This window comes from Mus musculus, chromosome X (assembly GCF_000001635.26).
Source record: "Mus musculus strain C57BL/6J chromosome X, GRCm38.p6 C57BL/6J".
Lineage (NCBI taxonomy): Eukaryota > Metazoa > Chordata > Mammalia > Rodentia > Muridae > Mus > Mus musculus.
The window spans coordinates 134,873,805-134,936,562 of NC_000086.7; the positions used below are offsets into that span (position 1 = coordinate 134,873,805).

A 62,758-nucleotide genomic window follows, 5' to 3' on the forward strand; every position below is an offset into this window, starting at 1 on the left:
AAAGGGTCAAGGATAGGGTGAGGGTTACAGATGGCTGTTACGTATGCAGCTTGGTAATAAAAAACAGCCTTCTGATAGTCAACACTGACATCCTTGGGCAGCTTTTGCACAACAGCTGCATTAAATCAGTCTTGTCCAAGTGTCCTGCTTTCCTGTAAGAGAAGGGGCCCATGCAAGAGAAAAAGAACATACAGGATGACAAGGAGCACATGATGAAGAACTTGGGAGGAAACAGAGAATGTCAGTTTAAAAAAAAAAAAAGAAAACCAACCTGGAAAGCTTAGTAATACTTGCCCAAACTCTGTCGCTGATGAGTAGGAAAATATGACCATTTTCTATATGCATGTGTGTGTGTTTACATATGTGTATGTGTGCTTAAGTGTAGATATGTGTGTGATGTTTGCCTTATATGTGGAGACCAGAGGGTAACCTTATCTTGGGCGTTATTCTTGGAGTGCCTTCCATCTTTTCCTTGAGACAGGGTCTTTTACAGGTCCAGAAATCATCAAGCAAACTAGGATGGCTGGCCAGGGAGCCCCAGGGATCTGCTTGTTTCTGTTTTATCCCTCTGGGGCTGGGATTTCATACCTCCATGCTCAGCTTTAAAATGTGGGTTCTGGGGATTAAAGCCAGATCCTCATGCCTGGCAAGCACTCTACCAACTGAGCTGTCTCCCCAGCTTCAAATATGGCCATTTTCTCAACAACAACTTAATGAAACCGGGTATATGTGTGGCTATATATCAGCTATTACTTTTAAAAAAGAAGAGCAAGAGCAAGAAAAAAGTAAATCCGTAAGAGCTACAGTAAGTCCTCCCACCACCATTTATTTGGAGATAAGGCTATAAGCTGAAAACAAAGAAATCTACTAGCAATTGATTTCTATCCAGCTGTAGGACTAAAGATAAAAATAAGCTCTATGTGATCTGTGTCTTGCTTCTCCAACTAAGAACCAGCAAGAATTCTATAGTGGCAGCAATGAGAAGCACTTGGATTTATTGAGCAAAATCTCAGCTGTGTCCAGGAGATTCATTAGGAGCCTAGGGATAAAAACAGACGTCAAACGTCCTAGAGAAAACAAGGGAAGATATTTTTGGAAGAAAACTGAGAAATTGATGGCATAAGTATGAGTCATGAGGTGGCAGAACTTCAGAAAGATACAAGAAGAGGGAAATGAGCTGTAAAATGACCCAAGCCTATTCAAATGTACTGGATCTCTGGCCTCAAAGGAAAGGGTAGCTGCTGCAGGAGAAGCTGGCCATTGAGGGTCCCTATACTTCACAGTATTCTTTTGGATAAATCAGGGCTGATAAAAACAAAACAAACAAACAAAAAACAAAACAACTAGGTTTTCAGAAGGAACCTGGTAAATAGACAATAGTTGGAATGTTGTTGTAAAATACTATGTATTTAGGGTGATTGATTCCAAAGCTCAGTAGAGTCGCCGACATAAGCAGGACCAATTACTACGTGAAAATAATATCTTCACAGGTTCTTTCATGGACAAGACATAAGGAAAAACTGAGGGAGACTCCTCACATAGTACATGAAAATCCAAACCCCAGAACTTATGCCTATTTCCAGAAAAGGGGGTCAAACACATCAAAGAGAACTGTGTACCCATCAATAGATATTTGAGGACAAAACAAGATCTGCTTTAAAAGATGTTATGTGGAGAGAAAATATCCCTCTGCACTATCATGAGAGTAAACTGAGAAAATGAAAGGCAAACAAGTAAAACCCACATTCTATGTACATGTGTATGCCAGCAATTAACTTAAAAGGCAAAGGGAGGAGTCCTTGTCTTCAGAGTAAACATTATCCATATTTTCTGTTGGTTTTGTTTGAACTGAGACTCCAAATTCAAGACCCTATTCTGACACTGACACATTTTTCCACCTTAGTGGACCAAAAGGAGTAAAATTTACTGCCAACTAGAAAATTAATCTCAAGTTTATAAATGTTTGGATTTTTGTAGAATCAGCAGAAACAGACAGTTGATCTATAATATTTTAAAAGTGCTGTCAGTATCCAAAGAATTATAGGAGCCATTCCAAGCATTAGAAAATGAAAACTTTAATTTCATTAGGTTTTTGCATTTGGTGTCCTGAACTCTTTCACTCTTGCAAATAGTTTATGATTCCAACTTTCAAGAGATATTGTAAAGATTTATAGGTCCCTGTGGAATATTAGTATCATTTCATCCAGAAGTTGGTAAATAGCCATATTACATATGAATTGGCAAGTGAAGGACACAGAGTTGAAGACAAAAACCTTATATCTCAACAGATATGTATTTGAATAGTGCTTATTTGTATATGCAACCCTATAAAGAGCAAATCCATGTTCATTCCTCAGGAATCCATATTTTGTGTGGATTGTACCCTTGGCTAAATTAAAAGTTTGTCTTAATACCATGGGCCAAATTTGCCCTTTCTGTCTCTGTATCTCTCCCTCCTTCACAGTGGAGTTTTATCGAAATATATGCACACTGTTTTCTTTGTATGCCTTTTCACTACAGCTACAAAGCTCAATAGCTAAAGTGGAGAAGGTGATAATGGAAGCATGAAGTCCTTGATCCAATCCATTTTGTAGGGGTCTGGGATAAATTGTGTCTTAGACTGTACTATTACATGTAGAGAAAAGCACTTATTTGTAAAGATACCCAGGATTGAAAAAAATATGTAAGACTACTTAGATTCTGTCCCACTGTATAGAGAGGCCTCTCATACACACAAGCCATGCAGAAGGGGACACAGCTGTGGGTTATATTTTAAAGTTCTAGGAAAGAGGCTACACAGAGGGTCTATGTTTGTATTATGAGTCACAGTAGAGACAGGTGGTGGATCTGGAGCTTAATGTCTGTATATGATATCTCTGTCAGGATTGTTCTGGGATATTTGTAGAAGCAAGTTTAGAAAAACAAGAGAATTAAAAAGCTTCCTTTTATCAGGGCATAGTTTATACTTTGAGTTCTTTCCTTCTATTTGTTGAGAAAATAATTTCAATATACAAGGGATAGTGCAGCAAGTTAAATTCATCAGAGAAATGTCAATAAGCTGTCTAGCAAAACGTGCTGAGCAATATATGCTACTAGGGTTTGAAATAATCCAGGCATAGATAAGGTAAATGAATGCATGGCAGGAACTTCCCTAAGCAATAAAATACAAATAAATAAATGCCTCTTTTTTGAGCTGATATTCAGAATTCAAATGCTGGCTACCTAGGAACTTACTTGGCTCAACCATTCTCTTTTTTCCCCTTAATCTGCATCTCTAGAATTCTGTGTGCCATGTGCCACATGCCTAGCATGCCATCATAATATATCCCAGCATGTCATATATGAGCCCACTCCTGACTCAGGAAAGATTAAAATAATGTGTACATTACATACAACTACCAAGCAAAAGAGCTTAAATAGGATTGCCTATGTCTATTTAAATTATTGTCTTAATTTCTTTTACAAAGACGTAAAGTAGAGAATAAGGGAAATCTTGAAAAAATAGCAACCAAGATACAGAAAGACACAGGACTGCTTCAAGGAAGGAAGGAAGGAAGAAAAAAAGGGAAAGGGACAGAGCTCGAATTAGTTCACTTGTTGTGGACAGCTGTAGAAATGAGCAGCGGTCCCAAATGATGAATTTTTTTAAATCTCTAAACCTATTATTAATCCAGGGTAGTTTGATGAGGAACAACAACATACTCCACGAATTTTATAGTACTTCAACCTATAATTTCGGTTAGAATAGAGTAATAAAGATATGAACTCCTAATAGTGTGTTGGACACATATTTAGTCTAGGCTGTGAAGATTATTATCATTATCATTATTATTATTATTATTATTATTATTATTTAGTTAGAGCCAATTAAATGTGGTGTAGAACTGACTTTGACTTCTGAGCTCAGGCCCTTGCTATTCTCTTATGTTGCCTCCTTCTTGAATAGTGGCTGTGTTAGGATTCAGATCCCATTTGGTCTTGAAGTTTTGACTATAGACTATATTCTCTTATAGACAACCAGTTATCAGTATTTTTCTCAAATGACTATTTGGAAGAGGCTGTATTCTATATAAGTTTGGGTTTGAATACAGTAAATTGTGAGTTGAAGCTATGAAATTGATTTTTTTTGTGCTTAACACATAAAAATATCCAATAAATATTTTGAGTGAGTAAATTGTTAGTTAATTATTATACATTATTAGTCACCATGAAATAAAATAAAAATTCTATCTTTCTTTTTAAATTTTATTTTATTAGATATTTTCTTCATTTACATTTCAAATGCTATCCCGAAAGTTCCCTATATCCTCTCCCCACCCTACTCCCCTACCCAGCCACTCCCACTTCTTGGCCCTGGCGTTCCCCTGTACTGGGGCATATAAAGTTTGCATGACCAAGGGGCCTCTCTTAAATTCTATCTTTCTTATACTTTTCTATATATATCTATTTATATTTATATATTGTATATTTTTCTAAGTGTATGTTAAAGTATTTAGGCAGTGTTACATATACTGTTTCACAGTCTTTTATGACTAACTTTTATTGATTTTGGTAGGGAAAGATTTTCAGGATATTAAACTCTGGTAATAAATGAATCTTTCTGTTTTCACATAATTCATATTAGAATACATACAGAACCACTTTCTTTCTGTTGCAGAAAATGTAATCTTGTCGATTGAACTTATCCAGACACCTTAGGGTTTGCTAAATCAAGTCAGCCTGAACTAAATCAATTTAGACTGGAATTTGTTTAAATCCCAAGGGTGGAGGATTGTATTGTGGCATTGAATCACAGGTGGATAGGGTTGGAAAGAATGATTTCTCTGTTAAGAGCTAGGCCCGTGAGGACAAGCAGCTACCCTTAAATGAGGGTGGTGAAGAATTTACCCAGTTACCACTTTTATCCACCTAATACAACAGTGCTCCAGAGTGCAACAGTGCCAACTTGTGGACTTGAGTATGAGGCCGACGCTTCCTACCATCTTTATGGGAGTGACACCCACATGTTCAATACATGTTCTTTGGGAGGAAACAACAATGTTATAGGGATATTATATAATAACATATATTATTACCTTGATGTGTCTCATGCTTTCTCACACATACCATTTACCTTCTAGTGTTCCCTTTGTCTGAATATCTGAGATACCACAGTCTTGCAACGATTCTACATATCATCTTAATGTGAGTACACTGGTTTGAATGAGGATGTCCCTATAGGCTTCAATGTTTTAATACTTGGTTCCCAATTGGTGTCACTGTCTGGGTACAGTTAGGAGGTGTGGCCTTGCTGGAGGAAATATGTCACCAAGAGTGGTTTTTAAAGTCACACACCATTCCCATTTTATCTTTTCTGTTTCCTGTTTTGGACTTGAGATGTGAGCTCTCAGTTTTTCTATTCACCAGGCCTGCCAGTCGCCACTCTTCCCCACCATAATGTGATGGCCTCTTATCCCTCTGGGACCAAAAGCCTAAATAAAGCCTTTCTTTTATAAGTTGCATTGTTCATGCTGTTTTATCACAGAAATAAAACATGTCACTAGCACGTTATGATGCTGCAGGGTAACGATGGCTTCATTTCATATCTTGATCCTAAAATGTCTGAGGTACTTCCGTTAAGTTTTCCTGGTCCTTCAGAACAAGGGGACCTCAGACTTTTTTCTTGCATTCTCAGTAGGACACAAAAGTTAAGTGAGAAAGAATGCCAATAACTCCATGGTCATGATGGGGGAGATTCCAAGTTACACATTTGATCAGAGCCCGAAATGGAAAAAACATTTCAGACAAAAGAGGACAAGAAGGAATGTGAAAAAGGATAATTGACTTAATGTGTTAAAAAGCACTTTCTAGAAGTCTATTTAGTACAGAAAATATTCCCAAGATTCCCAGTGGAACTTAGATGAACTCTCTTAGACATGACATAAGCACACACTTCCTATAAAAATGTGCAAAATACAGACATGTGTAACTTAGAAAGTGAATATTTATAGATTTCAACTTTTCTCAAAAATTAATTTGATTTAAAAATTATTTGATGGATTTTCACGTTTATTATAACAACTTGTGTTTATATGTGCATAGTGTTCATTTTTAAAGTCTAGTGCACTATTTTGTAAAAGAAATATATTGTGTGGTGTGTTTGTGTGTGTGTGTGTGTGTGTGTGTGAGAGAGAGAGAGAGAGAGAGAGAGAGAGAGAGAAAGAGAACCACTTTGTGGAGTAGGTTCTTGCCCTCACGTAGCTTCTAGGGCTCAAACTCAGGTTATCTGGCTTCACAATAAGTACTTTCACTTTCTGAGTCACTACACCAGCACGTAGTCTCTGCCACTATTGATTTGTAAAATCTTTTACATATTAATACAGACAGACAGACAGCTACACAGACACATGCACAAATGTAATTTTAAATTGTGAAAAAGTATATTAACTATTTTTAAAACCCTCTTGTAGCAACTTTTAAAATGTACTTTGAAATATTTTCTTGTAGGTTTCTATTGTTTTTAATTTAATTTTTGGTGATTTTTCTCCTACAGGATATATTAATGTTTTGATTCTATGCAAAGTTCAACAGAAAATATGGAGAAAATACAACCACCCTCCTGACAGTATAGACTTGAAGGTGAACTGAGAAAATGACTAGAAGTCTATATAACTCCAAACCAGGGAAAGTGCAGGTCTTTGTCTACAGAGTAGAGTATTTGGTGTCAGTGAAACTTGTAATTTCCAGTCTCACATTTCCACATAATATGGTTTGGTAGAACTTTGTAATTTATCCAAGCCTGTCACCGTTTGGGTACTATAGAAGGATATAGAATAAAATGCTCTCTTTGTAATCCTTTTATTCCTATTCTTTAGGCCCAGTAGCATATATTTATATTCCCTATTGACATTGTCAAGTGTAAGTGTTGGATTTTCCTAGTTAGTTATTACTTATACAGTGCACACATTTTCTTTTCTGAGTATTTCATAACTAGGAAAAGGCAGAAAACCATGGGATGAAGTATATAAAAATATTTTTGAAGGAAAATCAGTATACATGATTGTGTGTGTGTGTGTCCACATGTGCATGCACATGCATGTATGAACGAACATAAACTGTTTTGCTCTGTAAGCAGTAAGGTGGCCCCAAGGCTTGACTCTATTACTGAGGCTATGGAGCGCTCACAAAAAGGGACCTATCATGACTGCCCTCCAAAGACCCAACAAGCAGCAGGAAGAGTCAGATGCAGATATTTGCACCCAGCCAATGGACAGAAGCAGCTGACCCCTGTTGTTGAATTAGGGATGGCTGAAAGAAGCTGAGGAGAAGGGCAACCCTGTAGGAGGACCAGCAGTCTCAATTAATCTGGATCCCCAAGATCTCAAACACTGGACCACCAAATAGACAGCATACACCAACTGATATGAGGCCCCCAACACACGTACAGTAGAGGACCTCCATGTCCGCGTTCACTCAGAGATGATGCACCTAACCCTCCAGAGACTGGAGGCCCCAGGGAATTTAGAGGCCAGGTGGGTGGTGGGTGGGAGCATCCACATGGAGACACAGGGGTGGGGAGGAGGTGTGGGATGTGGAACAGAGGGTGGATGGGGAGTGGCGGAGAATGGAATATGGAGTGTAAAAAATAAATTAATAATAAAACAGACATATCCAATAGTGAAAGTAAAAAAAAAAAAAAGTAAGGTGGCTTTTGCTGAGCAAGGCAAACACCTAAGTAAGGTCAGGCTAGAGAAATGTACTAACTGTGAGATAACCTCCCCAGTTTTCCATGAGATGGTTCTGATACAATCACCAATTCTCAGCACTGGATAGTTTGACCTTAGGTAATGTTTTTCTTAACAGTTCCCATAGATTATATAACATACCACAGTGTTTCCACACATATCCTGTGCATGCAGCTTAAGTTTTATCATGAAAACCTGAATGGTTTCGTTATTGAAATGTTATAAATAATTGATGTTGCTCATGTGCCAGTCCTGCCTATTTTGAACATCCTTTTCCTACTGTCTCATAAGGGTATCGGTGTGTTTGCTGATCCCTCTGCAGCTGACTTGATGTTGTCAGGCCCCCTGAGTGTCTCCATCCTCACCATTCAGAGTCATCTAAGTCTTCATCGCTGTCTTCCTTTCTTTTATGGTTTAGAACCTTGATTTTCGGTATTTTCTGATGTTTCTGGTTATTTATACGTGGAATAATGACATCTTTTCTCCCACATTTTGCACAAACTTCGTGCTCACGGGCACATGATCCACACGACATTTGGTAAGAGCCCCTCACTGTCTTTTGTAAACATTTAGCATACTTTTATGGCTTTGACAGTGCTTTGTATTTCCTGTACTTTATACTTCACTCAAGAGCATCTTTTCAGCACTGAGGTCGTCCATCGTGAACTGTTGGTTGAGTTTTGGGGGGTGCAAGCACTCTTAGCAAATGTGTCATTTTTGAAGGTGAGCATATCCTGGTGTTTCTGAGACCTGGTCAAGCCAGCCATGTTGCCTTTCTGGGAAATCATCACCAAATCACCTTAAGTCAGAGCAGCCTTTGTGTTACAGGGAAGAGAAACTAGGAGGCCTTTCTTAAAGGATTTGTTTTCATAGAGACTGTGAGCAATCTATTCAAAATGTCTGGCATGAACTAAGGTTTCTAAGAATGTTATTATTACCTCAGCCAGCAAGGCTTCTTTCCTTCCATTACAGAGATGACTTTTTCCATAAAATAAATATCGGGCTGTTTAACAGTCCTCAACAGAATACAGATGTGTAGGAGAGGCAAACGCTTGACAGCTTTGGGCTAAGGGTGAAGAGAAAAGGCAGAATTTTGAAGTGAATGCTAGCGGTCTTTCTAGGGCACCGGCAGATAAAGGCTTTCACAGTAGTGTCCGTGATAGAATGTAATGCATTTCAAGGATGGCAGCAACAATTCCTCCATCTCGCAAGTCCTTTCAATGAGGTTTTGCTTCCCTTTCAGCAGGAAAAGACATTTCTTTCCCTCTCTTGGAATTTGGACTGCTCTACTGTTTGTCTGAGAGCAACAAAATGAAGCAGAAGTAATGTAACATTTCCAAGCTTTTACTTGCAGTTTGGAATGTTCTTTTTTGGAACCTAACTAAGCAGCTGTGAAGGGGCCCACATGGGGAAATGAATCTCCCCGAGGTCAGCTTCGGCTGAGTTTAGAGCCAGCAGGTCATGTTTAAAAAGCAAGCTGTGACATTTTGACCATCCCACAACCTCAACTGATATCACCTAGAACAAAAACAAAACAAAACACCCTGTCAATAATTCTATCATGACAAACTGTTGATGTTCTCAGCCTCCATGCTTAGAGTTGTTTATTATGCAGCAGAAGATAACCAAATATCACCTCTTCTTGCACTGGTAGCCAGTGGGAAAGCACGTTTACAAATGCTCCCATCTGATGATGCCTGGACACTTGCTTACCTCATGGAAGAACTTAATCCTATTTAAGAACCTCTCCGTAACAGCAGTTGCGAGCCACAGATTGTATTTCAAAAATTCTGAAAACAAGGTGGCCTGCTGCCTGGAAATCCTCCGGCACAGGTAAATGGCTTTGGAGCCTAATGCCTGCGTATGATACTTTTGGATTTCAAAGAATGGTACCTTGTGTCTGAAAATGAAATCGGGAACTAAATGACCCCTTTCTCCATGATCATTTCACATCCTGTATTGACTGTTTCATTTAAGATGGAAATTTTTATCAACATTTAAGGGGTGGTGTGATGTTCCAAAATCACCAATAGATCCTTATTAGCAAATCCAAAGAAAAGATTTGTACACGAGCTACTTCTGCAATTGAATTCATCACAAAACAGAAAGAAAGGGAAGAAAAGAAGCCCTACAGTAAGAAAAAGTACACTATACCATTATAATAGAGGATATGTCCTTGGAGTATTGGCTGTTTAGACACCTTGTTGTCATGATTACATCTCTGGAATGGAATGTACAGTTGTTCCAGGGAGTCATAATAACATCCATTAACATTCAGCAGATCTGTTCCCTGTTGTGAAATCTTTAGCATCAGAGTCAGTATAACCCAAACTGACAGACATCTCATTTCAGGTATGATTTTAGACAGTGACCTACAAACCAAGCTTAAATCCGTTGATGAGGGTCTATAGCCTACGATTAAAAATGCAGTCAGAAGTGAAGGAGTAAAACATTAGAAATATATACCAACAATTCTTGTAAACAGAAGTAGAGATATAAATAATGTATATATTTGAGTATGCATATGTAATACATATGTATATGTAATGTATGTGCATGCCTCTGTGATACATAGCTATGCATATGTAATACATAGCTTATAGAACATTGCTGTCATAGAACAAACTCCTTTTCAGAATAGTCTTTCAAAACAACCCTTTTCAGAAGTTTGGTGAGTTACTTAAATGTGTCAATTATGTAAAAGGAGTGGTCACAGTGGGCAGTTATCATCAAATTTAAGGCAGTTTCTAAATTTTATCAGAAAAAGTGCCAAACCCCACGGACAGTTAAAAACTCATCTTAACAGAAGATGTATGTTGAATAACTACGTTCTCAAAGTCTGTCTTTCTTAAAGATTTGCTTGCTACACTTATTTATTTATTGTGTGTGTGGTGTGATACTGTCTAGGTATGAGCATACCACAATGGATTTTTGGAAGTCAGCAGATGGCATTTAAGAGTCAGTTCTCTCTTTCCATCATGTGGGTCTTATAGACTGAACTCAGTCCCTCAGACTTGACAGCAAACACCTTTACCAACCGAGATGTTTCATTGGCTTTAAAATTATTTTCTTAAGGACAATTCTTATAAAATTGATTTCTTGACTATGTTTAACAGGTTTTACTTCCTTTAAGAAAAAAAATGCACTTATCTCTTCAACATTTCTGAAAACTTTTGAATGTTTTGTTCTCCATCATGTGTTATTAGGAATTGGAGTCTGGAGAGGATCCATGATTCATACTCTTATAGCTATCCTGAAGACTATCATTGCATGTTCTGTTTCTGCTTTGTTCAAACTAGAATCAGCCAAGTAATACATATGTATCATATTAATATAGAAAGTGCTAATGTGTTACAGAAAGCACAACGAATTCTGGCTAACTCCTATTATACATAAATTGCATTGGGTCGTATTCATAATGTCAAAATATATTAAATTTTTATTTTTCTATCACATTTATGAATGTTCTATATGATATAGTTAATGCTGTTAGATTATTTTCCACTAAGGGAGAGACAAGATAGGGTGGGTGCATTAGTTTTTGTTAACCCAACACAAGCTAGAGTCATATGAGAAGAAAGAACCTCAACTGAGTAAATGCCTCTATCAGATTGACTTGTAGGCAGGCCCATGGGGTATTCTCTTGATTGAGAACTGATGTGGAAAGGCCCAGTCCACTGTGGATGATATATCTAGGAGGTGGTCTTGGGGTCTAGAAGACAGGAGACTGAGTAAGCCCGTAAGCAGCATTCCTCCATAGTCTCTGTTTCTGTTTCTGCCTTGAGTTCCTGCCCTGTTTGTGATGGGTTCTCATCTGTGAGGTAAAATGAACCTGTTTTTCCCCTAGTTGCTTTTGGTCATGGTGTTTTATCAAGGCAATAGAAACCTAATTAGAACAGTGGGTAAATAAGAACATGAGCTGAATTTCCAGACAGACTGTTTGAGGCACTATATTCAACTCCTTCCCTTGGAGGCCTAGATTGCAATCTCCTTGTGGAGATCAGGAAATTAAGTCTTAGGGACACTAAGGAAACTTAGCAAGTTTATACACCTTAGATAAATAAGTATCACAACAGAACTTTTAACCCATGCCTGGCTATTTTTCAAACTGTATCCTTTTTATGTGCTCTAACCCATGGAACATTTATATGTTAAGACTTCAAAGTTACAAATTGTAACATGAAATGCCTGGTCATATATATCAATATCCTTTATGTTGTAGTTAAGTTACAGGCTCTGGTGATTAGAAAAAAAGATACCAGTTGAGATAAGATTCATTATGAATCTTCCTTGCACTTGAATCGTATGCATTTGCTATTTTTTTTGGATAAAAGAAAGAAAGAAATCCATATTGGTTAGTTATCAAATAAGCAAATAAAATTGAATATCTTCCTCTTTTCATTCATATTATTTAAAACAGAATTAGGCTGGTTTGGACACATAGCTATAATTCCAGCATTGAGAAGCAGAGGAAGAAGGATCACAAGTTCAAGGCCAGTTTGGGCTGCATAATGACTTCCAGGTCAGCCAGGGCTACATTAGCAAGATTTTATCTCAAAACAAACAAAAAAAATCCACACCACAATTTGTATACTTCTGTACACACTGTCTCATAAATAAAGAAAAGTCACATTCTTTCATCTTGAAAATATTTATTTTAGTACCCATGAAAAATAGCTACTGTGGAGTGAAATTGGCAGCCTTATTAGAATTGTCTAGCACATAGAAGACTGAATAAGTATTATGCTCATTTCCCCTGACTTCCATTTCCCATTAAAGATATATTTTTATTTTATTATGACACATTTGTGTGTGTGTATGTGTGTGTGTGTATGTGTATGTGTGTGTGTGTGTATGTGTGTGTGTGTGTGTATGTGTGTATTTTTCCCTTGGTAATACTTATCCTCTCTCCCATTATCCTCATTGGTCTCCTTCCTATTTTTTTGATAATCAGAGAGAAATAGTGTTCTATCAAGGTTAATAAACAAATAACAAACCCCAAACTAGACAATGTGCAGAGAGTGAGGAATCTTGGAATGCTTGATCCTAAATGGAATGTCTCCATCAAATCCCTCCCCTCAAAGCTCAGGAAACCCTGCAGAAGAATGAGTAGAAAGATTGTAAGAGCCTGAATGGATGGAAGACACCAAGTAAACAAGACCTTCCAGACATAACAGGATGGACACACATATGAACTCTCAGAGACTGTGGCTGTATGCATAGGGCCTACACAGGTCTGGGCCTGATGGAGTGGGTCCCAGTGTTAAGAGGGGAAGTAGACATAAACCTACATCCCTAATCCAGAAGCTATCTCAAATTGACAACTTGCAAATGAAAAATTAGTTTTCTCCAAAGGAGTCTCACTAGGGATACAAACCAAGGACAGGTCCGTTGCCCAAAAGTAGATGATCAATGCAAAATGAACTCAGTGGCATTTTTGGAGGTTTTGTTGTTTTTGTCTCATATTATTTTGTTTGGACATTTCCCCCTTAGTGCACTTTTGCTTGTATATGTTTTCTAATTTTCTGCCCTTTCTTTCTTTCTTTCTTTCTTTCTTTCTTTCTTTCTTTCTTTCTTTCTTTCTCTCTCTCTCTCTCTCTCTCTCTCTCTCTCTCTCTCTCTCTCTCTCTCTCTCTCTTTCATTATTTGGATTGTGTGTGTTTCTAGTACTTTTTCTTTATTTTGTTTTATTCTAGTTTTTTAAAATTTGTCTGTTTTCTTTCTAAAGAGAGAGAAAGAAGCCATAGCATTGAAAGGATGGGGAGATGAAGAAGATCCAGGAAAAGATGAGGGGAAACTTTGTATTAGATTCAGGAAATTTTAATTATTATTAGCCAAAATGTCCTAATTTTAAGTATCCCACACAGTTCATCTTTGCATAACAGTGGTTAGAAGCACAGGTTTGCTACAATAACATCTAAGCTTGAGATTTGACTCCTTATCAAACCAGTTGAGTGTTCTGTGCCTGAAGTTTCTCACCTTGTCAATGGGGCTAAGAACAGTGCCTGCATCATTATACGTAGTTAAGAATTGCATATGATAATGTGAGAAAAATATTAGATACATAGCAAATAATAAATGCTATCTACGTTTATTGTTGCTGTTGTTATTCTAGACTTTCTGAGAGGAAATAATGGGTAAAGTAATGTTCTTCAGCTACAAAAGTGGTTTATGAAGCAACAATATTAAAGCAAGATAAGATCAGCAGAAAAATCTGATATATGGTTTAGTGGAACAGAATAAAAACTTGGTCCCAAAAAGGTTTAGAAAGTGATAAATTTGGGATTTCTTATCAGTAAGTAGGATGGATTATTCAGGAAATGATAGTGATTCACTTGGTACATTTCTTCATTTAAAAACATGAATTTGCACTCCTCTTTTTCACTGTAGAAAAAAATAGAGTAAGAAAAAAAAGTTCATATGATCCTAGCTTGAAGACAGGTGACTAGCTAAGTGACAAAGCATAGTTTAGACAATCTCCCAAAAAGAAAACCCCCTAAAAAACCCCACCAAATTAAGTTTTCTGCATTTTAAGTTTGTTTAACTCAAAATGTTTACTTTCTAATGAAATATCATTCACATTATAGACAAAAACCTAGAGAATGCTAATTTGAACCTAATGTTGTTAGAGCTGTGGGGCCTGCATAGATTATTGAAAGAAACTCACCAAAGACACAGAAACTTATAGAGGAGAAAGTGGGGAAAAGCCTTGAAGATATGGGCACAGGGGAAAAATTCCTGAATAGAACAGCAATGGCTTGTGCTATAAGATCAAGAATCCACAATTGGGACCTCATAAAATTGCAAAGCTTCTGTAAGGCAAAAGACACTGTCAATAAGACAAAAAAGCCACCAACAGAGTGGGAAAGGATTTTTACCAATCCTAAATCTGATAGGGGACTAATATCCAATATATACAAAGAGCTCAAGAAGCTGGACTCCAGAAATTCAAATAACCCCATTAAAAATGGGAAACAGAGCTAAACAAAGAATTCTCAAATGAGGAATACTGAAGGGCTGAGAAGCACCTGAAAAAATTGTTCAACATCCTTAATCATCAGGGAAATGCAAATCAAAACAACCCTGAGATTCCACCTCACACCAGTCAGAATGGCTAAGATCAAAAATTCAGGTGACAGCAGATGCTGGCGAGGATGTGGAGAAAGAGGAACACTCCTCCATTGTTGGTAGGAATGCAAGCTTGTACAACCACTCTGGAAGTTCCTCAGAAAGATCCAGCAATACCTCTCCTGGGAATATACCCAGAAGATGTTCCAACTGGTAAGAAGGACACATGCTCCACTATGTTCATAGCAGCCTTATTTATAGTAGCCAGAAGCTGGAAAGAACCCAGATGCCCCTCAACAGAGGAATGGATACAGAAAATGTACATTTACAGAATAGAGTGCTACTCAGCTATTAAAAACAATGAATTTATGAAATTCTTAGGCAAATGGATGTATCTGGAGGATATCATCCTGAGTGAGCTAACCCAATCACAAAAGAATTCACTTGATATGCACTCACTGATAAGTGGATATTAGCCCAGAAACTTAGAATACCCAAGATACAATTTGCAAAACACAAGAAAATCAAGAAGGACGACCAATGCATGGATACTTCATTCCTCCTTAGAATAGGGAGCAAAATACCCATGGAGGGAGTTACAGAGACAAAGTTTGGAGCTGAGACAAAAGGATGGACCATCCAGAGACTACTCCACCTGGGAATCCATCCCATAATCAGCCACCAATCACAGACACTATGGCATATGCCAGCATGATTTTGCTGAAAGGACCCTGATATAGCTGTCTCTTGTGAGGCTATGCCAGTGCCTGGCAAATACAGAAGTGGATGCTCACAGTCATCTATTGGATGGAACACAGGGCCCCCAATGGAGGAGCTAGAGAAAGTATCCAAGGAACTGAAGGGGTCTGCAACCCTATAGGTGGAACAACAATATGAACTAACCAATACCCCCTGAACTCATGTATCTTGCTGCATATGTAGCAGAAGATGGCCTAGTTGGCCATCATTGGGAAGAGAGGCCCCTTGGTCTGGCAAACTTTATGTGCTCCAGTACAGGGGAATGCCAGGGCCAAGAAGTGGGAGTGGGTGGATATGGGAGCAGGGCCGGGGGAGGGTATAGGGGACTTTTGGGATAGCATTTGAAATGTAAATGAAGAAAATATCTAATAAAAATTGGAAAAAAAGAAAATTAACAAAAAGAAAGAAAGAAACTCATTCTCGAGAGGAATATGGAAGTGCTTAGTCATAGCAAAAATACACAAGCTCAATGAATCAGCAGAAACTCCTGGTTGTATCTAGTAGAGTTATTTTCTATTGCTAAATAGAAAAATATGTATGAGGCTCCATCGGTGTGGTGGTACAACATCAAAAGCAGTTCTGGGTGTCTATCTAAGGAGTGGTTGAGAATATTTGTCTATTGTTTGAAGTGCTGCTTTCCATTCTGATAACTCATTTTTCCGTCTCTCTCTCTCTCTCTCTCCATATATATATATATATATATATATATATATATATATATATATATATATATGTCAGCTCTATCTTGAGCCATTGTTCACTCACAGCTCCTGGTTCCTTAACGACCAGATGAAAATGACTGGTTCATCATCATGGTGCTTATACTTTCTTTTGTGCATCTTTGGATGCATGAGTTCAATCATGTTTCCTATAATCTTTCGTGTCTCCACTCTGCTGCAGCTAGGATAGTGGCTTTGAGCAGCACTTCAAACATTGCAGTACCGATGACTGTGCTTGAAATAAATTGTTGCTGTAAGATCTTTCAAAGTCCTAAAGATAGGCCAGAATTTCACGTACTCAGAATGTCTTGAGTGGATATATCATAAGTTATAGTATATCTATCAAAACCAGAATGAAACATGGCATTTTTCACTGAAATTTTACCTGGGGGGGGGGAATCTGAGAGGGAAGAAAATGTAAACCCAGCTCATTGAGGTTCTTTTTCCTTCCTTTATACATTGACCATTTCAAAACATTATTTTACATTATAAACTGTAATGATAATATGTAGTAGTTAACATATGAAAAAGGTTAATGTCAAGTGTAAACAACTGAATTACCTTAAAAGTATCTACAGTAATATGAAAATATAGTTCTTATAACCAAACAGCATCATGCAATATCTATATCTACCCATTAAATTCTCTTGTAACTGAATGGGATAAACCGGCTTTTTCTAGCCTTCTTTCTACAGCAACTGGCTGAGTCATGCTGTTTTTACTGAGACGTTGCTGTGCCAAACACTGTCTGCTGCAAAGAGCAAGAAAAACTGAAATAAGAAAATAAATAACTCTCTTTCCAGAATCTAAAGCAGGCAGAGTATTTGGAACTGTTTGTTTCTTGCACCTGTGCCGGGTCAGTCCTTACATAAGTCTTATACAATTCAATGGTTTTGCTTAGGGGCCAAGTGAGGCCAAAGCCAGCATCCGAATCAATAATACCCACCTAGCCATTTGTTTTCATCTTTCTTTCCTTTGGTCCTGAAAACAGGAGATTAACTGCTTACTGTTTTCAAGATGGGTACACAGCTTTCAGAAGAGGCATCGGAGGCACTCTGCAATGCTCAAGTATGATTGTAGAGGAATACTTAGCAGCGAGTATTCAAGGAAGGAGGAGCCTCCTGTTAGCTGTTAACAGAACAATACTGTTCTTTTGAGGGGATGGGTAGGTGAAAAACTGGCATGACTTTAGGTTAAATGTGATACTGATTTGGAGTTATAATTGGTTTGTCATAATGGTGTGAATACAGGGATTTCATATCAGTTTTATATGCTCTTCATTAAATTATAACTATACTACAGGGATGGTGATTCCAAATCCTAAGGTGGCCTTGTTAATTATCCCCATGCTGTTTTACAGTGTAGTTAGGCTTACTGTTGCCTTTCCCTGTTGACCACTCTGAGGTGCATTGGCAGTCACTCGGTGGTATCTAAGGGCTGCACATTCTAATAGATACAGCCATGCTCCTCACTTCCCCGAGGCCCTTTTCCCACTTAATTCCAGTTTATGGACTTTAAATTGGTACAACCTTTCTGGGTGGCAGGTAGGGAATTAAATTAAACATGTGTATACCATTTGAGGTAGCAATTCCATGTCTTGAAATGTACCCTAAGGAAAGCACTAAGGATGTGCACAAGGGTATGAGAACAATAAAATTCATCAAACTAAATGTCCACATTTGAGCTTTACCACCAATGTAAACTTATTGAAGGGTAGTGGGAATCCAAAGAATATCTGTCAGTGAATAGGGAATGCAGAGGCATAGAGAAGCATTCTAGGGATCTCTCTCTCTCCCTCTCTCTCTCTCTCCCTCTCTCTCTCTCTCTCCCTCTCTCTCTCTTTCACACACACACATGCACTCATGTACACACACATCAAACTGGGTGCAGAGGCATAGAGAAGCATGCTAGGGATCTCTCTCTCTCCCTCTCTCTCTCTCTCCCTCTCTCTCTCTCTCCCTCTCTCTCTCTCTCTCTCTTTCACACACACACATGCACTCATGTACACACACATCAAACTGGGTGCAGAGGCATAGAGAAGCATGCTAGAGATTCTCTCTCTCTCTCTCTCTCTCTCTCTCCCTCTCTCTCTCTCTCTCTCTTTCACACACACACACACACACACATGCACTCATGTACACACACATCAAATTGGGCACCGGGCTTATTCATGAAAGCTTAACAAGACTCCATACACATTTCATAGGCACAAAGGAAGCAAACTAAGTAAGAAATAAGCCAAATCTATTCCAAAAGCAAATGAGAAATATACCCTAGCATTAGAAGATGATGGCATGTCATTCATCTTGTTTATTATAGGAAGCATGCATCAGTTCTAAAGCAAACTATGGAAGATTTATAGTTTTTACCCTTTGTTCCTCTATGGATCAATACTATGCATCAACTAAAACAAAATTAAGTAAGAAAATTCTGTAGAGAAATGTCATAAGGTTCTCACCACAAGCATATATGTCCCTATAATTTTAAAAGCACACAAAATACCCTTGTCGTAAGCCAAGTTTAAATATAATTACATTGTAAAAAGCCCAAACACAACTTTTGATATCATAAAATTATCCTAAGAATTAACATTACTTTAAAATGTAGTTAAGCGTAAGAATCCTACTAACAGAAATCAAGACCACTCACCATCATCAGAACGCAGCACTCCCACCCCACCTAGTCCTGGGCACCCCAACACAACCGAAAATCTAGACCCAGATTTAAAAACATTTCTCATGATGATGATAGAGGACATCAAGAAGGACTTTCATAAGTCACTTAAAGATTTACAGGAGAGCACTGCTAAAGAGTTACAGGCTCTTAAAGAAAAGCAGGAAAACACAGCCAAACAGGTGATGGAAATGAACAAAACCATACTAGAACTAAAAGGGGAAGTAGACACAATAAAGAAAACCCAAAGCGAGGCAACGCTGGAGATAGAAACCCTAGGAAAGAGATCTGGAACCATAGATGCGAGCATCAGCAACAGAATACAAGAAATGGAAGAGAGAATCTCAGGTGCAGAAGATTCCATAGAGAACATCGACACAACAGTCAAAGAAAATACAAAATGCAAAAGGATCCTAACTCAAAACATCCAGGTAATCCAGGACACAATGAGAAGACCAAACCTACGGATAATAGGAATTGATGAGAATGAAGATTTTCAACTTAAAGGGCCAGCTAATATCTTCAACAAAATAATAGAAGAAAACTTCCCAAACATAAAAAAAGAGATGCCCATGATCATACAAGAAGCATACAGAACTCCAAATAGACTGGACCAGAAAAGAAATTCCTCCCGACACATAATAATCAGAACAACAAATGCACTAAATAAAGATAGAATATTAAAAGCAGTAAGGGAGAAAGGTCAAGTAACATATAAAGGAAGGCCTATCAGAATTACACCAGACTTTTCACCAGAGACTATGAAAGCCAGAAGAGCCTGGACAGATGTTATACAGACACTAAGAGAACACAAATGCCAGCCCAGGCTACTATACCCGGCCAAACTCTCAATTACCATAGATGGAGAAACCAAAGTATTCCACGACAAAACCAAGTTCACACAATATCTTTCCACGAATCCAGCCCTTCAAAGGATAATAACAGAAAAGAAGCAATACAAGGACGGAAATCACGCCCTAGAACAACCAAGAAAGTAATCATTCAACAAACCAAAAAGAAGACAGCCACAAGAACAGAATGCCAACTCTAACAACAAAAATAAAAGGGAGCAACAATTACTTTTCCTTAATATCTCTTAATATCAATGGACTCAATTCCCCAATAAAAAGACATAGACTAACAGACTGGCTACACAAACAGGACCCAACATTCTGCTGCTTACAGGAAACCCATCTCAGGGAAAAAGACAGACACTACCTCAGAGTGAAAGGCTGGAAAACAATTTTCCAAGCAAATGGACTGAAGAAACAAGCTGGAGTAGCCATTTTAATATCGGATAAAATCGACTTCCAACCCAAAGTTATCAAAAAAGACAAGGAGGGACACTTCATACTCATCAAAGGTAAAATCCTCCAAGAGGAACTCTCAATTCTGAATATCTACGCACCAAATGCAAGGGCAGCCACATTCATTAGAGACACTTTAGTAAAGCTCAAAGCATACATTGCACCTCACACAATAATAGTGGGAGACTTCAACACACCACTTTCTTCAAAGGACAGATCGTGGAAACAGAAACTAAACAGGGACACAGTGAAACTAACAGAAGTTATGAAACAAATGGACCTGACAGATATCTACAGAACATTTTATCCTAAAACAAAAGGATATACCTTCTTCTCAGCACCTCACGGGACCTTCTCCAAAATTGACCATATAATTGGTCACAAAACAGGCCTCAATAGATACAAAAATATTGAAATTGTCCCATGTATCCTATCAGACCACCATGGCCTAAGACTGATCTTCAATAACAACATAAATAATGGAAAGCCAACATTCACGTGGAAACTGAATAACACTCTTCTCAATGATACCTTGGTCAAGGAAGGAATAAAGAAAGAAATTAAAGACTTTTTAGAGTTTAATGAAAATGAAGCCACAACGTACCCAAACCTATGGGACACAATGAAAGCATTTCTAAGAGGGAAACTCATAGCGCTGAGTGCCTCCAAGAAGAAACGGGAGACAGCACATACTAGCAGCTTGACAACACATCTAAAAGCCCTAGAAAAAAAGGAAGCAAATTCACCCAAGAGGAGTAGACGGCAGGAAATAATCAAACTCAGGGGTGAAATCAACCAAGTGGAAACAAGAAGAACTATTCAAAGAATTAACCAAACGAGGAGTTGGTTCTTTGAGAAAATCAACAAGATAGATAAACCCTTAGCTAGACTCACTAAAGGGCACAGGGACAAAATCCTAATTAACAAAATCAGAAATGAAAAGGGAGACATAACAACAGATCCTGAAGAAATCCAAAACACCATCAGATCCTTCTACAAAAGGCTATACTCAACAAAACTGGAAAACCTGGACGAAATGGACAAATTTCTGGACAGATACCAGGTACCAAAGTTGAATCAGGATCAAGTTGACCATCTAAACAGTCCCATATCACCTAAAGAAATAGAAGCAGTTATTAATAGTCTCCCAACCAAAAAAAGCCCAGGACCAGATGGGTTTAGTGCAGAGTTCTATCAAACCTTCAAAGAAGATCTAATTCCAATTCTGCACAAACTATTTCACAAAATAGAAGTAGAAGGTACTCTACCCAACTCATTTTATGAAGCCACTATTACTCTGATACCTAAACCACAGAAAGATCCAACAAAGATAGAGAACTTCAGACCAATTTCTCTTATGAATATCGATGCAAAAATCCTCAATAAAATTCTCGCTAACCGAATCCAAGAACACATTAAAGCAATCATCCATCCTGACCAAGTAGGTTTTATTCCAGGGATGCAGGGATGGTTTAATATACGAAAATCCATCAATGTAATCCATTATATAAACAAACTCAAAGACAAAAATCACATGATCATCTCGTTAGATGCAGAAAAAGCATTTGACAAGATCCAACACCCATTCATGATAAAAGTTTTGGAAAGATCAGGAATTCAAGGCCCATACCTAAACATGATAAAAGCAATCTACAGCAAACCAGTAGCCAACATCAAAGTAAATGGAGAGAAGCTGGAAGCAATCCCACTAAAATCAGGGACTAGACAAGGCTGCCCACTTTCTCCCTACCTTTTCAACATAGTACTTGAAGTATTAGCCAGAGCAATTCGACAACAAAAGGAGATCAAGGGGATACAAATTGGAAAAGAGGAAGTCAAAATATCACTTTTTGCAGATGATATGATAGTATATATAAGTGACCCTAAAAATTCTACCAGAGAACTCCTAAACCTGATAAACAGCTTCGGTGAAGTAGCTGGATATAAAATAAACTCAAACAAGTCAATGGCCTTTCTCTATACAAAGAATAAACAGGCTGAGAAAGAAATTAGGGAAACAACACCCTTCTCAATAGTCACAAATAATATAAAATATCTTGGCGTGACTCTAACTAAGGAGGTGAAAGATCTGTATGATAAAAACTTCAAATCTCTGAAGAAAGAAATTAAAGAAGATCTCAGAAGATGGAAAGATCTCCCATGCTCATGGATTGGCAGGATCAACATTGTAAAAATGGCTATCTTGCCAAAAGCAATCTACAGATTCAATGCAATCCCCATCAAAATTCCAACTCAATTCTTCAACGAATTGGAAGGAGCAATTTGCAAATTTGTCTGGAATAACAAAAAACCTAGGATAGCAAAAAGTCTTCTCAAGGATAAAAGAACTTCTGGCGGAATCACCATGCCAGACCTAAAGCTTTACTACAGAGCAATTGTGATAAAAACTGCATGGTACTGGTATAGAGACAGACAAGTAGACCAATGGAATAGAATTGAAGATCCAGAAATGAACCCACACACCTATGGTCACTTGATCTTCGACAAGGGAGCTAAAACCATCCAGTGGAAGAAAGACAGCATTTTCAACAATTGGTGCTGGCACAACTGGTTGTTATCGTGTAGAAGAATGCGAATCGATCCATACTTATCTCCTTGTACTAAGGTCAAATCTAAGTGGATCAAGGAACTTCACATAAAACCAGAGACACTGAAACTTATAGAGGAGAAAGTGGGGAAAAGCCTTGAAGATATGGGCACAGGGGAAAAATTCCTGAACAGAACAGCAATGGCTTGTGCTGTAAGATCGAGAATCGACAAATGGGACCTAATGAAACTCCAAAGTTTCTGCAAGGCAAAAGACACCGTCAATAAGACAAAAAGACCACCAACAGATTGGGAAAGGATCTTTACCTATCCTAAATCAGATAGGGGACTAATATCCAACATATATAAAGAACTCAAGAAGGTGGACTTCAGAAAATCAAATAACCCCATTAAAAAATGGGGCTCAGAACTGAACAAAGAATTCTCACCTGAGGAATACCGAATGGCAGAGAAGCACTTGAAAAAATGTTCAACATCCTTAATCATCAGGGAAATGCAAATCAAAACAACCCTGAGATTCCACCTCACACCAGTCAGAATGGCTAAGATCAAAAATTCAGGTGACAGCAGATGCTGGCGAGGATGTGGAGAAAGAGGAACACTCCTCCATTGTTGGTGGGAGTGCAGGCTTGTACAACCACTCTGGAAATCAGTCTGGCGGTTCCTCAGAAAACTGGACATAGTACTACCGGAGGATCCAGCAATACCTCTCCTGGGCATATATCCAGAAGATGCCCCAACAGGTAAGAAGGACACATGCTCCACTATGTTCATAGCAGCCTTATTTATAATAGCCAGAAGCTGGAAAGAACCTAGATGCCCCTCAACAGAGGAATGGATACAGAAAATGTGGTACATCTACACAATGGAGTACTACTCAGCTATTAAAAAGAATGAATTTATGAAATTCCTAGCCAAATGGATGGACCTGGAGGGCATCATCCTGAGTGAGGTAACACATTCACAAAGAAACTCACACAATATGTATTCACTGATAAGTGGATATTAGCCCCAAACCTAGGATACCCAAGATATAAGATATAATTTGCTAAACACATGAAACTCAAGGAGAATGAAGACTGAAGTGTGGACACTATGCCCCTCCTTAGATTTGGGAACAAAACACCCATGGAAGGAGTTACAGAGACGGAGTTTGGAGCTGAGATGAAAGGATGGACCATGTAGAGACTGCCATAGCCAGGGATCCACCCCATAATCAGCATCCAAACGCTGACACCATTGCATACACTAGCAAGATTTTATTGAAAGGACGCAGATGTAGCTGTCTCTTGTGAGACTATGCCGGGGCCCAGCAAACACAGAAGTGGATGCTCACAGTCAGCTAATGGATGGATCATAGGGCTCCCAATGGAGGAGCTAGAGAAAGTAGCCAAGGAGCTAAAGGGATCTGCAACCCTATAGGTGGAACAACATTATGAGCTAACCAGTACCCCGGAGCTCTTGACTCTAGCTGCATATATATCAAAAGATGGCCTAGTAGGCCATCACTGGAAAGAGAGGCTCATTGGACTTGCAAACTTTATATGCCCCAGTACAGGGGAATACCAGGGCCAAAAAGGGGGAGTGGGTGGGCAGGGGAGTGGGGGTGGGTGGATATGGGGGACTTTTGGTATAGCATTGGAAATGTAAATGAGTTAAATACCTAATAAAAAATGGAAAAAAAAATAAAATGTAGTTAAGAATGTAGATAGGATGCCTTAGAGATATAATACATCCCGATGGTAGACAAAACATGAGAGACTAGACTTTTAAACAGAGTTGAGACTCTGAAAGACTGCATCACCATGCGGCCACAAGCTGAGGGAGTCAGTAGGTAGAATGTGGTGGTTTCAACAAGAGAACCCTCTCACAGTCCAGGCATTTGAATACTTGGTTCCCATGTGGTAGGACTGTGTGGGGAGTCACACCTTAGGGTGTGACTTTGTGAGAGGAAGTATTTACTGGGGTGGACTTCAGGGTTTCAAAAGCTTCCTTCCTCCCCTGCATTCATTCCTGTTGTTTTCTGCTTGTGCTACAAAATACGAGCTCTCAGCTGGTCCTACAGGCACACCTGGTAACCGCTCCCATACTCTCCCCTACCTTGGTTATGATGGCCTCTTAACCCTCTGGAACTGTGAGCCCCAAAGAAACCGTTCCTTCTAGACGTTGCTTCATTCATGGTTTTTGTTTGGTTTTATTTTGTTATTGTTTGTTTTTAAAATCACAGCAATAAAAAAGTAACTAAGGGCTGGTGAGATGGCTCAGTGGTTAAGAGCACCGACTGTTCTTCCGAAGGTCCTGAGTTCAAATCCCAGCAACCACATGGTGGCTTACAACCATCTGTAACAAGATCTGACACCCTCTTCTGGAGTGTCTGAAGACAGCTACAGTGTATTCACATATAATAAAATAAATAAATCTTTAAAAAAAAAAAAAAGTAACTAAGACAGAAGTCATGGTTTCTCCAGCCAAACTAATGACCTGTCCCCCCTACCTTGCCTTTTAAAACAACAGAGGAGACTGATTTTTCTTTCTTTTTTTTTTTTGAGTTTCTTTTTTTTTATTTACATTTTTTTTCCATTTCCATTTTTTATTAGGTATTTGAGACTGATTTTTCTGCTAATGTAAATAAAATAAAACACTTGAATTCTTGTGTGCTTGGGAAAGAACCTCTGACTTGAAGCAAAAAAGTTCTTATTCAAATGTCATTCAAAGAAGACAGGAACTACAATAACAACAAAAAACAATAGAATATGTAAATTGTATTGGTCACATCCCCAAGAAACCAACCACTATGTGTTTTAGGTGAAAGGATTTAAACACACACACACACACACACTTACACACTCACACACACATTCATTGTAATTAAATAATAATTAATGCTAATAAATACTTGTTCAGTTTATTTTTTTGTCTGTTTATTTGACACAGTGTCTCACTATATAGCCCCGGTTGACCTTAAGTTCACATAGATCCCCCTGTCTCTGCCTCCTTAGGAGTTCTGGGATTAAAAGTATGTGCTGCCACACCTGGCTCTGTTCAATTTGTCTGTATCCCACTTGGTGTTGAGCAACATTTGTGAGTCCTTATCTGCTATATCTACTGTCAAAAAGGATAAGAAAGGTGACTATGAAGTTCTGGCAAACTGTAGGTCAGAAAACCTAGCTTGATTATGGGGAAGGAAGGGGCTTGGAAAGAATGGGTAGGACGGACCAAGGACTGTACTAGCGTGGGGGAGAACTGAGCAGAGCACAATGATACATGTGTATAAAACTGTCCTAATGAAACTCATTATTTTCTACACCAACTTAAGAAAAACTAACAGTATGAAAGGGAACCAAGAGCCAAGCAGACAAGAGTAAAGTGATTGAGCTATGGTCATTAAACTGGTGTTTTGCAACCATGACAACCCTGCGGATAAGCCTCAGAACATGTTTGTTTGTTTGTTTGTTTGTTTGTTTTGTTTTGTTGTTTTTGTTTTAAAAGACAGAGGTAGTAGGCAAGCTATGTTTGTAAGCACGGTACAGGGAAGGCTGGAGGGCAGGGAGGCAGACACAGGTAAACCTCTGGGGCTTGATTGTAGTCTACTTTGAGAGTTCTAGGCCAGTAAGAGACGTCGCTCTGCTCCCAAATAAAAGGTGGACATCACTTCAAGCATGGCACTCAAGGTTGTCCTCTGGCATCCACACTCAACTGCACACATGTTCACAGACACCTGTACGCACATGTATCACACCCACCCACACCCATACTTCCCCTACCCCCATACAAGAAAACCCATCTTTGACAAGGTCAATCATGAAGTGAAAGAGCAGATGCCAGACGAAAGCATAAAGCAAACCTGAGCTAGCTAATCCAGAAGGTCACTGACCCAGCCCTGAAAAAAGCCTTCAGCAATGATACGTTAATCCAGTCCCTTCCCCTTGTTAACTTACAGCATTTTGAAACTTTGATTTGTGTTTTATTTGTGATAGCATTTGTGGTATTGTTTCATAGACATATTCAGAATAAAACATCGTAAGCATGGAAAGTTAGCATCTATCTACCTTTTGGGGTTTTAAAAACGTCTTACTTCTAGGAAGCTGGGAGTATGTGTGGAGGACTGGGAGGAGTAGAGGGAGGGGAAATTGCAGTCAGGATGCATCGAAAACAAAAAAATAAATTTTAAATGACCATATAGTCGAGTCGATTACTCACTGACAGTTTTGAAACTGAAAGATGCTCTGTTCAATAATGGAAGGCTATCAAGTTATATATTCTCCCGCAATGTCTGCAATACATGCAAATAATTCACTTTTATTTACTGTTTATAAGTTTTATTATATAATACAATATAATTAGGCAACTACAGAATAATTCAGATTTTTACCCTGACTATATATTCTGCTTGTAATCTTAATTTTGACAATATTGATAAATCCTGACAAGATGCTTAATTTCTTTTAGAATTTTTGATTATTTACTATCCTATAATAGTTAATGAAATTACAGCTAATTATCAACTAAATACTAAATACCCTAAATAATTATCAACAATTACTTAATTTAAACTAAGATACCATGAATAAAAAATAATCTGCACAAGTGTTTTAAAGAGAATGTTTTTTTATTATTAAAAGAAATTTCTGTAATTGTTAATTCTAAATGTTTGAAGAATAAACTGGGGCAGAGTAATTGCCAGTCTATTGGGAGATTAGGCAAAGAGCATGCAAAGCTCATGAGGCCACAGGACACAGTGGGAAATTCTCTTAGAATAAGTCCAAATTTAGCATCACTGATGTGTAATTTATAATATTGGTGATCTGGTTTTAGTGGATTAAACTGTAGCTTAGAAAGAAAGTATTAATCACATTCTTGAATATCTATTTTCATGGTTGAAGAGGATGAAACAAAAATTCCTATGGTTAACTTTGATATTTACTGTTGCTTTTGGGATTACCTTCCCAGATTTAAAAATAATGAGCTGTCATCTGACCTCACTCACCACCTCGGGGATCAAGCTCCTTACAAGCCCTACATACATGTCTCCTGGCACAGAAGGTGATGGTTCCTTTCTTTTGTCTTCCTCATTACCTGAAAGAGCTACTAATGAAGACCCATGGGGCCACACATAGTAAGTGAGCTAAAGTGATCCTAACTCACACCCTGGAAGGTAATCTTCAAAAAGACAGGGTGCTCAGTATCTTCTGGGGAAAGAGAGAGAATGGAGAAAGTTTCCACCACGACCACCACCACCACGACCACCACCACCACCACCACCATCATCACTACTACTGTTCTGCTACTACGACTACTGCTACTACTATATGTATACTCTTTCCTGCATAAAATTGGAGCAGTTAGATTTCTCCTTCTACCCCATGGGGCCTGGAGATTGAACTCAGATCATTAGCCTGGGCAGCAAGTGCCTTTACCTGCTGAGCCATCTTGATGACCCATCCTGCTTTCTAGAGACATAGGACTTGGGAAAATCAACTTACTGCCCGTGACCCTGAATTTGACCATTGCAAAACAACGAAAACTGGTACTATCCCCAGGGAGCTGTGTAAGGGAAGTAAGGGGAAAAATGGGTATGTAGTATGACTTTAACAAAATTGTGTTCTCCCAACCATGACTACTACCCATTATAAAAAGACTGACATAGAACAAAGAGGCAAAGTGTTGGAAATGGGATGTAAAAGTAACAAGAAACGAAATGCAAGTTTATACAATGTATTAGTTTAGTTGCCATCTTCAAGCTATAGAATAAATTGTTTGAGGAATTCAGAAAAAGGGGAGACAGGGGAGACATTATCACACTATTTACTGTATATGACTTCCTTCCTGGGTCAGTCTGCTTTCTCCTCCTCCTCCTCCTCCTCCTCCTCCTTCCCCTCCTTTTCCTTCTCCTCCTCCTCTCTTCCTCATCTTCCCCCTCTTCTCTTCCTCTTGCTCTCTTCTTCCTCTTCTTCCTCTTCTTCTTGCTTTAAAAACATATTATTTTAAAATTGTGTATCTTTATGTATGTCTGTGAGTGGGTATATGTACATGAATATGAATATGTACATGAATGTAGCGCCCTTGGAAGCCAGAAAAAGGTTTCAGATCCCCTAGAGCTAGAGATAGCAGGAGTTGTAACCTGCTTGATACAAGAGTACTCAAATCAAACTTGGGTCCTATGGAAGAGCAGTGAGCCATCTTTCCAGCCTGTCATTCTTTTAACTAAACAACTATAGAAAACCAATTTTTAGGAGCCTGATATAGCTGTCTCCTGAGATGTTCTGCCAGAGCCTGACAAATACAGAGGCACATGCCCAAAGCCAACCATTGGACTGAGCACAGGGGTCCCAGATGGAGGAGTTGGAGAAGGGACTGAAGAAGCTGAGGGGGTTTGCGGCCCCATAGGAGGAACAGCAATATCAACAAACCAGACTCCCCAGAGCTCCCAAGGACTAAACCACCAACCAAAGAGTACACATGGAGGGACCCATAGCTCTAGCTGCACATGTAGCAGAGGATGGCCTTGTTGGACATCAATGGGAGAATAGGCCCTTGGTCCTGTGAAGGCTCGATGCCCCAGTATAGGGGAATGCCAGGGTGAGGAAGCAGGAGTGGGTGGGTGGGTGGAGGAACACCCTCATAGAAGCAGGGGAAGGGGGATGGGATATGGGGTTTCTGGAGGGGAAACCGGGAAAGGGGATAGCATTTGAAATGTAAACAAATAAAACATCAAAAACATAAAGAAATCTTTAAGAAACTGAAAAAAGAAAAGAAAAAGAAAAAGAAAACCATTTTTATACTAAGCTATATAGAGAGGAAATAGAACAGAGAATCAAAGCACAAAAGAGCTTACAATGTTGGATGCCTTTGTGCTGGCCTTACCTCTCAGGCTAAGCCACATGTAGTGTAACTGGTTAGTGGAGTCTAGCCTTGGATGCTACTATTTCTAGTTGCATGATCATTGGCAAATTTCTTAACTTCCTTCATATCCATTAATATTATTTCAAACTGCCACTATAATGGCAGAAACTTGATCAAATTATACTTCAAAATTAAATGAGAAAATGTATTTAAGGGATATAGTAAAATATCTGGCTCTAAGTGCTCAATAAATTTTATCTTCATTTTCCTTTAATATTAATCATTTCGAGGAAAAAGAGCAAATGATCACAAGCTGGGAAGAATGTAATGTCTGACCCTGGAGAGCCAAGTTCTGTGAAGATGCAGTACTGAATCCATTGAATAGTGCTATAAAATTTAATATGCAAATCTTAGCTTCTAATTTTTGTGTACGCATATTTGTGTGAGTATGGTCTGGGATAAGAAAAGGGATCATGTGAGGTGAAAACAGGGAAGCATTGAGGGAGACAGGTGGGAAGGGTTATGGAATACATTTGATATGAAAGTGGAGAGCAAACACCTTGAGTAGAAGAGATCAAGCATGGATGAGGTCGGGAAAGTGGGGGAGAAGCCAGGGTGAGAAAAAAGTCAACCCAAACTCATCATGGATGGAAAACCCAAGAGAGAGCCTCCTCCTTTTCATTCTAATATAAAGAAAAAGAGTAGGAGTAAGAATTGATTTTGAGTCACATGCAAATTGTTTACTAACAGAAGAACGAGAGCTCTTAGCCTCATTCCATATGTTGTAATGTGGCAGTCAAGCATTAATACACAATACCAAATAGACATCCAGCATTATTCTAGTTACATAAAATGCATGTGCAACTAACCATACTCATATGTGCATATGTATGATTGCTTCTGTGTTCAAATGCAACAAAGCATGAAAACTGCATGTCAGTGAATGTGATTGGACATTACTGGTGCTTTTAAACATAAGGGTCTGTACAGTTTGGGAAAGATTTGTTTCTTTTTATTTAACATGTAGAAATATTATGTCTCCATGAATGTATGCACCTTTAGAGGCCAGGAGAGGGTGCCTGAGCCCCTGGAGTTAGAATTGCAGATGAAGGTTAGGTGCCATGATGTTGGAGCTGGAGTGGGATTCAGGGCCTCTGCAAAAGGAACAACTTCCCCTAACTACTGAACAGTCCGTCCAGATCCTTGCTGTGTACTTTTAATATTCCACATGAACAAGAATTATTTAAAGAAACCTTTTCTTGTGACACAGGGTTTCACTATGAAGTACTGATTGACCTAGAACAAGCTGTGTAGACTAGGCTGGCCTTGGGATCCTCCTGCCTCTGTCTCCCAAGTGTTAGAAGGGATTAAAGGCATTTACCACATGCTGCTACCTTTGGGGAAAAAATTAAATAGTTTTTACTCTCACAATATAAATCATTATAAATTTCAATGCCATAAAAATCACAGCTTGAAATTTCTATTTCAATTATGCTCAGCAGCAGCATAGAATTTATTTTATTGAAAAGTAATGCATACAGGTTTTTTGTTCCTATTGTAATGAAAGTGATTAACATTTCATGCAGTGGGGAAATTGTCAAACCTTCTGGACTAATATGTGCAATCAAAAAGCATTTTCTCTTTTTTGAGCCTGTAAATCTTAGATTCAGCTTTCTGTCCTGAGGAATTTACCTTGTAACATAACAGGTTTTTTTTTTTTAAATTAATAGTCAAGGCCAGCCTGTACTGCAAAAGACCCTGACTTGAATATATAAACACCAACTAGGTATCTACCAGTAATAGCATCAATTCATAAGGCACATCTTGCACAATAGAATCTCAGCATTAAAAAGAAACAAGAAATCAATCGAGGACATGGATATTTCTCACATGCATATTGCTAGGTAAAAGCCAATCTGAACAGTAGCATACTATATGGTTTCAAATGTATGGCACTCTAAACACTTGTCAACACCCAGGTTGTTTAGCACAAGCAATGAACTCTATATTATAGTCAACAGGGTATCAGTACTGACTAGGCAGTATTGTACAGGCTTGTAAATCCCAATACTTAGGAAGACCACCACAAGTTTCTGGTCTACCTAGAATTTCCAGGCCTGCTAGAGTTACTACATGATAAAGCCTTACTCAAAAAAAAATTTTTTTTAAAGTACTTTCTGCTTTGCTGATTTGAAACTGCTCCCCATCCCCCCGAAAAAAATCTATATAAAAAATTACAGAAAAACAAACCCACTAAAACCAAATCATTTCTCAGATAGCTAAGCATTCAGCCAATCCAGCACAAGACCATGAGGAGCTGTCAGTCAGAGATTTTAAGATGCAGCCGGGTGTTGTTAGAGTGATGGATGCTGATTTGTCAGCAGAGTTTCCACTCTGCTGGGAGACAGGAGGAGGGGCTTCTGAAGACTGACAGCCAGTTGTTTGTTTGTTTGTTTGTTTTTGCCATTATAGGGATCGCAGAATGTTTTTTCTTTGCTTCTTCCATTCCCTTTAGATCAGAGTAAAATCTTGGCTAAGGCGGCATATTTAGGGGTAGGGCATTTTTCTTTGTACGGCTTCTAGTTTTAAAGTTTCTCCCGATCTTCTTGTTGCTGTGAACACATTCGGGACATAGCAAATTATCTTCCACTCCTGGTTCTGGGAGAACACAGGCTGGTAACAGGAAGAGAAAATTCATCCTTTGGGGAGTGTCTGGAACCCAGGTCTGACCAGCAAGAAATTTCAGGCCAATCCAGCCTTTCTTATCTGCAGGGAGCTGCCTGCTGTGGACCACACACCATCTGAATCCAATGGCTTGTGGCAGAAAAGCCTGCACATTAGAGGGAGGAGGACAGCGATTCATAGACATTGACTGAGCTGCTCTCATGGCAATCCTTGTCCAGGCTGTAAATGTGCACCCCTAAGGTGAAGCTAGAATTTCCAGCATACCACTCTCCTGCTTCTTACTTCGGCAGCTGCTTGGAGGCCCGATTCCTCTGAAGACTATCTTGGGTTTCTTGGGATCCTGCTTCATTCTGGCCTCACGAGATGTATTGAGAATATAACACTCTTGTTTTGAATATAAATGTCTCCGAAGTCTCAAATAAACCTCAACTTTCTTGCTATTGGTACTCAAGTTATGATGCCGACACCACTCCAGACGAGTGACATTTTCCTTTCCCTATAGTACTCATATCCCTGAGTGCATCCCCTATCCTCCTTGCAAATCTCTTCCAACGATTTGTTCAGAAGGACAACTTGTACAGTGCAATGCATTGTGGGGCCTTCCGTTTACCATGCAGAGCAAACAGAAGAACTGAGGGCCAGTGAAGCACCAGCGATAACGCCAGGAGTCAAGCTCTCCTGTCTGCTTGGGAAAGAAGAGGGAAAGACCGAAGGGGCCAACTACACTAGGAGAAACGTCAAGGCTCGGTTTCTAGGGACTGCACTCCCCAGCTCTGGACACTGCTCTGTATCTGGGATTGCTGCTGTAAAAATCTTCCTGCCATGTAACCTCACAAGAGCTCAGTCCCATTCTGTGGATGAAGAAACTGAGGCTCTGAAAGGTGAAGAACTTGCTTCACTGAAATTCAGACGCCATCACTTTTGAGAAATGTGCTGTTTTAGGCATGTACTAACAAAGCTAAAATTTTCCAGTATAATAATAAGATATCAATGACTGATGTATTCAGTTTTTAAAAATCATGTCTTATAATCTATGAAATATCCTATGGACAGTAGTTAGTAGTCGCTTGTTCAAAAAATAAAGTAAGAGTCTATTTCTTTAGTTTATGAAGCTCTATGTCCTTACATACAAAAGTATAGCATTAAGTCTCTTATCTTATGCTGTGATACAATAGAAAAACATTTTTTTTTCCTGAAAACTACAAGTCTTTTTTTTCCCTTTTGTATAGTGGGTGTGTGAATTTATAGGTGTGTTTTGTCTCTTGGTATCTCCAGGGAATTTGCTCTTGTGTACTTCAAATCATCTTTAGTTTATTTATGATGCTCTGTGTAATTTAAATACCATGCAAATATCTGATGCACTTCATGGTTTAGGGAATGACAATGAGACTTCTGTACATGCTTAACAGAGATGCGAGTTTATTTTGAATATTTTGAGCCGTGCTGGTTAAGTTTGTGGACTCTGCAGACAGAAGGCTGAGTGCGTATTTTAGAACTGGCTGGTGAATATATTAACCCTGGTCTTAGGAACTACTGTAATGCCGTTTTTTATAAGCACTTCATTTGCAAGCTACTCGAGGAGCATTTTATTTCTCCAATTTTCCTTGTAGAATGCCATCCATTAAATCAAGCTTGTTAGTTTTCGTTCTCAAACCTTCTGCATCTTTACTGATTTTTCGTGCCTACTTGATCTATCAATTACAGAGAGAGGGATGTTAAGAACTCTCACTGTAATGGTAGATTTGTCAATTTTGTAATTCATTGATTTTTTTCTTTGCTGTAGATTTTGAAGCTGTGTTTTTAGAAGGCATGGAAGCATAAAACTGAGATACTTTTCTGTAGAATTATACCTTTTAGCACTCGGCTCTGAGCCAGATTATCCTTAATAATGTCTTTTGCCTTAAAGGGCACTTTTTTCTGATAAAAATATATAGCTACAGTACATTTCCACAAATTTTCCCAGCATGTATTATTCTGTCTCTTTACTTTAAACATTTCTATGCTGTTATATTTTAGTTGTAAATCTTGCTTACTACATATATATGGGTTTTTCTCAGTGTGTTACTCAATTTGAGTTGTGACTTTCATAAATTGCATGTAACTGGACTTAAAAGGTCAATTATACACTGCTGTAAAAAACCTAGATACACTGTGATTTCTTACATACTATAATTCCTTTTGCTTTCTTGAACTTTTATTTTCCTGCCTTTTTTTGTGAATCTTCTGGTTTTTTACCTTTCTAGCATTTTAAAAGGTTCTTTAAGGTTTCTTTCCCTTTTGAATGCTTTGTAATATTTCTGTTCCTCTAGAACATTAATTTACTAATATTGTTATCATTATCATTAAGAATTTGCAAAGAAGAAAGGAGAGGAAAAAAAGAAAAGAATCAACTAGGTAGTTATGGTCCATGCCTTTAATCCCAGCACTCGGGAGGCAGAAGCAGGCAGATTTCTGAGTTCGAGGCCAGCCTGGTCTACAGAGTGAGTTTCAGGACAGCCAGGGCTATAAAGAGAAACCCTGTCTCAAAAAACCAAAAAACAAACAAACAAAAAACCCAAAAAACAAAAGCAAAAAAAGAGAATTGTTTTACCACATACTTTATTTATATTAAATGTCTTAAAAGTGGTTTTATTTTTTTATTAGCATATACATACATACAAACACCATACATAGTAATGGGTTTCATAAAGACATTTTCATTCAAGTATATCATGTACTCTGACTATAACCCACAACATTCTCTTATTATCTCTTTCTCCCCTCCTCCAACTCTGCTTCCCTTTCTCAAATAGTATCAGTTCTGTTTCTGCATTATATACAATTTTTTTTTATACACACGTATATAAGATCTAGGCTCTACATATGACAGGAAACAAGCAATATTTGCATTTTTCAACTTGGTACATTTCACTTAATGTCATGGCCAAGCAGAACTCCATTGTGTGTGTTTATGAATATATAAGTATATATAATATATAAAATATATTAATATATAAGTATATATAATAATACATATAAGGATATATATGTATATATTTTCTTTACCCATCATCTATTGACAGACACTCAAGTTGATTCCATAACATGGCTACTGAAGATGCTGCTATAATAAACATGAATGTGAAGATATTTTGTACTCTGTTGACTTTATTTTCTTTGGACAAATATTCCCAAGAACGATATAGCAGGATCATATGGCGGTTCTAATTTCAGTTTTTACTGGAGCTTCCATACTGATTTTCATAGTGGCTGGATTAATTTACATTCCTGACAGCTGTGTGTCCCCCCGCCCAAAGATTCTCTCTTTCTATTTTTTTAATGATAGATACTCTGCTTAGGGTGAGTTGGAATCTTTGTGTACTTTCATTTGAATTTTATTAATAATAAGTATGTGCAACACCTCTTCTTTGGCTAAGTGGCAATGCTTCATCCTTTGATAACTATCTGCTCATCTAATTAGTCCACTTGTTGATTTTTTAGTAGTTTTACAATTCTTTATATATTATGGATATTAATATTCTGTCAAACATATAGCTAGCAAAGAATTTATTGCATTCTGTAGTTTTCTCTTGGCTCTGCTAACTGTTCTGCCTGCTGTGCATAAGCTTTTCGATTTTATGCAATCCTATTATTTTGTGAATTATTGAAATATTTCAGAAAGTCCTTGCTTACACCTATACCTTGAATTGTTTTCTCTATGTTTTTCTTTTTAACAATTTTAGAGTTTTCAGTCTTAAAGTCTTTGACTCATTCTAATTACTTTTTGTATAAGGTGAGAAATAAAAGATGCTTTCTTCTCTATATTTCTTTTTATAAAAGACTTTATAAAAGGAAGAGGAAGTGAGATGGCTGTAGCTAGGTGGTTTGTTTGTTTTTTTCCTTTATATTATTCCATTGAAGGACATGTCCATTGTGCCATTACCTTGCTGTTTTTGTTACTAGGACTTTGTAGTATAATTTGAGATCAGGCATTTCCATACCTCCAGCAGTGGCCTTTCTATTCGGAGACTTTTTGTTCACCAAAATGAATTTTAGGATTGCTTTCTCTAGTTCCATGAGCCATGACATAGAGATTGTATTTGGGATTGTGATGAACTTGTACATCAGTTTCAGTATGCTAGACATTTTTAAGACATTCATTTTCCCATCCTTGAGCATGCCACATCTTACCATTTTTTAATGTACTCTTCATTTTTTGAGTGTTTTAAAGTTTTCATTGTAGGGGGTCTTCCATTGATTTGCTTAAGTCTATTCCTAGGTCTTTAATTTGTTTTGAGGCTCGTGTGAACAACATCACTTTCTTTCACAGCAGGCTTATTATTGGAATATAGGGAAAGTAGTTTTTAAATGATGATTTTGCACATTTAGAGTTTGCACAGGAGGAAAAGGAAGTGACGAAACACGAGCATTTGCGGTCTTAGCTATTTTTAAATGTTTCCCATGATTTCTGGTTTGTATTCCCCTGTGTGTTGTACCAGACTCTTTAAATCTGAATTGCTCATAAATGTACTGTATTTTTCCAAATTCAAGCTTTTGGGATGTATAAGTTGGAAGGGTGAGTACAGCTGGCACACTGCTGCTATAAAAGAGATGTAAGCACTGCCATGAGTCAAATTCTGTTCTTTTCTCTTGTTGTCAGTTACCAACACCCCAAGTCTAGAAACCTCATCTTGTTTTTGCCCATACAGTTTTAAATTTCCTGTATTTGTTTATTTTCTATCTGTTGCTTGCCTGTCTGTCCGTCTATCAATCCATCCATCCATCCATCCATCCATCCATCCTTCTATCTCTCTCTTTCTCTCGCTCTCTATCTGTTCATCCATCTATCTATCTTGACAATTTCACACACATCAATACAACGGATTTTCATTATTTTTACCATCCCATTCATCTCTGTCTTCTGCTGAAATGGTTTTCCTTCCCTCTGTGATAGCTTTAGTTTTCAATTTGACACAATCTAGAGTCACCTGCAAAGTGAGTCTCAATGAGAGATTGTCTAGATTAGGTTAACCTGTGGGGATGACTTTATTATGGGTGGCACCATTCTTTTGGCAGGGGATCCTGAACTATAAAAGAGTGGAGATAGCGAGCTGAGCCTTGGAGTGTATGAACTGATCCATTGATTTCTGATGTTGACTGTGTCTGTCCACACGACTAGCTGATTCCATTCCTGTTGCCTTGACTTTCCTGTAGTAGTGGAATACAACCTGGAATTGTGACCCAAATAAACTCTTTCTCCCGTGTTTTCTGCCAGGATACTTTATCAGAGCGACAGGAGAAAAGCTAGAGCACCTTCTTATTGTCACCTTTTATTTTTTTATGGCTCCTGAGTTTGCTGACATGAGAATGAGTGAGACATTATTTATGAGAACCTGGGCTATTTACTAATTGCTACGCCCTTGGAAAAAAAATGACAGCTCTTCCTCTAGCAACCATTTATTGTCCCATGAGCTGCTCTCCATCCCAGATGAAATGATTATTAGTCCTCTCAGAGAAGGAATTACACAGAAAAGCACGCTCCCAATGAAATATAGAATGTAATGTAATATGATTTTCAATGGTAAAAATAAGCACAGATTTGCCCCAAATCAGCACAATATATTGAAACCAGTGAACAGTTTCCAAGCATCAGAAAGGGAACTCACAAAATTAAGTGGACTTATCACTGAGTTGTGGAGCTGCTGGATTTTTGCATTTAATCTGAAATCTGTGAAGGCCTTTTCCATATAGTTTAAATCAAGTGAAAATATCTATTAAATTAAGAGACAAAGACCATAAAAGCCTGTCCCACAATCAAGACAACGCAGGGTGAAGCAGTGGGAAGATGAAGGGTTTTGGTGGGAGAAATTTGGCAAGCAGTCTGGGCTGTGCCAATTATTGACGGTATGCTTTTTCATCTGTCTAAGGGTTTTACTGCTGTGAACAGACACCATGACCAAGGCAACTCTTACAAGGACAACATTTAATTGGGGCTGGCTTACAGGTTCAGAGGCTCAGTCCATTATCACCAAGGTGGGAGCATGGCAGCATCCAGGCAGGCATGGTGTAGGAGGAGCTGAGAGTTCTACGTCTTCATCTGAAGACTTCTAGCAGAATACTGATGTCCAGGAAGCTACGATGAGGGTCTTAAAGCCCACATCCACAATGACACACCTACTCCAACAAGGCTACACCTACTCCAAGAAGGTCACACCTCCAAACAGTACCATTCTCTGGGCCAAGCATATTTAAAGTGCCACACCATGTGGCCCCCTCCCCCAAATTCCTTCTCTTACAGGCCGTTTGCTATGCTTTGAATAAATATAAAATATCTTAAAGATTACATAGATGATTTAATCAGTCAGGCTTTGGACATGAAACTATTCCTATCTATCCATACATCTATCTATCTGTCATCTGTCTTATCTGCCTATCTATCTGTACATTCAGCGAAAAGAAAGCTATGTGTTGACACTGCACTGAGTGATAGAAATTAAATGTTACTTAATTTCAAATATCTTAATTTCAAATATCAGTGCCTTGTTATAGCAGCTAGCTAATTAGAAAGTTTATGGAGGACTTAAAATCTTTTATTGTTCTTAATGTTTTCACTCTCTTCAAAAACTTCAATATCTTGGTAATATAGTTACAAACCTGTTCTACAAATTAAGTGTTTAACAGGCACATGCCTGGCATCTATCTCTAGAAAGCCTTGATGAGCTTTGCTCTGCCAAAGTGTCTGCTGCAAAGAAGAGACTGTCATTTCAGTCTCCCACGGAATCTTCATAGGAGAGAAGGCATCAACCCACAGTTCTCTTAACTTCAAACATCTTCTCTGACAAACATTCCCAGCTGCCTTGTATGGAATACATCCGGACTTCCATTGCTTACTTGATCTGTGACCTAGTAATCCTTCCCACAAGCAGAACAGCCAAAGTCTGGGACCCATCTTCAGACTCTTGAAAGTCTCAGAATCTTCCATTTGTGTGAGGCCACAGTCATGAAAATTTATAAACTCCTGTTCACTGAACTTTTTTTAAAGACAAAAGTGTGTCTCAAAATGGTGAAACTGGTGGAGTTACTGTTAAGGGAGTTGAAGCTCTTAGGGTCATTGGAGTATATTGGGAAGACTTCCCATTGGGAGTGATGTTTCAGCTGGGAGTTGAGAACTGGAGAACACTTTAGTCAAGGACAAGGGGAAGGAGGAACTATTCAGAGACGTTAGCCAGATATAACAGGCAGGAAATGCTCTATGACCCAGTTCGTCCTTGGGGAAATTCCTGTGTGGAAAGCCACTACCCTGCAGTTGGGCATGTCTAGAAAACTGCGCGAAGCTTCTCAGGACAGCTGTAGAAAATATCTTAACTCATTCTCAGATCTGCTCTGGCCCCAAGTCAGCCTTCACAGCTGTGCTACCCTTGTCACTAGGATTTATGACTGCAGAATTAGAGAAAAGAAGAAAACAATTACATTTTAAAAATCACCATTTGTCTTACACATTCTTGCCCATCTTGTAATGAGAAGTAATTCTTAAGAGACATTTCTTTCATTTTCATAAATAATATCTTTCATTGAAGAAAGTCAGAAGTTGGAGATCACTGCCATCTAGTGGCCATATCTGGAATTGCTACTTGTCAGAGTCTACAGATAGTAAATAAAGTAATAAAGTCTGTTTTCTCACCTTCCTTTAATGCTTCTAATTAAATTCATAATCTAATGTAAAAACTGGTACTAGTTAAGTATATTATCACCTTATAATCCTTGATGATATGATATTCATATTGTTCATGAATGGAAGATTTTTGTCTGGTATGTGTATTTAAAATCAAGTAGGGATGTCTAAGAATGACAGGAAGGAGAAAGCAGTTAACTTAGAGTAATGTGTAATAAAAGAAATTGTTAAATCTTTTTAAAAAGAGTTCATCTTTGAAGCTTCCTGTTCCACATGCTATTCTGAGATTTCTCTATTTGAAAACATTTATTTACTTAATTTATGTAGTGTGTGTACGTGCCATTGTGTTCCCATGAAGGCAAGGGTTCTCTCCTTCCACCACTCCAGGGAATCAAACTCAAGTCATTACACTTAGCTGCAAGCGCCTTTACTCACTGAGCCCCATCACTGACCTCACTTCACTTTTTATTTCAGCATCAAAGAAGTGATTTCTCATAACGTCAAATATCTGTTTACTTGAAGTTTAGCTCCCTAGGTTCCAGATAGGAAATGGATCACAAATCACAAGACTTTTTCACTTAGTCAGTTTCCTGGAGTTGGCCTCCGCTCTAACATATAATATATTTTCTGTATAGAGATAGTCCTTTCCTCGGGGTCAGCCTAGTCAGGAAGAACTTTATTGATTACATTCCCTCAGACAGTTCCCATCACTCCTGGGCGCTCTCTGCCCCTCTTCCATGTTTATATTTTCTATGATTAAGGTGACATAGGTTTCATTGTATTCATGTACACGTTTTTTTATTAGATATTTTCTTTATTTACATTTCAAATGTTATCCTCTTTCCTAGTTTCCCCTCCGAAAATCCCCTACCCCTTCGCCTCTCCCCCTGCTCCCAATCCACCCACTTCTACTTCCTGGCCCTGATATTCCCCTATACTGGGGCATAGAGCCTTCACAGGACCAAGGGCCTCTCCTCCCATTGATGCCTGATAAAGCCATCCTTTGCTACATATATTGCTACATATGCAGCTGGAGCCAAGGGTCCCTCCATGTGTACTCTTTGGTCGGTAATTTAGTCCCAGGGAGCTCTGGGGGTACTGGTTAGTTCATATTGTTGTTCTTCCTATAGGGCTGCAAACCCCTTCAGCTCCTTGGGTACTTTCTCTAGCTCCTTCATTAGGGAACCTGTGCTCCATCTAATGGATGGCTGTGAGCATCCATGTCAGTATTTGCCAGGCACTGGTAGAGCCTCTCAGACGACAGCTATATCAGGCTCCTGTCAGCATGTTTCCCATGTACTAGCATATTTCTTTCTTTCTATGAACATTAAGATCTAGTATTATTGCTGTTATGATTACTAGTTTTAACTTTGCGATGAGGAACAGAAGGCAGCAAGAGGCTTAAAGTTACAATGGAAGCGTTGTATTTTATCATGTTATTTTGATATTTCTTTATTTTTAGCTAATTTAATAATAATTATGTATATCATGGGTGTCTTAGTCAGGGTTTCTATTCCTGCACAAACATCATGACCAAGAAGCAAGTTGGGGAGGAAAGGGTTTATTCAGCTTACTCTTCCACATGGCTGTTCATCACCAAAGGAAGTCAGGACTGGAACTCAAGCAGGTCAGGAAGCAGGAGCTGATGTAGAGGCCCTGGAGGGATGTTCTTTACTGGCTTGCTTCCCCTGGCTTGCTCAGCCTGCTCTCTTATCTACCAGCCCAGAGATGGTCCCACCCACAAGGGGCCTTTCCTCCTTGATCACTAATTGAGAAAATGCCTTACAGTTGTATCCCATGGAGGCATTTCCTCAACTGAAGCTCCTTTCTCTGTGATAACTCCAGCTGTGTCAAGTTGACACAAAACTAGCCAGTACAATGGGGCAAAGTGTGATATTTAAAGAATCAATTTTAAGACTAAAGTCATTCTTAGCATATTCATAACCTCAAACATACATTTCTTTGTCATGAGAGCATTTCAAATCCTCTCTTTTAGTTATTGTGGAATACACAGTATGTTATTATTAACTATAATATCATCAACTATTCTCTACTCTGGAATACCCGAAAATATTCCTCCTATCTGCTGTTCTGCAACCATTGATCAGTGACGTCCTCATCTTTCTCCTGCCCCTGCATATAAATGTCTGATTACCACCACTCTACTCTGAGATTCCACAGATTGGCTCTTTTGGAGTCCTCAGATGTGTGAGATCATATGTGTTTGTCTTTCTGTGATTTGATTATAATTTTATGCAGATAAACTCTGCATTATTTTAAAAAATAAATATTTGTCCTATAATTCTACCTCTGGGTATATACACAGAGTTGAAAACAGTTGTTTAAGCCAAAGGTTGTTCATGAATATTTATACAAAATTATTCATAATTTTAGCCGACAGGTGGAAACAACCAAATGTCAAGCAGTGGGTAAACATACAAACAAAACGTGATCTAGTTATTCAATACAATGTGATTCATCTATAAAATTACTAAGGTATATTGTAACATGGATAAGTCCTGAAACTATTATTGAATGGTTTATTGATATGAAGTGTTCTAAATAATATAGAGACGGGTGCTGGAAAGATGGCTCAGACATTAAGAGCTCTGACTGGTGTTCCAGACGCTATGAATTCAATTCCCAGCAACCACATTTCAGCTCCCAAACCATCTGTAACTCCAGTATCATGGACTCTGACTCCTTACTGGCCTCTTTGGGCACCAGGTGTGCATATGATGTACAGCCATACATGTAGGCGAAATATCCATATACATAAAATAAATATTTTAAATAAATTGACAAAGAATAAATAAATGGCTGCTTATGTCTATAGGGGAGGATGCAAGAGATAGCTAAAGGGCAAAAGTGTTTCCTTGTGGTCATGAAAGTGTTCAAAACAAACTGTGTAGTGATGGTTGCACATTTTTATGACATATTAAAAGTCTTAGGGCTGGGCGGTGATGGCGCACACCTTTAATCCCAGCACTTGGGAGGCAGAGGCAGGCAGATTTCTGAGTTCGAGGCCAACCTGGTCTACAAAGTGAGTTCCAGGACAGCCAGGGCTACACAGAGAAACCCTGTCTCGAAAAAAAAAAAAAGTCTTAGGTTTGTACACGCTAAATAGGTGCATTATAAAGTGTATAGCTTGTGAAATATGTATCACTAAATGGCTATAAAATGTAATTCTTATAAACCAGTTTTGATTCCTGAAGTCTTCAATACAAGGAGTTCTTGGGTCCACCATGGTAAGGTTTTAAAATTGATCCCCAGGGCTGCTATTGTAGGGCAAGAATTTTTATTCATTTTGTTTACCATTATACCTGCTATTTGGTAGACTCAGTGTATTCCCATGAGAAAGTCTTCAGTACTTACAAAAGTATGCAGGAGAATGTAAGCCTCAGGATGATGTCAGTCTCATCCATTATTCCCTTGATTGTGAGCAGCATCTAGCACAGTGAAGGCACTCCGCACTTCTGAAATGAATGCACTGTTTCTTCTGTCTCAAGTTCAATGGAAACTAGTGTGTTCAATATTCATCCACATGGAAAATGGATGGAGAAGAAAATTTTCGAAGAAAAAACAGCCAGCAATGAATACAACCCGAGGACTCGCGGAAGAAAAAATTGGCAATTTTGTGAAAAAATTTCCAAACCTCTTAACAATTGAAGAAATCGAAAGAAGGAGTAGTGAGGCTGATTCCATTCATTCAAACTAAGCACCTGTCAGCACATTAAGAGACTCATTTTATGCCTCCCCTACAGACAGTCACACACACAGAAGAAGAATGGCACATAGAAGACCTAAGGGCATTCATGTTTGGTGAAGGTGGCACTGCATAAATGTCTAGGTGACTGCTGAACAAGTCCTGACCAATGACAAAACCAATAGACATGCTACCAAGTCAGGAGTCGATGTCAAGGGGCCTTCATCCTACACACAGAGCTCCACAGAAGATCTGCTGAGGGTGGGAGAAATAGCGTTCTCCAGGGAAGAGCTCCTAAACTGATTATCCAATATCCAACTGAGTATTAGCCCTGAGAAATACTTATATGGATTGAGTAGGTTGTATTTATCCACTTAGGAACACACACACACACACACACACACACACACACACACACACACACACACACTTAAAAATAGAGGCCATGAATCTGAGAGAAAGTGAAGGGATACATAGGAAGGGTTGGAGAGAGGAAAGTTAAAGGGAGAGATGATATAATTATATGTTAAAAACTGTAGTAGCTCTTTGGCTTGTGGACATAACCATGAAACAAGCAAACAAATGCCTTTCCATTGCATAGCTCATGCTACCATGAGATTAGTAAAAGCTAATAAACAAATAAGGAATAAAATACAGAGGGTGAGAAATGGTGTAATTTGGAGGGGCAGAGCCCAGTGCCATTAGAAGCATGGAACTGGAATCCAAAATAGTTCTCTTAAAAGCTGTGTGGGAAGGCGATAATAGAGAAAAATTAGTTGACAGGTACAAAATTACTGTTAGATAAGAGGAATGATATTTAGTATTATATATCACAGCAGGGTGACTATAGTTAATAACATCAGTGTATACCTCAAAACAAGAAAAAAGGTTCGAAGTGTTCTCATAACAAACAAATGTTAAGTATCTGAGGTGATGTATACCACTTATTCTGATTGATCACTGCACATTGTAGACACGTTTAGAAATGTCACACTATACCCAGTAAATGAAGACAATTATTATGTGCCCATTAAAAGCAGGATGATGCTTAAAAACCAAAATGAGCAAAAGACCTCTTTTTCAAACAGCCATGTGTGAACAAGGACCAGTCAAGCGGAACACCTATGATTTTGAGAGCAGCATTTAGCACTTAAGTTAATGTTATTCTGTGGGCCACAAGTCAAAATTACAAACTGAGAAAGCATCAGGAGTTGCTTCTGTTACCTGCAATTCAAATCCATTAAATCCATTCCCTGTGCTTTTAGGCACTTAGAGTTATGTTGAATATTTCTGATATAATTCTTAAAAGGGCATAAACCAAACTGTTTTTGAAAACAGGCAAAGGCTTTTCAGACCAATCTCTCTCTCTCTCTCCCTCTCTCTCTCTCTCTCTCTCTCTCTCTCTCTCTCTCTCTCTCTCTCTCTCTCTCTCATTCTTTCCCTCCTTCCCTCTCTCCCTCCCTCCTTCCCTCCTTCTTTCCTTCCCTCCCTCCTTCTCTCCTTTCCTCCCTCCTCCCCTCTCTCCCTTCCCCTGTTTCTCTGTCTCTAATATGAACCAGTCCAGTAGGAATATAGTTGATACACTTCTCCATGTATTTGAGGAAAATATCACATATAGAATAACAATAAGAGAAGAGTTTATGAATTTTAAGAATAACAAGATGAGGTATATAAAGGGTTTGGAGTGAGGAGAGGGAAGGGAGAAACATTGTAACTAAATTACAATCTCCTAAGGAGTCATTTTATTGCTAGGTTTCTTAGGTTTCTTTGGCAGAACAATAGTATTTGGTTTCCCCTCAGGTCCATGGATTGTCTAGCTTTGAGTTCTAGGACACTCAAGCAGTGTCAGGCACGGGTATTACCTCATGGTACATACTACAACTTTTGTGGCACAACTGTACCAGGATATCTTGTATGTGGCTCACCATTGTAAACCACAGGGTTTATTGCTGGGTTAATAATTATCTTTCTCATCTGATAGTGTGCTAAGTATAATTTAGTACTATGAACATTAGTCTGTAGAGTTGAAGCCTCTAGTTAGGTACTAGCTCAACTTCTCTGAGTTCAGTGGGATATGAAAGTATTTTTTTTCAGTAATAGAGGCTGTCTTGACTAGTTTTATGTCATCTTGACATAAGCTAGAGTCACTAGAGAGGAGGAAGCCTCAATTGAGAAAATGACTCCATAAGATCAGGTCTTAATTAGTGATCGAAGTGGGAAAGCTCAGTCCATTGTGAGTGGAGCCATTCCAAGCAGGTCCTGGGTTCTATAAGAAAGAAGGCAGAGTGAGGCATGTGAAGCAAGCCAGCAAACAACACCTATGGCTTCTGCATCAGCTCCTGCCTCCAGGATCCTGCCCTGTTTGAGTTCATGTCCTCATCTTCTCCAATGATGAACAATGATGTGGAAATGTAAGCCAAATAAACCCTTTCCTCCTTGACTTGCTTGTGGGTCTTCGTGTTTCCTCACAGCAACAGAAACCTTAACTAAGACATAGCCTTACCATCAGTATATGGAGAGACTATAGCTTGGCAATAGTCTAAGATATTTGGGGGGGGTTCTATTGAGCCCCTTTGCTTGACAACTCAATTAGATGTAACCCATTCCTAGCATTAGAGGCTTCATTTGGTGGTAAGAGATCTCTAGCTGAGATTTTGCTTCCCCACTATATGGTGAGTCTGTTTAGATTTCTTACATTTATTTTAAGAAGGTTCTACATTATCCATTTGTATTTTCAATACAATCCCTCAATTGGTCCTTAGTTTTACCTGTTTCTCCCCATCTTCTCTTCCCCTTTGCATTTGATCCTCCAATTCCAGTCTCCCCATCCCATCTCTCCATAATTATCTATTATACTTTTCCTTCCTAGAGAGACCCTTCCCTACACCTAGTCCCTTATACTACATTTAGCTTCTGTCTTTTTGGAGGAACTGTGTAAAAACCAGTATCGCTCCCTTCCTGCTGCTTGAAGATCCGAACCATGTAGAACTCTAGCACCATGTCTATCTGTGTGCTACCATGCTCCCCACCATGCTAATAATGGACTAAACCTCTAAAACTGTAAGCCAGCCCCAATAAAATGCTCTTTTATAAGAGTTGTCATGGTAATGGTGTCTCTTCACAGCAGTAGAACACTGACTAAGACATATCATATTTGTAGTTTTGGATGTAGGTTACACCACTTGGGATAATTTGTTCTAGCTTCATTCATTTTCCTCTGCATTTCATGAATTCATTTTCCAAACAGCTAAGTAATATCCCATTGTGTAAATGTACCACAGTTTCTTTATCTATTCATCAATTGATGGACATCTAAGCTGTTTCCAATTTCTGTCTATTATGAATAGAATCAAGCAGCAATGAACATGGATGAGCAAGTATCCTTGTGGTAGGATTAAGAGACCTTTGGTCATATCCCCAAGAGTGGGATAGCTGAATCTTGAGGTAGATGTATTCCCAGGGTCCTTATAAACCACTACCCTGATTTCCACAATGGCTGTACAAGTTTGAACTTCCATCAGCAGTTGATGAGTGTTTCCCCTTTGCCCCACATCTTCACCCACATGAGCTGTCTTTGTGTGGTGTGTGGTGTGTGTGTGTGTGTGTGTGTGTGTGTGTGTGTGTGTGTGTGTGTGTGTAAATTGATCTTGACCATTCTGATTGGTATAGGATAAGGAACACAGCAACAAAATGATTCTCACAGAGACTGGCAGCCTGCACTAGATAGGGTCCCAACACTGAGTGGGGAAAGTAGACAAAAGCTCCAATCCCTAACTCATAAGCTCTCTCCAATTGTTAACTGCTGGCAGATGAAAAATTTAGTTTCTCTAACCAGGAGTTTCACAGAGGATACAAACCACACTTAAGGGTAGGCTTCACACCCAGTAGTAGATGGCCAACACAAAACAAACTTAATTTTTGGAGGCTTTTGTTATTGTTGTGGGTAGATGGGAGAATCTGGGCTGGTAGGAAACCACAATCACCATGCCCAACACATATACAGCAGAGGACTGCCTGGTCTGGCCTCAGTGAGAGAAGATGTGCCTAACCCTCTAGAGACTTGAGGCTCTAGGAAGCAGGTATACCTGGTGGGGTGGGAGTGAGAAGGTGGGGACATCCTCTTGTAGACAGTGTGGGGGAGGAATGGGATGAGGAACTGTGTGAGGGAGCACTGGGAGAGGGTAATAACTGGAGTATAAAAATGCTTAAAGATAATTAGTAAAACATTCAAGCCCAATTCATGCTGCCCCAAATATATTTTCAATAAAAAGTAAAAATAATGAAAAAACAAACTCTAAATGTCTATTTATTCCTGCTTTCTGTCTGTTTGTTGTCTGCTTGCTTTTTAGACAGGATCTTACTATGGTCTGGAATGTGCTATGCTGAGGAGGCAATTACAGAGATCTTCCTGCTTCTATCTCCCAAGAGCTGGGATTGAAGCCTATACTTCATTCCAGGCTTTAATATATCAGAGTCTTGGAAAGTGTGTGCTGCATAAGACAACCAACTTGATAATGGAAACAGAGTTTTCATGAAATGGATAGCAGTCTTGGTCTTTTTCCACACACTTAAAAAACCACTGTTAGCTGAAAATATGTTAATTATATATTTTGGGGGTATACTTCAAGATATGTATATATATACACACACAGTGTGAAATGATTAGGTCAAACCGGCATGTATTACCTCACCTACTTACGTTCTTTATTTGGAGAATGTTTTAAAAAATACTTAATTTTTATAATTTCATTTATTATTTGTGTGTGTATAAAAGAGCATGTGTGTGTGTGCACACACATGCATGAATGTGCGCTTCCATGTGCCATAGCATACAAGCCTGCACATAGAGGTCAGAAGACAATTTCTGGGAGTCAAGTATCCCCTTCCACCACGTGGGTAAATCAAACAGACATTGTCATGCTTGGTGGTAATTGCCTTTACCTGCTGAGCCATCTTGCTAGTCCTAGAAATACTTTTGACATGAACTATTTAGTCTTTTTCTTGACAATAGAAGAAGCAGCAGCAATAATAGCAAGAGTGTGTGTCAGTCAAGGGGTCCTTCCCCTCGAAATGGCCACCATTGTGTTATTTGGCTAGATGTTACCACTCAGCTCCAGACAGTCCTACGCTTGAGGGCATAAAAGATTCTTGTGCTGAAGCCAAGACACACCAGGGAGTTGTATTTCTGTATGATACTCTCCGATAATCAGATGTTACCAACTATTCAAAACCAAACCAAACCAAACCAAACCAAACCAAACCAAACCAAACCAAACCAAACCAAACCCATGGGGACAAAACTGTGTTCCTCAAATCAACACTTCATTTTCTGTTTAAACCAGTATTTATTGAAGAAATTTAAAGTCAAAGCCAGAAAGTTTATAATCTAAAGACAGACATGATCCATATTTCATAATCACCTCCAAGTACCAAAAGTACAATGGAAACTATAAGGAAAAAAAAAGGAGGGAAACAAAATGAAGAGTAGAGGCATAAAGAACTCAACCTTTTGGTGTTGTCCACACATAGACAGTGGAAAGTGTTGTCTTACTGCTCAAGTTATGATGGAAGTGAATGAAAACGTTTACCAAAATAACCCCATATCTGTCAAGAGTAAGTACAAAAATACTCAACAGGAAAAATGGAGACACAATGGTCAGCCAGCAAGAGTCTTCTTAAAACAACAACAACTATTTTGGCATGCCAACCTACCATCACTTTCTTGCATTGTACAGAGATCCTCAATTTCTGGGATTCTTCCTATTGGCAAGGAGTGATAATCTATATGCTATAGATAAAAAACAAACAAACAAACAAACAAACGAGTTCCAAACATGGATTAGAAATAAGTAACTTTTTAACTGTGCAAATCTCAGCTCCAACTTTACACAGCACAGAAGGAAATGCCAAGTGGATGTGCGAGATATACAGTCAGGACTAGTTTTTGTTGAGCCTTGAGTGAATACTATCTTTATAGCCCTATTAACGTCAAAGGCTAGGCCTTTGTTTATCACCCAACTCTGAAAAAAAATCTATCAGCAGTGTAAAGTCTTTTTGTCAAAATTAAACAGACAACATACAAAAAACATGGTTTCAAGTTGTTTTTATCTTCTCCAAGCTCAATATTTAACTTTAATGCAATCACCAATTCAAGACCATTTTCACATATAAAAATATTTTTTGCTTATGGATTATATATATTCAAACCATACAAACAGAGAACATTAGGTTGCCTGGTTTCCAGTTCAAGAAATATTTGATAAAATTCCCAGTCCCAGGATAAATACTCTCTGCTAAGTTCGCAAAATAAATAAGCCTGAAGACAAAGGAATCTTTGTTCCCTGTTGAGAAAATCCATTTTTCACATACTGGGAAAAAGAAATGATTTGGCAGAAGGCCTGAGTACAGGCTGTTATTTGAAAGTGGAGAGGTGAGCGTGTGCATGGAAACGCAATTGACTCTGTCGTTTGTAAAACATGAGGTTAGACACTGAGAGAAAGGCCGAGAATTGGGATTTGATTACCTTTTAGCACAGTGGAGCCCACGTTCTCTTGCTATGCACCCAGACATTAAAAAACCTGAAGGGCTCTATCTCCAACCTGTCAGATTTTGCTTACAAGCTCCATCTTCATTTGCACTGTGGTCCTGTTGAGAATACAGTCTCGCAGACTGTATAATCCACTTTGGCCTCCATCCAGTCACTTTGCATCATGAGGTTCTGAGAATATGTGTGGTTGGGGGTGGGGAGACAAGAGGCCAGGGTAGCTTGTTTATCCAGTGGCAGCAGGGTGCTCTCTGCACTGGTGACTGTAAGTAAAACCAATCTTGACAATGGCCATTGTGCTTTGTGTCCAGTCCCTTCTGAGCATAGCATTTTCATAGATTGTATATTGTATCCCTTATGATTATAGATGCATATAGCTACCATTTATTATATGTACAAATAAATACCAAATCAACACATAAAAAGAGATTATTGCTAAACAGCAAAAAAAAAAAAAAAAAAAATCCTGCCCAAAGTGATTTTAAATGGGATTATTTGATGAACTGTACAATGTGCTCAGAACCCACTAAACCTTTAAGAAATTTTCCTGCAGGGGCACACAGTACTTTCCTGTAATCCCAGAACTTTGTGGGTGGAGGCCATCTGGGTTTCCTGACCCCTGTCTAAAAAAGTAAAGAAGCAGAGTTGGGGGGGGGGAGGTGACAGAAAATAAATACCACAATTACTAATTAACACTTGAAAATGTACACAGAGGGCATGCCCTCCACAAACTTCTACGTAATTTACAAGCTTTTGTGCTGTTTTTACTGCAGATGTTTTCCTGTTGAGTTTTGGAAGAAGTAAGCCCACTTGTGCAGTTTCTTTTGACTAGATGATGAGTTATCTGGTCTGACTCTCTTCTCCTCAGTTTAGTATCAGAGAAATGCCTACTAGTTTCATATATATGAAAAAAATAGAGTCAACACTTTCAAGTCACCATGTCTGTAGGCATCTGGAAATGGGAGTTTGTGCTTCAAAGAGGAGACTGGGAGGAAGGGACAAATGGGGCCCTGAAAAGATATGGCCTGAAGGTGGGAGAATCAGGCTGGGGAGTTATTATTTATTAACAAATGAAACATCAGAAACACTTTAAGTCTTTTCTGTCCATATGAAGGATTTCAAATGTTTTCAGGGTTATTCTCTTCATGTATCTGTTTACAAGATTGGGTGCTTCCATCATAGTGAAGACAGTCTATGGAGATCATTGCCACCTGCTGGTCAAATCTAAAACTACACCTCTGATTGTCTGCTGTGGAAAGATTTGGGAAGAAATCTGGTTTTTTGTTTGTTTGTTTGTTTGTTTGTTTTCCCCCCACATTTAAAAAATTAGATATTTTCTTCACTTACATTTCAAATGCTATCCCAAAAGTCCCCTATACTCTTCCCCCTGCCCTGCCCCCCTACCCACCCACTCCCACTTCTTGGCCCTGGTGTTCCCCTGTACTGGGGCATATAAAGTTTGCTATACCAAGGGGCCTCTTTTCCCAATGATGGCCGACTAGGCCATCTTCTGATACATATGCAGCTAGAGTCACAAGCTCTGGGGGTGCTGGTTAGTTCAGATCGTTGTTCCACCTATAGGGTTGCAGACCCCTTTAGCTCCTTGGGTACTTTCTCTAGCTCCTCCATTGGGAGTCCTGTATTCCATCCAATAGCTGACTGTGATCATCCACTTCTGTATTTGCTAGGCCCCGGCATAGTCTCACAAGAGACAGCTATATCTGGGTCCTTTCAGCAAAATCTTGCTAGTGTATGCAATGGTGTCAGCGTTTGGAAGCTGATTATGGGATGGATCCCTGGATATGGCAGTCTCTAGATGGTCCATCCTTTTGTCACAGCTCCAAACTTTGTCTCTGTAAGTCTTTCCATGGGTGTTTTGTTCCCAATTCTAAGAAGGGGCAGAGTGTTCACACTTTGGTCTTCATTCTTCTTGAGGTTCATGTGCTTTGCAAATTGTATCTTATATCTTGGGTATTCTAAGTATTTTTTTTATGATTTTTTATAAGGTATTTATTTCGTTTACATTTCCAATGCTATCCCAAAAGTCCCCCACAGCTCCTCCACCCACTCCCTCTTCTTGGCCCTGGCGTTCCCCTGTACTGAGGCAGATAAAGTTCGTTCCCCTGTACTGAGGCATATAAAGTTTGTATGACCAATGGGCCTCTTTCCAATGATGGCCGACTAGGCCATCACTGATACATATGCAGCTAGAGACACGAGCTCTGGGGGTACTGGGTAGGTTCATATTGTTGTTCCACCTATAGGGTTGCAGATCCCTTTAGCTCCTTGGTTACTTTCTCTAGCTCCTCCATTGGGGGCCCTGTGTTCCATCCAATAGCTGACTGTGAGCATCCACTTCTGTATTTGCCAGGCACTGGCAAAGCCTCACAGGAGACAGCTATATCAGTTCAACATCCTTAATCATCAGAGAAATGCAAATCAAAACAACCCTGAGATTCCACCTCACACCAGTCAGAATGGCTAGGATCAAAAATTAAGATGGCAGCAGATGCTGGGGAGGATGTGGAGAAAGAGGAACACTCCTCTATTGCTGGTGGGATTGCAAACTGGTACAACTACTCTGGAAATCAGTCTGGCGGTTCCTCAGAAAACTGGACATAGTACTATTGGAAGATCCAGCAATATCTCTCCTGGGCATATATCCAGAAGATGTTCCAACTGGTAAGAAGGACACATGCTCAACTATGTTCATAGCAGGCCTATTTATAATAGCCAGAAGCTGGAAAGAACCCAGATACCCCTCAACAGAGGAATAGATACAGAAAATGTGGTACATTTACACAATGGAGTACTACTCCGCTATTAAAAACAGTAATTTTATGAAATTCTTGGGAAAATGGATGTATCTGGAGGATATCATCCTGAGTGAGGTAACCCAATCACAAAAGAAGTCACTTGATATGCACCCACTGATAAGTGGATATTAGCCCAGGAATCTGGTTTTAATTATGGCATTTTCATGCACAGTTTATGTTTGTCCCTACCTTGTCTCCCCTACTTTCATCTTGCTCTTCTTCCCCACCTCTGCAAATGTCTCTCCTCTGCTCTCATATTATATGGCTTCCATGGCCTTTTCTCTTTTACCTCCCTGTTTAAGATCTCTTCTCCCTTCCATGAATTCATTTCTAAATTTATGCCTGACAACAATATAAATATGTACATATATGTTCATTGAAATCTGTAATTCATTTATGGGAGACAATATGTGGTCTTTGTCTTTCTGACTCTTGCTGAAAAACATGGCAGTGTGTGTGCATGCATTCATATTTTCTTCATCCCTTTACCGGTTTGAGAGTTTTTATGCTGCTTCTGCATCTTAGCTATTGTGACAGTGAAGCAATAAACATGGGCACCCAAGTACTCTTGTGGTAATACTTGGAACCCTTTGAGTATATATCTAGTAGTGGCAGAGCTAGATAATATTGTAGCTTTATTTTTAGGCAAATGTAATACATATCTATAAGTGAAAATGTCCACCAATAAAGACATTATGTCAAAAATGAAAATATCTTGTCTACTTCCTCTTTCCCTGCTGAGGCATGCTCTGTAAAATGAGTTCATCCTAAAAAGACATTTTTTCTGTGAATATACATGGGAATACATATATATAGTTTTGTAAAGATGTGGTCACATTAAACCTTACATGCGATATATTGTTTGGGGGATAAAATAATTCACAGCTTAATTTGTGCTTATTGTTGTTCATTACTGTCATGGGTATACTAGCATTCTTATAGTTTTCTATGAGACTTAACTTTTTTCCTTTTTCTTTAAACAAGAAGTGTTCTCTGACACTTCATGAATATTTGATGCCATATCCCTCTATGTGGAGATGACATATGTGGACAATATCTTTCTATGTTATATATCTATTTTAGGTTTTGTCAATAACTTTTATGATGAAGAAATCAATACAGTAGATTGTAAAAGTTTTAACAAATTATAAGAGGTAGAGATTGCTACTTAAGGGAAGATGTGAGATGAAAGCCATCCAAATACCAGAAAGACAACACAATGGCAAAAGATTGGATTTCAAAGCCTTTGGCCGGTTTTTACAGGTTTAACCCTGGGAGAAGGGGTATAGCACTCTTACTTTCTGCAATTTTAGGTTTTCTCATTTCTAATTAAGTATCCTTATTGCCTGCTTTGTATATTTACTATCATGATTAGAGAAAATGCAATATAACGTTCTCCAGATACAAGGCTAGCTTAGAGAAACGATAATCTCCTTTTTCCCCATGTCATTTTCCCAGTGTCTGAAACCAGTGCTTGTACTTGGATTATCGACCATATCAGGAAGTGAGGCTATCCATGAATATCCAGAAGGCCCTACCTGTATAGCTCAGAGCATTATCCCTTATCTTGAGCTTGTTAATCCATAGAACCCATCTTTATGGAGGATGTCACATGTACTTGACAAAGAGTTTTGATGTAGTCACATCTTAAGCATTATGTGCACATGGGATTGAGTTTATTATCAACAGGAGATTTTTCACAAAATTCTGCTGTGTTTGAATATGCCTAAAATAAACTACTAGAGTTCAGACTCTGGAAGTTTGAACCAACAGCAGCTGCTTAGTCATTTTGAACTAAACTGCCTTCTTGCCTTCTGAGGATCATTATTTTGCTGGCTGTGCTGGTCACAGAGCATCCACAGGGCGGAACTGATAGAACGGATAGAATATGGACTTATTAAAGTTGCTTACATGATGTATTTCTGGCCCTCTCCTGACAGAAAGGTTAAGCAAGGATCCATGAGACTGAATGTCTCAGTGGATTCCGATCTGGTGCTGAAGTCCAAGAGAGCTGCTGGGCTTCAGTCTGTATTGGAATCCTCATGAAGTAGGTTCTAACACAAGTGAAGGAGTGCTTCAGCAACAGGATAGATAAACTTGCCAGTAAGTGTGAGGACACGCAAGCAAAAAACTAAAGTTTCTTCTATGCCATTTTATGTGGGCTGCTACCAGGAGGTATGGCCTAGATTTAGGCTGGATCTTTCCACTTCAAATAATCAAATTTAAAAAATTCCCTCACAGGCTCCCCTAGTTGCTTGGGCTTTAGTTGATTCCAGATGTAGTCAACTAGACATCCAAAATTAGTCATCACACATAGGAATAACAGTTATCGTTTACGAGCTTAGGGCTGATTATCTAGAACATGGAACTGGAGTGCTTTCTTCCCAGCATTGTCTGGGAAATGGGAAACCTCAGTGGTACTGTCCCTGCTCCACTCTGCATTTCTTTGCAGCAAAGCTGGGTGTAATAGAAAGTAATCATGAGAACAAGAAGAACATGTGAAGTTGGGCTGTAGCAACAGAGAAGTCAGGGCATGCAGACTGTCTTGATGTATTAGTAATGTCAACTATGTGGTATTGTAAGCTAAGATACCTGGGGGGCTTGGGAGGAGATAAAATCCACACACTCCCATCGTTTCATATACTTTCCTGTCCTTGTTATATTTTTGTCTTATAAGAGGGAAAGAGACTCTAAAGAAGTAAAGAGACAAGTTTGTTTTGAAACAAGGGGAACCAGTTTTAATAGCAGGTCTGGAATACAGAAGACTTTAATTAGTAATCTGTGGATGGCTATCTTGTCAGAAATCACCTCCTCAGGAATAGAGAAGTATCTATTTTCCTTTGTGTGTATATGTACAGGAAAGAGATCAAATGTTGGCAAGGGATGGCAGGGCTGCTGGCTAATTCTGTTTTCCTGGATTAGCATGCACCATCATGTCAGGTGTGTGTGTCTTAATTGATGACGAGTACTAGGTTGAGGGATCAAGTGGATAGAGTAGATGGTAGTATGAGCCCATGCTCTGTACATTTTAGATCCTTGGAGCTCAGGCTGTTACCCATAAGGCTTTGTAGCTCAATTATTTCCCCACATACTCCAAAGAAAACAGTAGAAACTAAATCAGCAATGTCCACTCTGGAGATCTATGTTATCCTACTAACTGGTGACTGGTACGTTTACACTTTAGGGACATTATGACATCCAGTGTGTGATCTGGTGGCTCTATTACACCCCATTACCTCATATCCTGGAGCCTAAACCGGTTACCACCACCAAGCCTGTCCTCACAGCACAGCTCTCTAAGGACCGTGGAAAAGGGAAGAAGCGCCATGCTTTGCTTTTGCCAATGGTTCTCAAAGTATGGTCCAGCAGTGTCAGAATCATCTAGGAACTTATAGAAGATGCTAATTGTTTGACTCCATCCTGCCTGCCAAGCCAGAAATTCTTGGCGTGGGTTATAGCAGGGTTAATAAACCTCTCAGATGATTTTGACAGCAGCTGAAATTGGAGACTTGGCTTCTTCAAAACGTAAAATTATCTAGGGAATTAAGGTACTTAGTTTTTAGTTAATAAAATAATCATTATTTCATTCCACATACCTTTCAAAAAAATCAGACTTGCTCTTTTTAACAAAAGAATAATTTTTTGTAAGATTGAGTGGCTGTTTGCGCCCTCTGGTGACCATATTTAGAATTGCACCATGGCTGTCACTTCAGCAAGAGACATTAAAAAGCAAGGAGTGTGGAGAAGACACCCACCTCCCTGGAACCTCACAGGAAACACTTTCAGCGTGTCACATAGCAAATGAAGTGCTGATTCACAAAGTGTCTAAAGGCATTAAATTACATGATAGAATAGCTATGTCTCCCTCGTAAACACATAAATACACGATTATAAATATTTTATGTAAGTCCTGTTTACATTACAGTATATTTAACACAGCTTAATGTACAGAAATATTGTTGAAGCACTAATTTTGTGAGTGTAGTGCATGCATGCTATGTGGTGTATGCAGAGGCCAGAGAGGAACATAGGTGTCTTTCTCTTTTACTCTATGCCTATTGTTTTGCGACAAGATCTCTCACTAAACCAGAAACTGGCAAATCAGGCTGGTTGGACTGTCCAGTGCTGTCTCAGAATTTAGCTGTCTCTCCTTTGAAATCCTGTGATTCTGTCTGCCTCTGTGCCTTTCCCAGTGCTGCTGTTACAGGTACACACAGACATAGCTAGCTTTTTATGTGGGTGCTAGGGACCCAAATTTAAGTCTTTGTGGTTGAACAGCAAAATTCTTACCCATTGAGTATCCCTTGTCATACTCATTTTATAAATAAACCACAATAGTTTGTCTTATCATAGTTTTATTCTACTGACTTTGCTAATTAAGAACTCCAGCCCCTAAAAACACTAGAAAAATTAATAGCGGTATTAACTTGTGTATTCTTTCTTACTATGTACTGCCTCAAGATAACCACTCAATAGTGTGGAAATGTTCACCACCTATGTATGGGCTTGTTAATATTTTAAAACAGAACATATGGATATTTGTATGCAAATAAATATGGGTTCTTTAAAACTCATGTTGAAATGATGTTCTATATCTTTTGATTGTATTTCTTTAATGTTTATGCAAGTAATTTTACATATGTCAATGATGTTTTCCTTGTTTGAATTATCTGCTGGTATAGATGAACATGACTCTTTTGGAAATCAGTATTCTATGTCAGGCAGATTAATTATATCTAAAAATGGTGCTTCAGGTACATTTGTTCCAATGCAAGACCTATCCTTTGAACTCCTAATATGAACAAACACTTTATGCATGATATCCTGGGAATGGTTGTTTTGGTACCCAGGCTGGACTTATTATTGTTGCTGAACTGTGACTGACCCCTAATGTCTCTGGGAAGAGACACATACTGACACCTATTGCTAATTGTCAGATTCTAGCTGTGGCGATAGGAACATTATATGTTACATTGTGACCTCTTTTCCTCACCATAGTCAGTTTCATCATTCTAGCTCCATAATAGAGCTGACAAGATTGTAGGCCCTTAAATACAGCATTTGTATTTTGTGCATGTTTGTGTGGTCACACATGAATATTTAGATGTACACGGAAATGCAAACCAGAGGTTAGCCTTGGGTAATATTCCCCAGGAGTCATCTACCTTGTTGTTTTGTTTTGTGTTTTGTTTTGTTTGAAAGACAGGTTTTTAAGCTAGGGGCTTGCCAATTAGGCTAGGCTGGCTGGCCAGTGAATCTCCGGGATCCATATGTCATTGCTTACCCACTTCGGGAATTATAAGGACATACAGCTTTTAAACAAAAACATATGTTGTACGTAGCATTTCAACAACTGTGTTATCTCCTCAGTCCAAATATGGTACTTCTTAATATAAATTACATATCTGAAAATTTTAAAAAGAAATGTTCATTTCAGAGTAGAGTGTTATTTTATTGAGAATCATATTTCACAAACAACATTTGAAAATAAAATTAAGGAGGTTATTCTTTATTCAAATTCACACATTAGGATATGAATTGTGTTAACCTGCTCTCACATCATAACCAGAGGTGTATTTTTTTGGTGGGGGGAGTGTCAGGTTTTAGTTTTATAACTAAGGAACCTATTTTAAAAGCACATAGACCAATATTCATGAGTCCATGATCTTAGAATATTAAACTAGTAGCGACAGAAACTGGGAATGGTGGGACAAGACAGTGGAGAGCCAAAAGATCTACTTTCCACTTTATTCCTTCACTTCACACTTCATTGATTCAGTAAATGTTTATCTATTTTCAAGCAAATACAACTTTCAGAAAAAAAATCTCACTATGATGTGAAATAAAAGACATTTGGATTTCTGCCGCTTAATCATCGTAAACAATAAGGAACACAGAAACATTAACAGCTTAGATTTGTCTATTTGTTTGTTTGTTTGTGCTTTCTTCATGGCCACCCGAAAGCACATTCTTTTTTTTTTTTTTTTTCGAGACAGGGTTTCTCTGTGTAGGTCTGGCTGTCCTGGAACTCACTCTGTAGACCAGGCTGACCTCGAACTCAGAAATCAGCCTGCCTCTGCCTCCCAAGTGCTGGGATTAAAGGCGAACACCACCACTGCCTGGCGAAAGCTCACATTCTTAAAAGAGAATCACTCTTATGTCAGCTACTTTATTCTGTTTTGTGATCCAGGTGGTTCCTGATCATACCATACCTGAATGATCTCCTGGAGCTGAACAAGTTCACTGAACAAGCATAAGGTACATCTCCTTTGTACGTTGCCCCTACATCAATAGAGCATACCTAATAACTTAAAGCAGGTTCATCATGCTGCTCTACCACTCTTTGGTTGGCTTTTCATCCTTTGTGGCAGAAGTATCTCCTGCATGGTGAGAAGACGCCAGGTGTCCTGCTCTTCCTGATTTCACTTACTACATTTGCTACACCATTCCCTACTCTGTGTCTTGTATAAAAACTAAGCAACTTTGGTGCCTGGTAAATGTAGTGCCTGGTGAGTTTAAATACATGGAACTGGAAATTCACTGTAGTAGTATTCAGTTTGATAATAAGCCAATGGGATGCACCACCCGGTCTTTTCACAGTAAAATTTAATCTAATGATAATGAGCTATTCATTTGGATCATTAGAGAACAGAAGAATACAAATCCGACCTCTCAAAATCTAGTGATAGAACGAACTTACCTTTTTCGTGATACTGTTCTCCCGAGTTAAAGGCCTGAGCCTCTAGCCACTTGTCAATAATGGATTGCTCACAGCAAATAAGCGGCTTCCAGGAAGCAAGTCATACAAGCACTTGAAAATATTTTAATGAGAAAACATGCTTTGAAAGCAGATTTAGCTGAGCCGTGCCTCGTGGTCCAAGCGAGCGTCCATTTAGATTCATCAGTCCTCTGCTTGGTTTTCGCACTCTGCTCCTTTCTAGAGACCACGATCACTAAATGGCTAAAAACTCACTTCATTTGAAATGTTTGAAATACAAATTACAAATCCAGCACAGGCAGTGCATTCTAGTCCCATGAACAGTGTCGTGAAAACACATTTAAACTGTAGTGCTGTTTTTGACATAGTGTATATATACTATGCAAATGCTTGTCCAACAAGTAACATCTTAGACAAGGAAGAAAAAGCACAAAGAGTGCCATTTACTGTTATTCTTTCATGTGCTGCTGTAGGAAAGGTTATTAAGAAATAAGCGAGATATCAACCTTGATTGCAATATGTAGAACCTATATCTGGATACTTTGGCTAACTGAGATTTCTATGTTTCCGCAGGGATTGGGAATAGATGGAAGAAAGGGACTAGGTGGTGGAGGGATGGGAACAAGAGGAGTGACAATGGAGGGAGGACTGAGGGAAAGAGTATTGAAAGACAAAACTGGATTGTGAGGGCAACTGTGGGATGATTTAGAAATCTAGGACAATGGAAACTTCCAGGAATCTATGAGGGTGATCCTAACTAAGACTCCTAACAACGAGGGATATGAAGCCTAACCCAGCCATCTCCTGTAACCAGGCAAGACTTTCAACGGAGAGATTGGGACACTAACCCAGCCACAAAACCAGAGACCCACAAACTTTCTTACCTACAAGATGTGCAAAGCTGATGGATGGAGCAGAATTTGAGGAAAGGAACAACTAATTACTGGCCCAGCTTAAGATCCATTCTATGACAGGGAGCCTACTTGTGATACGGTTAATGATATCCTGTTATACTTACAGACAGGAACCAGGCATACTTGTCATCAGAGAGGCTTCACCCAATATCTGATATAAAGTAATGCAGATACCCACAGACAAAGATTAAGCAAACCTTGGAGAATCCTGTGGAAGAGGAGGAGGAAGGATTGAAGGAGCCAGAGGGGTCAAGGACACAAGAAAACTTATAGAATCAACTAACCAGTGGCCATAGGAGTGCACAGAAACTAAACTGACAGCCAGAGAGCACAAATATGATGAATCTTGGCCCTCTGCACATATGTAACAGTTGTGCAGCTGGGTCTTCACAAGGGAATCCAACCAGTGTGACTAGGGACTGTCTCTGACTCTGTTGCCTGCCTTTGGATCTCCATCCCCTATCTGGGCTGCCTTGTCTAGCCTCAATGGAAGAAGATGTGCCTAATCTTACTGCACCTTGATTTTCCAAGGCTGATTGATATCCGTGGAAATTCTCCCTTTTTCTTGAGGAGAATGATTGGGTGGGTGAAGGGATGGGGATATGGGCTGGGAGAGGAGATGGAGGGAGGAGGGGTTGACATCTGGATGTAAAGTAAATAAATAACTTAATAAAATCAATACCATTCCGGTGTATCTGCAAAACAACTTCATGACATTAACCCAGGAAAATTCCCTTGTGTCTTAGATTTCTTTGTGTCCTCTGTTCTGTGTCCACCTGCAGTACTCTGTACATGATGTTTGGAAAGACAATACAAAGGATATCTGAACCCAAAGCTGAGCATCAGCAGCCACGCATCGAGGACAACCTCAGCAAAAGTCATTCCAGTATAGTTTCAGCAGCTCCTTGAGGACCACATCAGGGGCTTCCCCATGCCTGGTTATTTCTTACACAACTACCTTGATTGCATTCATTTGATATCGTATGTAGCAATGAAAGTAAAGATATATTTATTTAGATGTGAAGTCAAAATTCTTCTACAAACTGGTGGTTGACTTCTGCATATGATATTGTCCTTCATCTCTTCCATGTAGTATTAGGACTCATTTGGTGTTTTATCATGTATTAATATCATTAGGTACGTTTTCAAACAGTTACTTTGGAATTTACATTGCATTGTGATTCTTGGCCAATTTCTCTGTTAAGACATCTAGAAATATTAACCGAATCTCTGCAAAGTCAGTTGAGACAATTTTCTCTGAGGTTTTTTTCATATTTTGCACTTTGAATTGTTGCTCTATAGATAGTAAGATAAGATCTTGATAAATGGACAAGAAGTGAAGCTCCTCATCTGGGAAAATTGCTTGGCCTCTTTTGTCCCTCTTTGGGTTTTGTGTGTGCTAGACAAGCACTCTACCACAACGCTACATCCCCTACCCTCGTTAAACTTCTCATAACTCCTGTATCCTGATCTACGTTATGTCAACAATGAACAGTACCTTGAACACCTGTAAAGACGAAATTAGATAGATCACCCACTCTTACAGTCCCGAGTGAAGGCCAATAAGCTTTTGTTTGTTTGTTTGTTTGTTTTGCAAGTTGCCTCCCAGAAGCAGCAAAATATCTGATTTTTCTTAAGCCTTGCTTATCAATTTGGGGATCACTTCAACTCTAGAGTGCATATCTACAGACCTCCTGGTTCAAAATTTCCTCCCTACAGTCAGTATCATGTTGAGAGTATCAATGTGGACACAATCCTAGTAGAGTTTTTTTTCTTTTTTTCAAAGCCAACATCTAAAAAGGGCAGTTGAGGAGTGTTATATCATTTCCCCCATTTTACAGAGTGTTGATGGTAACCTGTACTGTGCTCTGTGGTGCTGCAATTTCTCCACCATTGCATTATGCAAATATCCATGCATGTATTTTATGACTGCACTCTTAGGTCTTTCTGGCAGATATGGCATTTGGTTTATTGGAAACGCAGATGAGTTTAGCAACATTAATGGTAGTGATTTCTGTGTTGTGAGATGAACTGAAGAATTCTGAAAAAAAAAAAGAAACCAA

The 62,758-nt window shown here is 38.8% G+C and overlaps 1 pseudogene; it reads right to left on the reverse strand.

The window, feature by feature from the left end:
• Positions 1-31,999: 31,999 nt before the first annotated feature.
• Positions 32,000-32,828, reverse strand: Gm15018 (predicted gene 15018; annotated as a pseudogene).